This window comes from Dunckerocampus dactyliophorus, chromosome 5 (assembly GCF_027744805.1).
Source record: "Dunckerocampus dactyliophorus isolate RoL2022-P2 chromosome 5, RoL_Ddac_1.1, whole genome shotgun sequence".
NCBI classification, from domain to species: Eukaryota; Metazoa; Chordata; class Actinopteri; order Syngnathiformes; family Syngnathidae; genus Dunckerocampus; species Dunckerocampus dactyliophorus.
The window spans coordinates 24,777,945-24,844,260 of NC_072823.1; the positions used below are offsets into that span (position 1 = coordinate 24,777,945).

The 66,316-nt window shown below is 42.3% G+C and overlaps 4 protein-coding genes across 7 annotated transcripts in view; all 4 read left to right on the plus strand.

Moving 5' to 3' along the window:
* Nucleotides 1-20,157, plus strand: part of hsd17b12a (hydroxysteroid (17-beta) dehydrogenase 12a) — a 21,255-nt gene extending 1,098 nt beyond the window's left edge. Inside the window, exons 2-11 of the mRNA XM_054777305.1 lie at nucleotides 11,863-11,909; nucleotides 13,438-13,513; nucleotides 13,943-14,050; nucleotides 14,609-14,673; nucleotides 14,759-14,803; nucleotides 15,081-15,115; nucleotides 16,811-16,892; nucleotides 16,976-17,041; nucleotides 17,558-17,707; nucleotides 19,210-20,157. Coding sequence (XP_054633280.1) covers nucleotides 11,863-11,909; nucleotides 13,438-13,513; nucleotides 13,943-14,050; nucleotides 14,609-14,673; nucleotides 14,759-14,803; nucleotides 15,081-15,115; nucleotides 16,811-16,892; nucleotides 16,976-17,041; nucleotides 17,558-17,707; nucleotides 19,210-19,350 — 815 coding nt within the window. The 3' untranslated portion in view covers nucleotides 19,351-20,157. The remainder of the gene's footprint in view (nucleotides 1-11,862; nucleotides 11,910-13,437; nucleotides 13,514-13,942; nucleotides 14,051-14,608; nucleotides 14,674-14,758; nucleotides 14,804-15,080; nucleotides 15,116-16,810; nucleotides 16,893-16,975; nucleotides 17,042-17,557; nucleotides 17,708-19,209) is intronic.
* A 2,718-nt stretch (nucleotides 20,158-22,875) lies between these two features.
* On the plus strand, nucleotides 22,876-43,067 carry alkbh3 (alkB homolog 3, alpha-ketoglutarate dependent dioxygenase). Of its 3 annotated transcripts, none has more exons than XM_054777714.1 (10): nucleotides 22,876-22,988; nucleotides 23,519-23,599; nucleotides 23,775-23,879; nucleotides 23,950-24,001; nucleotides 24,081-24,128; nucleotides 28,847-28,950; nucleotides 31,412-31,500; nucleotides 32,349-32,558; nucleotides 33,643-33,741; nucleotides 35,008-43,067. In XM_054777714.1, exons 2-10 carry the CDS (start codon nucleotides 23,524-23,526, stop codon nucleotides 35,131-35,133), a joined length of 909 nt encoding a protein of 302 aa, XP_054633689.1. In that variant the 5' UTR covers nucleotides 22,876-22,988; nucleotides 23,519-23,523; the 3' UTR covers nucleotides 35,134-43,067. The 3 variants fall into 3 exon arrangements, with proteins under 3 accessions (XP_054633689.1, XP_054633688.1, XP_054633687.1); XM_054777713.1 differs by having other exon boundaries at nucleotides 22,889-22,984; nucleotides 23,775-23,884; nucleotides 23,967-24,001; XM_054777712.1 differs by having other exon boundaries at nucleotides 22,889-22,984.
* A 96-nt stretch (nucleotides 43,068-43,163) lies between these two features.
* Nucleotides 43,164-44,200, plus strand: c5h11orf96 (chromosome 5 C11orf96 homolog). Its single transcript, XM_054777028.1, has one exon. The coding sequence runs from the start codon at nucleotides 43,358-43,360 to the stop codon at nucleotides 43,736-43,738; it is 381 nt and encodes a 126-aa protein (XP_054633003.1). The 5' UTR covers nucleotides 43,164-43,357; the 3' UTR covers nucleotides 43,739-44,200.
* Nucleotides 44,201-46,966: 2,766 nt separating this feature from the next.
* Nucleotides 46,967-60,038, plus strand: ticrr (TopBP1-interacting, checkpoint, and replication regulator). Of its 2 annotated transcripts, none has more exons than XM_054777830.1 (21): nucleotides 46,967-47,950; nucleotides 49,010-49,247; nucleotides 49,761-49,993; nucleotides 50,077-50,314; nucleotides 51,173-51,311; nucleotides 51,439-51,563; nucleotides 51,681-51,884; nucleotides 52,150-52,295; nucleotides 52,426-52,526; nucleotides 52,633-52,726; nucleotides 52,846-52,928; nucleotides 53,073-53,303; nucleotides 53,471-53,558; nucleotides 53,663-53,738; nucleotides 53,866-53,997; nucleotides 55,088-55,178; nucleotides 55,292-55,347; nucleotides 55,417-55,694; nucleotides 55,821-57,855; nucleotides 57,961-58,092; nucleotides 59,547-60,038. In XM_054777830.1, the coding sequence occupies exons 1-21, from the start codon at nucleotides 47,291-47,293 to the stop codon at nucleotides 59,660-59,662; spliced, it is 5,496 nt and encodes a 1,831-aa protein (XP_054633805.1). In that variant the 5' UTR covers nucleotides 46,967-47,290; the 3' UTR covers nucleotides 59,663-60,038. The 2 variants fall into 2 exon arrangements, with proteins under 2 accessions (XP_054633805.1, XP_054633806.1); XM_054777831.1 differs by having other exon boundaries at nucleotides 57,964-58,092.
* Nucleotides 60,039-66,316: the final 6,278 nt, after the last annotated feature.

The window sequence follows — 66,316 nt, forward strand, 5'->3', positions numbered from 1 at the left end:
TACCTTACTTTTTTCTGATTGGCCAGGAGATGTCACCTGTTTCTTCTCCATCAGGTTTAAGTATGTTGATATAGAACTCGACAGTGGTCAGAAAGTGCCGAATTTATGCTTTAAAAGTACTTGTAAATATCAGTTATTATAATCAGGACAGCAGAACAGTAAGACCTCCACATTATATCAGCGATAAAATACTTTCAACCATTCAAACGAACGCTAAAGTGATTAGTCAGCATTTTCACCAAACTCTGTTGCAATCCTAATATAATTTCAGTTCACTTGTGATGCTCAATGTGAACACGAAGCGCTCTGGATTCACTTTGTCTTGTGTTGACTTGTGGACCAGAAAGAGAATTGGCTCCGCTTATAAATGCATTCACAATGTGAGCAAATAGAAACAGGCTTTTCTGTCAGTTTGTTCCCTTTTTGGTCCACTTTAAGGGGGCTTTCACTTACAGTGCCTCTTCAAATGAGGTCAAAATGATCAAAAATTACATTCACACTGCGATTTCATGAAACGGGATCCCTTTTATTGATCGACTTGAGGTCTAAATGGAATGCGATGTGTACGGCGGCAATTCACACCACTTGTGATGTCCAATTTGAACACAAAACGCACTGGATTCACTTTGCCTTCCATAGACTTATGGACCAGAAAGAGAATTGGATCCGGTTTCAAATGAATTCACATGTGAACAAATATAAACAGGCTTTTCTGTCAGTTTGTTCCCTTTTCAGTCCACTAAGACTGCTTTTCAAATGAGCCAAAAATGACCATTTTAGCATTCACGTTATTCCATGTGAAACAGGACCAGGACAGTTATTTTTTTTTTTTCCTGATCCACTTGAGGTCTAATTGAAATACAGTGTGTACGGCACCAATTTACACCACTTTGGATGTCCAATGTGAACACAGAGTGCACTGGGTTCACCTTGCTTTTCATTATGGACCAGAAAGAGAATTGGGTCCATTTACAAATTAATTTACATGTGAACAAATAGAAACACGCGGTATGTTCCCTTTTTGGTCCACTTTAAGGGAGTTTTGCAAATGACCTAAAAATGACCAAAAACATTCGCATTATTTCATGCGAACCGGGTTCCACTTCTTTCTCTGATCCACTTCAAATTGGAATTCAGTATGTACAGTGGCAATTCACACCACTTTGTGTTCACATTGTGCAAAAGAAAACGCTGGCTCATCACTTGGAGTTGATTTGGATGTCTGAATGTGGGAAAATAATACCACAACAGGACTGGATTCAGTTCAGGTCAGAATGTGAACAGCCCAAAGTAAGGTTGCAGTTTCTACGCCTGCTTAGGTGACCATACGTGGTTCCCTGCCCAGCTGTATACATGGTTGTGGTCGTTAACCACCCCCACTCTTTTGGGACTTTTGTCAAGCTCGCACGCCACTCCCCGAAACCGGTTTGGAGTCACCGGCTAAACCGTAGCCGTTGAGACCCAGACAAGAAGCACGTGGGAGGCGGGGAAGTCTGCTGCGCTGCAACGGGCTTTCTGGTCTCAGTCGGTCGGACCTGACACGCCGGTTTGTCCTGTCGAGACACTGGTGTGACTTGTCGCAGAGGTCAAGTGAAGCCCCTGCCCCCACCTTCTTTCACCGCTTCTTCCTGTTGAGATGAATAGTTGAGGCCGTTTCTGTCTGAGGTGTTGCACAACAGCCGGAAAAAACGAAGACCCCGAACCTAACTGGTGGTGGCCTCCACGCTGCGTACTGCAGTGGGAATGTGGCTGTGAAACCGCATTCTCTGCATTAACGCCTTCAGACATTCTTAACGTGATGCACAGACTTGACGCCGGCAACCTGCATCACTTACACAATTGTTTTGTCATTAGCTGTCGATTGCAAACGTCAGCCTTTTTAAGGCGTACACGCAAGTCAAACTGGTTTGTCAGCACGTCTTTGTGTTCAAGTGTGCTCAGTAAAACCTTTTGTAAGTGTGCGCGTTTCCGCTTAGTGAATCACTACACTTGTTTGCCGCTGCCAGTGAATTGCTACACTTCTTTGCTGCAGCTCAGCAAGGAACAGCAGGGATTTTCCCTGAGCCTTCCCTTTTTGAGTACAGGCGACTCGTAGTGGTAGGACCGAGGTATTGCATTACGAGCCGAAGAGGCTTCCCCCAGCTGCACACGCACACGCGCTCTCTCCCTCTGTGTCTCTATGTCGCCGTATCTCTGTCTGGCGGTGTCTCTGTTTCTTTCACACACACACACACACGCACGCTCACACACTCCTGTTTTGTTGAAAAGCCGTATATAACATTCTTGTAGATATTTAGTTTAGGTATTATAGTAATAGTAATTTAACCTTGTTGTACATATTTAGTTGTTATATTAATAGCGATTTAACCTTGTGGATATTTATTTTAAGTGTAGTAGAGTAGAATAATGGCTAGGGGGTTCAGCATCATACATGTTATATAAGGCTGCAATGTTTCTTCTTCCTCTGCTGCTTGCCTGTGCGCGTGTGTGTGTGTGTGTGTAAATGTCCATCATAGTAAATCAGACCAAAGGGAGTTTTTCTGAGGGGGGTGCGGGCCCCTCCTTCTCTTAAGTTTGGGCTCTATTGAGAAAACAGCAGCGTTACGTAAGACAGATGGAGCCATTCATCACTTGGAGGATGCCTGAGTAAATATTTAGCCTCTTGTTTGTCATAAGACAAGCTCTGCTCATTTCTATTCTAGCATCAGGCTGCATTCATTCACATGAGAGAAAGTGTGAATGAATGCGCAAATGAATGAATGAATGAATTCTTGTCAATGTGCATTGTGTGTGTGCGTGTGTGTGTGTGCGTGTGGAGAGTGAGCGAGAACACCACTGTTCATGTGAGGAACACGCTCTGCGACACGTGCCAGCGCCGGGAATGCTGGGTAGAAGAAAAAAATCCACTGCTGTATCTTCCCTTTCAACGCACGCGCACGCACACGCACACACACACGCACTGTCTTCTTCATCTTCCTCACATTGTTTCACTTTTCTTAATCATTTCCTCAGTTGCTGTCTCGCTCCGGAAGTTGACATGTTGTCTTTTTTGAAGACAAACGTCTCCAGCAGGGGTGTCCAAACATTTTCCTGAAAAATTTGACTTTATGCATTTACTTAACTGAGTATTATTTGTATCTGCTGACCAAAATACAAGTATGAAGAACTGCACCAAAGTGACCACGAAGTATCTCTTTTTTTTTTTTTTTGATGTGAAGTATAAACGCACCCTTAATGTGAAAAAATACATATCTTTCCTCCTGGATAAGAATAAATGAATCTTGTTCAGTGAGTTTTAGCGGTAGAGGACTGATACTTGTGGCGTTGGAAGTGTTAGCTTTCAAACAGTGCTAAATGTGTGGCATTAGTCTTTTTGTTTATGAAATTAGTTATGACATATGCTGGTCTTTGACGGTTCGCTTGTTTTCAGCATCTGCCCGTTTAAGTGCTTGTGGTTTCAATTGTCTTCGGTTTGTCTAAAATGGGCTTGGTGGAGATTTTAGCTGACGTTCTTCCGGTTATGTGGATGCATAGCATGTGCATATCGATACAAGCGTAGCGTAGCAGTTGCAACCACGCTGCCCCCTGCACCGCGGTCTTTTAAAAAGGTTAAAGTGACATCACAATTAGGGGCGCACCGATCCAGTTTTTTGCCAATCCCGATATCTACAGATTCTGATACCAGCCTTGTGTTTGCTTTAATATGCAACCATGCTAAAGGAATATCAGAAATTGTAGCGAGATGAATGTCAGTGAGAGTAACTGTCTCCGTGCAAAAAAACACACAAGCTCTCAGCTTGATGCATTCAAGGCTTCACAGACAGTCAGACAACACAGAACGCTTAACATCGCTTGTCGCTACGTTATCATAATGGTTGTTGATTTTATATGAGGCTGTAATAAACTCCTCTCTGCAAGTATGATATCGTCGGGAACCGGAGGTTTTGTGTAGAGTTTGTGGTGCCATGAATGCATCAGGTGTGTGTTTGCGGCGCAAGAGAGGAGGACGACTGCAGTGCATGGGTGGAGACAGCTGCGTTTGCTGATATTCTTCTGGCTTTGCTTGCTGACAACATTAAAGCACAGACATGGCTCATGGATTGGAAATCTCCGCAGGTGGTATTGGAAATTTCCGATGAGTGAATTACGCTGGTATTGGAACCTGATATACTGATCATTGATTGGATCAGCCCCATCCTCAGTCACAAAGCAGTAAGATACTGTTAGATGCTTCTTTCTGAGCATTTGATGCTACAGTAAATGTGCTGGCCTGATTCACGTGTCACTTGGTCCTCGCACTCCCTTTGGAGTTTGGTCAACTTTCCAGAACAGTAGTTGACAGAAGCGATGAGCTCCACTTGTCTCCCTGACGTTGTCTAAGTTGTCATCACATTACTGTAATTATCTCCTGGCATGAACTCTGCATGATTTATGCTGCTGCTTATGCAACACTTGAGTTAGTTGTTGGCAGTTCACCACCATTCGGTATAAAAATGAATCATGATATCATCTAGTATTAGTTATCATAATGTTCTTTTTCTCAAATTCCCACAAGTTATTCCTAAATATTGTCTTTGATGCTCATGTTGCTAGAGAATGTCATGCAGTGGAACCTGTATAAAAAAGAAGTTAGCCATTGTCATGTATGCTGTGGCGAGTAGGAAGCAGTCTAAAACGTATAAAGTGTTAACTTTGCTAACAAGTGAGTTAGCGTATGGCGATACTGGAGTCTTACTGCTTTAAATGTGACATGAAAAAACATTTCATGGGGGGGAGCCAAAGAAGAATGAATTGTAACGTCCACCCTGGTCCAGTTTGAACGTCCCCTAAATGGAATACTTCCATCAGTGCACTTCAATATGTATACTGTGTACTTAGTTCCTGAGTTTGAGTCCAATTTGACAGTGTAGTACTGTCCCAAATTCATTACTTTCGTTGTGTACTAACCAGAAATGATAGCTACATTTGCCCGCTTCTTCTTCTTCTCTCCTTTTTTAATGGTGAATTGCAACCACTCATGTTAGTCCCTCCCTTTCTGCTATGTCGACAAGATGGCGACCATTGAGGGTGTTAAGTGTCCAGGGCTGTGAGTGCTAAATGGAATACTTCCGTCATTACACTCCCATAAGTATACTGCACTGTGTACTCTGTGTACTTAGTTCTTGAGTGTGCAAATTTTGACGGTGTAGTCCTGTCCCAAATCTGTTACTGTCTATGCGCACTTACTGAAAAATATGTTCACAATAGTTACCCGCTTCTTTTTTTTCTCCTCCTCGTCCTCCTTCTTCTCTCCTTTATAATGGTTAATTGCAACCACCCAATAGAGCATTACCATCAACATTTGGATCGTACACAAAAATGCCATCTCTTTCCCCTCACTTAATAATAAAAAATGCATTTGTTATGACTTTTTTTTTTTTTCCCCGCTTTAAATGAGACAGCAATTGCATCATCGCTTTTTCATTCCGCTACGCAGCCAAGGTGACGATTAGTGAGGGTGGTAAGTATCCATCACTGCACACTCACCATTTTGAGTGTTTGCGGTGCAACATTGGGGTACTGAAAGTGTACTGCGTTTTGTCAAAGTAGGCGTAAATACACTTATGCACTCAAAGTATTGGGACACAGCATTTTGTAGTGAAGTGAGCGCGTTCTCCAAGTTTCCTGAAGAATCAATCAGCTCATCTTCATGTGAGCGTAGTTAGAAAAGTAACTTTATCTACTTTTAAAAACATGCCTGAGTAGGATGTGAGCGCGAGCTATTTTTTGCTGCATATCCAAATATAGACACGGATCTATGTATGGATGCTCTGAAGCGCAAGTCCCTGCCTCTTTGCAGCCCCCCCCCCCCCCCCCCCCCCACACACACACACACATACACACACTCGCTTTCCTCCCCCAACAAGCTTTATTTTTGTCGACTTTTACATCACCCATGTGACTTTCTTTCTTGCTATTTAAAGTGTGTGTGTGTGTGCCCCTTTTTTTCCCCTTCCCTCCCCCCCCCCCCAAAATGTGGGAGTGTCTGCTCGGTGATAGGCGAGCTCGGGGTGCGACAGATTACATAAGAGTACGTAAGAAGAGCGGGGCATACGAGGACTGCAGTCTCTCCTCACTGCGAATCTTAATGGAGGATTTGGTGCTCTTGTCTCTTTAAAAGTTGGCTTTTTTTTGCACAGGAAGAACACGCCGTCTTTTTCACTATGATATTGGGGGAGGGGGTGTCATATGTTTTAAATAAAAACTGCTAGTGTTGCTTCCCAGCATGTATCGCGCTGAGGATGCTGCAGCCTGGTTGTCGTGGTGATGATGATGATGATGATGATGATGATGGGGGGGTAATCTTGTTGGTATTCAGGTGCTGCAGCAGGCAAGCATGCAAGGAGGCGGGGGGGGGGGGGGGGGGGGTGTCGGCTCCTAGACGAGGCAGTGCAGGCTCGCTGCTATTTTTACTCCTCCTGCTGCTTTTTTTAGCGTGCGGCTGTAGTGAACGGGTGGGGGTGGTTTGAGGGTCTCCGGGGGGGGGCAGGGCACCACAAGGGACAAAAGACTGGGGGATATCAGTACCTCCCGGACGTGATGTGCGTCATCAAAGCAGGGATAAGTTTGCAGGGCCCACTGTTGCTGAATGACAGCCACTTTATTAGGCACACCTGTGCCGTGTAACATTCCAAAGATGATTGACACCGTCAGAGAGGCGTGCATGTTTCTTCTTGGGATTGCCGTTTGCAGCATCGCACTGACAGCTCTCCCTATAAAAAAAAAAAAAAAAAAAAAAAAAAAAAAATCTACAAAATATTACACACATGTTGCTGTCCTTTTATCTGTGGTGGGGGGAGGAGGAGGAAAAGAGTGTTGGGCAAAAAAATACTAATAAGCAAATAAGTATTTTAACAAAGATAAATAATCAAACAAGGATGAAATGAATTGATGATAAAATAATGTACCGTAAGCTAAAATAAGTAAATATTCCCAATTGATAAATAAATGTTGGCTACACAGTAGATTATGATTGTATAGTGATGAAGGGAATGTATGATTCTTGTTGGGCATTAGCTGGTACAGGTGTACCTAATGCTGTGGCTAGATATGAACCGATGCTTTCATCGTTGTTGGTATACGTGCACATGCGGCGCTCGTGTAGCGCTGCGGCGTGGCAGCTTAAACACGCACACGCGCGCGCGCACACACACACGGTTTATTGAAAGAATGGTGCTATTATATAACGACTGGGAGGAGAGTTGTCATTCATAAGTACAGCAGGAGGATATGGAGATGAGTATGGGGGGGTTGTGGGTGGACACCATCTTGCCTGGGGAGGAGGGGGGGCTCGGTAGCTGAATGCAAAGTGGAAAATCACCATTAAAAACAAAAGTTCTTGTTCTTGTTGTGCACACGTTATTTATAATGTGTACATCATTTTGAAAATGGGACTTTTTTTATCATCATTTAGTACCATCCTCTCGCTGAAGGTTGGGTGGTCATGGTTTGCCAGTAGCACCGGTTTTTAGCTGCTAATTCGCAGTTCTGATAGCATTTGTTTTTCCATGTGATATCAATCCATTTCCATCTTAGTCTCCCTCTTTTCCTCTTTCCCTCGGTTTCCTTCTAGGAGGTGAGTTCGAAATAGGCGGTGTCTGATTGTTTGACCTAAGAACATGTTTTTCCTCTCCATAAAATCCTTCTAAAGGTTTCTCTGTTGAGTTGCCATTGTTAGGTACTTTGTTGGTTTTTCTTTCTTTCCATGATACCTTTTTTACTATTTTACGTGCACACCACATCTCAAGTTTCCAATCTGTTTGCAGTTGATTTAGTTATTGTCAAAGTTTCAGTTCCATATTATTATTATTATTATTATTATTATTATTATTATTATTATTATTATTATTAATTCCATATACTTTTCCCTTATTGTTGATGGTATCCACTATGTTTTCATTTCCAGCGAGCAGTACCGTATCATCTGCGTATGTTAAGATAAGAAATTATCGTACGTAAAAAGTTTGGACGCCCCTGACTTACGACTAAATATTTTTAGTGTACGTCCCATTCTTTAAGTCCCATTTAGTCATTCTCTTTTGTCATTTTGTACCGAGCAGCAAGCTACTGCTACAATGGCTACATCTTGCAATTCTGGTCTCATTTCTGCTCTGTCATCAGTGGTAGTGGGACAAAGTCCACCTCACGAAAAAGCAAAGCACCAAGAGGCTCAAGTGAACAAGATGAAGAAGGGACATGCTGGTTTTGCATGTCGTAAATCTTATCCTGTCACACCCCCCTCCTCCAAACTCTCACATACTTGACATGCGTTTATGCACGTGCTCTGTCAGGTCTGATGCTGCATACGTGCATACGTGCACGTTGGCGAACAACATGTTTGCACACACATGAAAGGTGGGGGGGGGGGAATGCATACAGTGAATCCAGCAGTGATTTTTGGGCTTGCTTTCAATTCAGAAGCCACAACATTAGGCACAACTGCACATCTCAATTTGATTTATCAGAACAGGGGTGTAGGCAGGGATGCACCGATCCACATTTTTTCGCTTCCGATCTGATCCCGGTGCCTGACTTTGGATACCCGTTCAATTCCGATAACGGACCTCTGTTTGCTTTCATATGGAACCGTGCCAAAAGAATATCAACAAATGCAGCTAAGAATATCAGTGACCGTATCTGTCTTCACACACACACACACACACACACACACACACACACACACACACACAAAGTACGTGACATGTTCATGGCTTCACAGTCGAGCAACACAGAACTCTTAACATTGCACATAACTTGTGGGTCGCTACATTATCATTATTGTTGATTTTATATTCGATATGAGGCTGTAATAAAGCAAGTATGATACTGTGGTGACAAGAAGTTTGGTGTTGTGTAGATATCCAACTGTTTTGTGCGGCCGAGAAAGCGTCTACGCTCGCTGATCATCTTTGACTACGTTTGCTGACGACATTAAAGCACAGACGTGGCTCAAGGATCGGAAATCTCTGCAGGGGGTATCGGCAATTTCCGGTGCATAAATTACGCTGGTATTGAAACCTGATACGATTACTGGATTGGATCGGCCCCATCCCTAATTGCAGGAATACAATAAAGCAACTTTTTATTATTTTCTTACCAAACAGCAAAAATGGGAGGGTGGGGGGAGCAATGTAAAGACCAAAAGTTTTTAAATTGTGATACTCATGAGGCTGCAACTAATTCATCTGAAGCTTGTTTCCCATTGCGTAATCGGGTAGACCAAATCGATATGAGCCACAAACGGTTCGTGGTTTGGTCTGCAACATATCAGAAAAGAGGCAAGAATGTTGATCGATCGCTGTTTTCCAGAGTCAACGCTGATGTGTTTTAAAATATCTTGTTTTTCCTAAAACGCATATTTACACTTTCTTTTTATATGTACTGTAATAAAAAAAAGATTAATCGAATACCAAAATATGTGTTGATTAATTGGATAATCGATTAACCTCGCCTTCAATTCATCGATGTAATTGTTGCAGCTCTAGTAATTCTAATACACTTTGTCACCAATAACATTAAGCTTTGTCTTTTGCATCCTTTTAGGTTTGTAGGTATGTGTCCTTTCCAGTCTTTTTCTGTACTGTGGAGCTTTCTTTGCCGATGGGCGGGTCCATATGCAGTCTAGCGTGGCACCTTTTCATCTTATGTGCTTTTACTTGGTTGTCACTGCGTAAACACGTGACCCAAAATACTGGAAATGGCCGTCATGTACGTTGTCGTGTGAGGGGAAAATGGGAAACCTCAACACTAAACGTTGTTCTCTGACTGAGCATGGCCTTTCTTGGATGGTCTCCCTCGAGCACGTTATTCCTCCACCTGTGTGGAGAATGGTACGGTCCGCGCCCATTGAGGCTTTTCTGCGTGGGATGCTTTCATTCTTAACATCAGGGGGAGGTTTAAAAATAAATTCTGCTTCTCCTTTTTCACTTTTTGACTTTGTGCTCCTCCCGCTCTCCTTCCTCTCCTCCATCCTTCTCCTCTTCCGTCCTCCCATCCCCATTCTGTTTCTCCTTCACACACTCGTTCTCCTGCTTCGCTCCAGTTCTATATTTAGCCGCCCCAGGATCCCTCCCAACCCCACTTCTCCTCCCGCATGTTCGTCATCACTCCCTCCCCTCCCTCATCTTCTCCTCTCCTTGTGTCCTCTGTTTCTATTCATCGTCCATCAAGCCACCAACATTGTATCCTTTGGTTGGCTTGCACGTATATTTTCCGCCATGCAGCCTTCCCTTTTGTTACTTTCTACCTCAATTTAGGACTGGGGATTGAGGAGCCCCCTGCAAGCTTGACTTGGTTTTGCATTAGGGGCAGTGCCCCGCCACATCCAGTAGCTGGCACAGTGGGGGGGGTAAAATGTGTAAATCGTACTGTATATTTAAGCCATAACAAGCTGGGGGATATACCACAGACCAAGTGGAACACAGACATTTTTAATGTTTTTTTTTTTTTAAATACTTTGAATTCATGTCAAAGATGTGCACTGTTACATGTTCATGGTAAATGTATTTATTGTTTGAAAATATTTGAATTTGACACTTGTGTACTACAACGAAAATACAAAACCAAGTATTGAGACACTTTCTCATGTTATTCAAGGAGAACATGTGTCCAAACGTTTGACTGGTACAGTATATTGATCCAAAATCACAGCAACATTTGAGTGGATTATTAGCATGCTCGCTATTGTGACAAATACATCACGTCAAGCTTGCCATAGCAAGATTAAGGCGAAAAAGTGATATTTTCCTAGCTTGCTTTACATGAATCCATTGAAGAATTACAGTAAAAACAGTTTTAGGGTGTAAAGTAATACAATATTAAAGCATTATAATTGTCTTTTGATATATCCTTGAATAGTCAAATGACTTTCACATGACCATCATGTGTCCTATCGGGACTTCATGAGTTTAAGTCAAGCACAAAGCTGTATAGGGACCATTTTTGGACATTGTAAGTGTTCTGGCCTCTTATCGGTTAAAATGCAATGCCAGCTCTCCCTGGCCTTTCTATTTCTTCCTACGGCATAGCTGCCATAAATCCCCTCACCCCAAGAATTCTGCCCCGCAACAAGCAGCCGACAAGCACCTGGTCGAGTTGGTCCTGCCCTTTTTTGCTCCGCCTCGCCTTTCCAATCCTGTCAGGGTTCATTTCGAGTCCACGTCAAGTATCGTTGACTTTACGAGAGCGAAGCGATCGTCGTCCGGCTCGCCTCTTTTGTTACCGCTAAGCTTTGAAAAGCTCCACCCGTCCAATGTGATGACACCAGAGCTTCTTATGTACACTATCTGGATTGTGTCATGGGGAACCTGTGTTGCACTGTTCCCATAGTGAATCCCATGGCTGGGTGTGGCGTCCCATGTGGGACTGCCGTGTCGGCTGAGTTTGACCTTTTTTGGGCAGCAGTGATGACCGATGGGAGTGGTCACACCTGTGACACAAAAGTGTATCAAGTGTGTCATCTTTGCTCGATTGCAACACAAACAAACGTGCAAGCTGCAACACCCGTTGGCTGTCTTGCTGGCAGGGTTACGCAGACTTTACAGCTTGAAGGCACAGCGAACCAGAAGTTTATTGAAAAAAGTGTTTTAAATGTCTTTTAAAAATGACACAACCTGTAGAATAAGAACAGAAAATAGTACATCAGCTTTATTTTAAAAATCATCTGGCCATTATTGCATTATTTTACCCTAAAAATGGACTTTGAACAGCAATATCCTGTTATTCAATATTTTCTAATTAACTGGTTCCATACAGTTTTGTGTGTGTGTGTATTCCTGTTGTGGACAAACCCTTGGCTGACCTTTTTCCTCTTCTTCTCTCCAGTTGTGACGGGAGCCACTGATGGGATCGGGAAATCCTACGCGGAGGAGGTGAGTCTCCTGGAAACGGCTTTTTATAGTATAATATGCTGCTTTTTTTGCAAAGAGAGCACGTGAGTCATGCATGCAAAACTCATAGGCCACGGCAGGGGAGAGAGGCACTCATATAGGGGGAAACAATGATTCATAAATTCACGTGGCCACACTATTTATATGCCGCTTTGTTTCCTCCCCGGGACTCCAACAAAGTCAAAAACATGTCATGTTTTGCCCCTAAACACGCTAAATATGTGTAGCAGTGGTACCTTCCTAAAAGCTACTTGAGTAGTAGCACAACTATATGCCTTCTCTAGACTCCAATTAGTTGTTTCCAATCAATATGAATCCATTGAAGAACTTAAGCCCCTAATTTAAACTTTTAATGTTTTTTTAATAAATAAATAAATGTATTCATACAGCACCAAATCACAACAACAGCTATCTCATGGAACTTTACACATGAAACTCACACTCATAAATGAAAAAGAGAACCAACTGAACCCCCACATGAGCAAGCACCTGGCGACGGAGGCAAGGAAAAACTCCCTCTGGGGAGGAAACCTTGGACAGTCTGTCTTGACCGGTTGGGTTGAGATAAGAAATGTAGAGTAGGAGGATAGATGGTAGGTCAAGCCAGACGTCTTAGTCTTAGGCCAAGGAACATAGAGGAGTGTCTCCAACACATATCAGCCCATCAGGGGTCACTTCTAACTATACTCTTTTGCAAAAAGGTGGGTTTTGAGTCAAGTAATTGTAAATTCTGGGAGTGCAGTGTTCTGCTGGGTTGTTAGGGTTCTAGGAGCTCTTTTAAGATATACTGGTGCCTGACTGTGTCGTGCTTTATATGCAAGAAGGAGAATTTTAAACTCAATTCTAAATTTTACAGGTAACCAGTGCAGTGATGCTAAAGCGGGTGAAACATGATCTCTTCTCCTGATTATTATTATTATTATTATTATTATTAATAATAATAATAATAATAATAATAATAATTAAAAAAAAAGATTGTTATATTTTGTTTGTATGTATGTATGTATGTATATGTATGTGTATGTATATATATATATGTATGTATGTATATATATATGTATGTATATATATGTATGTATATATATGTATATGTATGTATATATATATACACTGTTATTTTAATGGTATTATTGTAGTGTTGTACTACTACTACTACTACTACTACTACTGCTGCTGCTAAATACTAATAATATTGTTAATATTAGAGTGTTTTGATATTTTGATACTATATGATTATTTTTGTTATTAATTATACTGTAATACCTTTCTACCTGGGGAAAAAAGTTCAAGTTCAAAAATCAAGTTAATAACAGTTATATTATTTTATTATATTTTTAAATATAAAAAATATTGTATATACATGAATAGATATTGATTTTATATTTATTATAAATATTTATATTAAATATATTGTTTTTAAAGAAATATGTAATTTTATTAAAAATCGTATTGTTTGTTTATTTATTTTAAAGAGTGAGAAATGGCACTAATGTGATGGTTTTATGTCCAGCTTGCTCGTCGAGGGTTTGCTATAGCGTTGATCAGCCGCTCCCAGGACAAGTTGGACGACGTGGCCAGGTCACTTGGTAAGTGTGTGTGTGTGTGTGGGTCGGGGGGGGGTGTACAAAAGAAAGACAATTAAAGCAAAGCAAACCAAAAGAAAGACACATAACCAGGAGAACTTGCTGTCCTCAAATGTCTCTCTACCTGGCAATCCCGATTTACGTCTCCAATCTGGCAGCCACAGCTTTGTTAATCACAGTTCTTTTTGTTGCCTTCTAATTATTAATGTCACATCATCAACTCATTCCCCCCAACACGCACCTAAAAGCGCGAGTCCTCCCGCTAATTTGTTGGTATGCAGCGCCCTCTACAGTTTAATTCTGCATCGACAGTTGGATTTCAAACTAAGGGGTTGTTGTTTTTTGTGGAGTTTTTTTTTGTTTTTTTGTGACACATGAATCAATTCCACATAGAATACATTCTTTTTTGGGGGGGCCTCTTTGTCCTCACAGAGAAGCAGTTTGGAGTGGAGACTAAAACCATTGCAGTCGACTTCGGAAAGACCAACATCTACCCCACCATCGAGGCGGGACTGGCAGCTCTGGAGATTGGTGTCCTGGGTAAGAACTGATCTTGAAACCATCCTGTCGGTTTGGTCCTAACAGACAAATGACATGTGTGGGGGTGTCCCTCAAGTGTGCACGCAAAGAAACTGTGGCGTGAATCTCACAAAGCGCATCAATCTTTGCATCACAATTGATGCTTTTTGTTAATGTTCCATTTGAATAGAATGTTGACAACGTGCATTTTTTTGTGTCCTGGCTTTTGGGACACAAAAATGTGTAAATATTTCAAGACAAGCTCAGTGGTGTTATAACTTTTAGTTTTTTCTCTTGACATTGTACCGCTTTGCTCACTGCACTTCAGACACCCCTGCTTATAGAGACATCACACCATATATGAACCAAAACATTTCAAGGCCTAAAAAAAATAATTTTTTTTTTTTTTGTTTGGACATGCCCTTCTTCTATTTTAAGGATCCATTTGCATCTTTTTGCTCTCCTGGTTGCAAGGTGTGGCTGAATAGCTTCTGTCTTGTTTGCTTTGCTGCCCCCTTGTGGACATGTAATTCACTTGTAGCGCTTGCTAGCTTCTTATTTATTTCTTCTTTATTTCAGTCAACAACGTTGGAGTGTCCTATCCCTACCCTGAGTACTACCTGCATATTCCAGATCTAGACAACGTGAGTGTCCCTACTTTTGTCAATTTATCTGTTTTTCCTACAAAAAAAGCCCTTTTTTTATGATTTGTTTGCACGTGTGTTTCAGTTCATCACAAATATGATCAATGTCAACATGACATCAGTGTGCCAGGTAAGATGTTCACGGAGTGGCACACAAACTTTGCAATCAATAAGGCGATGAAGGTAGCTCCTGCCGCTGCGCTACCTGCAGTGTCTCACTGGTTCCCCAAGCAACGGTGGACAACACCAACGCTGTCTGCACCCGCCACCCACGCAACGCTCCCTGCTTTGGCTCTCTGCCTCTTCCACTTTCTTACTTTTCATCTTAACTCCTCTCCACCATTGCTGACTTTCCGTTGTGTGTTTGCGTGATGACGTTTAAGTGAGATTTTTGTGCTTTCTTTCAGATGACCCGGCTGGTGCTGCCAAGAATGGCTGAGAGGTGAGTTTGAGGGTTTTTTGTTTTTTTTACCATCATAGATCAGATTTTTGCAGTAAATAACCAGCTTAATCGCGGTGTTAAATATGTGAGGGATGCTGGAAACCCTCAGTGTGTCTTCCCTGCCATGGCAGCCTCCTCTTCCTCCTGCTTTTTTGTTCACAAACGCTGACAAGCTTTCAATTCACACAAAGTGCTCCCCCCTACCCCGGCCCGATTGGCCCAGCCGCTCCCATGTGACCGCCGTCGGCCAATGGCGGCGCAGGCACATTTTGGAGCCGTGTGAGGCCGGAGCGTCTCTCGACTACATCACTCCAGCAACAGGCTGCCATGGCAACGCACTCTGCTGTTCTCTGTGTGCGTTATTTGTGTGTGTGTGTGTGTGTGTGTGTGTGTGTGTGTGTGTGTGTGTGTGTATAGACGCAGGGTTCCCACACAAAACTGTTGATGGGATTTGAACCAAAAATAGATCATAGACAACACCTGAAACTGCATCCTGAGAACAAATGATTTTCGTTGATAATAATAAACATTTTACATTAAAAAAACTATCTGAAAGTGGCTCATAAAAGAGAATTTAAAATACTTTTTGTGTTATAATGAAATATTTCAGCTGCTCATTAAATGGCAATTAAAAAATGCATCACCAGGACAAATGTTTTGATAACATGCCTTTTTTCATGGGTTGCCTTGGCAGATGTTTGTGTTCCAATACATGCAATCTGTTGCTGCATCTTATCGCCACTTTTAGTAATTATAATACAGTTTTACACTTTTAGACAGAATTTTTGTTGTTAATTAAAACTGAAGTCAGCATTCAAAAGGACAGCCAAGTTATATTTACAATAATAATGATAAAAAATAATTATTATAGATTTGATTTATAACGCCACTTTACTTTTTTTTTAATTCAAAAGTGCTACATAAAAGGTTTTAATATATTTAAATTATTTAAAGTAATTTTTTAAATTGTGCGATAATGAAATACTTAAATGAATTCTTTATTAAAGTCATTAAATAATGAATTAAAATGAATCACCAGGACAAATCCTTTGATACTATTCCTCTTTTCCTCTCATTTTTCTCATCCAATACACACAATCATGTGCCACGTAGTTATTAAAATACATTTTAACATTTCCATAATACATTTTTGTCATTTGTTAAGGATGAGATATAAGCCTTTTATTAGTCCCACAAGAGGAAATTCCAAATCTAAGTTAAAGTCGGGACCCAAAGGGACAAATCATTTTAGTATTTTGTAAAATGAAATATGGTATTGAAGGCCATTTACTGATACTTTTGTCAGAGCGCACGCTGCCGATTGCACAAACTGCCACTCGCCGTGATGTGGTTGGACAAAAAACATTTTATTTTGAAATTTGAAATTATTTTGAAACCAGGTAGCCCCCCGACGCCCACATGAGGCGCCCACAAGCCTGCTTTTCGTTCAGGTTTTCAGTTAATAATGTGAGAACACGAAAAAAAGAAATGCATTCTGAAATACAAAATGTGAGTTGTGGATCCCAGCATTTTGTTGATGTTCTGGTAAAACAAGCATATTCGGTTCGTTTATGTTGAAATAAGCCATAACAATAAATGAGTAGCTCTTGGCAGTTTTTCATCTTGTGAAAGTAGCTCTCACAAAGAAAAAAATGTTGGAGACCACTGCCCTTAGTCCACTTCATGCTGTTTCAGATCCAAAGGTGTCATCTTGAACATATCGTCTGCCAGTGGCATGTACCCCGTCCCTCTGCTCACCGTTTACTCCGCCACAAAGGTACATGTCTCACCTCCGGAACCATGACTGTGTCATTTTTCTTCAGCTACGGTTGTTTTACGTCTCATTTTTTCCACCACCAGGCCTTTGTGGATTTCTTCTCCCGCGGCCTCCAAGAGGAGTACAGGCGTCAGGGTATCATCATCCAGGTGAGTCTTTGTGTCAGTTTGCCGCTTGATGGCAGTGCCGGCTTACCCTTTCCCCTCTGCCTACCAAACTGCCTGTCGTGCTTTGATTGACAGGCTTTTTCCACCACATCAGGGGGATACTGTCATATTTCATTGCCTGTTTATTTTCCACATTCGTTCTGCACCGAAAGTGCATACAAATGAGTATGATGCGTGACGACTCGGTTACAAAATCATGGTGGCTATTATTGTCATAAGTGATGTATCACACACTGATGATGAACAATGTTAAGGCACTTGTTCTGCTGTAATGACGACTTTAGTTGCTCTTATGCCACCTGGTGGTAGGCAAGAATATGACAATTTCACCTCTGGTAGCTCCCAACCCCAAACCTTTCACCTATCCTTCTCAAAACCCACAAATCACGCGTGACCATTTACATAATACACAGAAAGTGCTCATTTATCACTGCAGAAATGATGCTTAATGAGAATTAGATGAGCTGCAAGATGACGCTTGCTGTTGTCGTCCCACAGAGCGTGCTGCCCTTCTTTGTGGTCACTAAGATGACCCGCATCAGGAAGCCCACCCTGGACAAGCCCACCCCGGAGCGCTACGTGGCCGCCGAGCTCAATACTGTGGGCCTGCAGAGTCAGACTAACGGATACTTTCCCCACGCCGTCATGGTAAGAGCTGCACGCCACGAAAAGCTGGTGTCAACAGCAGTAACTCTCAAACACTGCGCCGTGCGAGAAATTATCGACTTTCACTCAGTTGGTCGGAAAATGATTATTCATTTACCACAAATAACTTGGGGTGTCACGAGATCTCGCAAGATTTAAAATGTGGGACAAAAATAAATAATCACACAATAAATGAAATGAGCTCAAAGGATTTCATGTGCATGTGTGTCTGTTTTCTTCATCTCCCGCCTCCAAACAGGCAGGAAGACAGTTCACTCTGTGCATTAGTTTCAGCACCTTGGCGTGTTTGGGCCATAGAACAACGGCATGAACGGAGTGAACCCTTTTTGTCAGTCATACTGTCTCTTTGCTCAGTGGGTGGAGGCGGGGCCGGTATATACAGAGTGCAGAAGACTTTAGCTTCGGGAAGAGCGATGCAAGGTAACATAGTAGAAATTAAATGAGTAGATTGCAATATAGTAATTTATTTGTTATATTTTTTTTTCATTGTGCTTTTCTTAAAAGTAAGGTTAAAATCTCGGCTCGGCTCGTTCTCATAGACCCAATCTCGTGTATCGTCTCATCTCGTGGACTGATTGTCTCATGACACCCCTACAAAAAACGTATCTGTGTTCATCGAGCAATGCCTGCAATGTACATGTATGCTAAGATAACATTTGTCATATGCACAGTAAGGAAACAAAATAATTCTTTTGCTTCCCTCAATGAATGCCAGTAAGATAGTGACACAAGAAGAAATATAAAAGGTTGAAACCGAAAAATATACAGTGTGAGAAGCAGTACAGTACAGTCCTGCTATAACGACAGTGAAAAAACACAATTGAGACAAAGTCTTTGACCCTCTAATAACACGTAGCTAATCTCCTGCTACCTTGACGTTGACCTTCTCCTTCGAATTCAATCCAGCATTTGCAATAAAAATGCCTAAATATTTCATTAGATTCAGCTCCACAACCCTCCCCGTCTCTTTAATTGCCATTGTTCACTCGCGACGAAGGAAGCTAACAAGCTCAATGCAGCCTTAAGCCCCATAAAATCCATCGCACGCTTATTAAAGGCATTTTACATTGTAAAGTGTATAGGTACTTGCCACTAATGAATGATAATGAAAGATGATCGATGGAACAGATGGAATCTCAGTCACGGCCCAGCCAAAACTAGTAACGATTTCCGATCATACATAAACTTGTGTTCACCTCGCTGCAAGTTTTCAGGCTGAATTTTAAGAAAGTTGACTGTTGAAGCTTGTGCTGCTGTAGCCACACAAGGCACTGCCATCTTACACCTATGTTGTGGTGTTACTCTGTACGTGTACGCTGTGCATTTTATACTTTATTATCACTTATTTACGTATATATTATTGTGAGATGAATCATGTGTGTTCTTCATAAAATATTTTTAGAGAGGAAAAAGCAGAAATGGGTGCTTTTTTTTCTCCCCCATAAATACAATCTATCAATGTCTTCCTTTCATCCTGGTGTCAGGGGTGGGTGACCACCAGGCTGGTGCCAATCAGCATCGTCATCTTCCTGGGTGCCAGAATGAACCGCCTCCAGCGTACGGGATACCTGCAGAGGAGGAAGCTGCGGGAGCAGAGGAACGGAACCAGTTTGAAGTCGGAATAAGAATATTGTGACCCAATGCAGTGTTGAAGGAAGGGAGTGAGATGTTTGTGTGTGTGTGTGTATATGTAACATTGAGAACTGACCTGCGTGTGTGTGTGTGTGTGCGTGTGTGAGACGTGTATTAAAAATGGAAACCTCCCTATTGGAAATTAGGCAGAGGACAGTGGGGGCTGAAGTTTGCTGCTCGCGCCAAAGGACCTGTTACTTGACACTGATGGTGGATGTTAGTACAACCAAAAAGAAAAAAAAATAGAGTGGTTTGTTAACCCTGCTGTTGTAAGCAGTGGAAAATGGTGGTGGGTTTTTATAAATAGATAGGAACAGTATATGTAAAATTATTTATTTTATATTTGTATAAACACACAAGACACACCCTTATCTTTACGACTAGTCCTGTTTACACAGCAGTGAGCTGCCAGGTTAACTTTGTGTAGGTGTATCGGTCAAGACACTGTTTCTGTAACAATGCTGCCGCACCAACGTATAAAGGTTAGACAGGCTAAACAAGAGTGCCTTTTTGCAGAGATTGATGCTGGAATGATGACACAGTTGCCTTTTGTGTTATTCCAATTATCACTTGAAAGTTCATGTTATATACAGTGTGTGAATATTGGCCTCAAAGTGATGGTGCCACTGATTCTTGTCATGTTAATGATGAGCACGTCCCAGTTCAGCGTATGAAATGTACTGACCAGTGCCTCGAGTCTAAGCTGTCTTTTTTTTTTTTTTTTAAATGTATTATGCACTGTTGACTTTACATTCCAGCTTTTTTTCTACTTTTTTGCTAATAAAAAAGACATTCAACTATGTGGGTGTTTCATTCACTGCCTGATATTATCATGGCAAATACTAGCTGTATTTCTAGGTAAAAAATAGGAACACTTTACATATTGTCATTGATGCACTTTGAGTTTACTTTAAAAGATCAATATCTTTTGAAAGATTTTTTTATTTTACATTGAATTTGTTGATCATGATTAGTATCTCAAAACACAGATCAAATATTTTAGGCAAACAAAAAATATGCACTCCTCATCAAAATCTTAAGACCAGTTGAAAAATTGCTAGAATTTGCATTTTGTACATTTGGATCTTAATGGGGTATTAAGTAGAGCTACAATATGCAAAAACAAGAAGGGGGAGTGAGACTAAAAACACTTTGAAAAAGTCATTTATTGAAAACAACAAGCTGAAATAGGTAGTCTATCAGCTGATCAAAAGACCACAGGCTATAAAAGCCAAAATCTGCTCAAAAGTTTCATTTTCTGTCAGGCATTCACGCTGTCATGCCCTCCTGATGGCTAAAGCTAAGAAGCTTTCTCTTTTTGAACATGGTCGGATTGTCGAGCTGCATAAGCAAGGCCTCTCGCAGCGTGCCATTGCTGCTGAGGTTGGGCTCAGTAAATCAGTGATTCTACATTTTTTGAAAGATCCTGAGCATTATGGAACAAAAAAGTCACACCTGCGCTGACCTGGAGGATCCAATTGGCTGTCCAAGACACAGGGCGGTCTTCCACCCACATTAAGGCCTTTACTGGTGCTGACTGCAGCGCAATAATCATCAGATGGCATCTGCGGGAAAAGGGTTTAAAAAAAACAAAAAAGGAATTCAAAGACCTGCTGTCCTTCAACGCCACACGGGACACACGGGACATTGAAAGGTGGAAAAAAGTTTTATTCTGATGAGAAAAAATGTAACCTTGACGGTCCAGATGGCTTCCAACGTTACTGGCATGACAAGGAGATCCCACCTGAGATGTTTTCTACCTGGCACAGTGGAGGGGGGGTCCATCATGACTTGGAGTGCTTTTTCATTCAGTGGACCACCGGAGCTTCAGGTGGTGCAGGGTCGTCAAACGGATGCAGATGTTGCAGCGGGCATCCGTCATGACTGAGGGCCCTCGTCTGTGTGGTACAGCTGGGTTTTTCAACAGGACAGCGCTGCAGTTCACAATGCTCGCTTCACCAAGGACTTCTTCAGGGAGAATAACATCACTCTTTTGGACCATCCTGCATGTTCCCCTCATTTAAATCCCATAGAGAACATTTGGAGATGGATGGCAAGGGAAGTTTATAACAATGGCCATCAGTTTCAGACAGTTGACATCTTCACCACTTGGAGCAATGTTCCCACTAGCCTCCTGGAAACACTCGCATCAAGCATGCTCAAACCAATTTTTGAAGTGATGAACAATAACGGTGGAGCTACTCATTACTGAATCCCACTGAGAACATTTTTTGTTCTGGTTTGGAAAGTTTTTTATTATTTTTTGAGCAATGGTCTTAAATTTTTGATCAGCTGATAAACAGACTATTTCAGTTTAATTGTTGTTTTTAATGAATTACTTTTTCAAAGTGCTTTTTGTCTCACTCCCCCTTTTTGTTTTTGCATATTGTAGCTCTACTTAAAACCTCATTAGGATCCAAATGTACAAACTGGTATATATATATATATATATATATATATATATATATATATATATATATATATAAACTGTAAGAGAAGGAGTTGGAGGAACCATCACAGAGGCGCTAATCATGGCAGCACAGGAGCAGGCCTTGAGAACCAGAGCAATAGAAGCCTAGATCTACCACACCAGGCAGGATCCCAGGTGCAGGCTGTGCAAAGAGGCCCCTGAAACAGTCCAGCACCTAATAGCAGAGTGTAAGATACTGGCAGGAAAAGAATACATGGAACGCCATAACCAAGTAGCCGATATAGTCTACAGAAACATCTGTGCAGAATATGGACTTGAGACCCCTAGATCTCAATGGGAAACACCTCCCAAGGTGGTGGAAAATGAGAGGGCTAAGATCCTGTGGGACTTCCAAATACAGGCTGATAAGATGGTTGTGGCCAACCAACCGGACATCATGATCATGGATAAGCAGCAGAGGACAGCCATTGTGATCGATGTAGCCATCATCAATGATGGCAATATCAGGAAAAAGGAACACAAGAAACTAGAGAAATACCAAGGGATCAAGGAAGAGCTGGAGAGAGGCTTGAAGGTGAACGCAACGGCGGAAGGTGAACGCAACATCAGACATCTCCGTCCAGAAGAGCACAGTCCTAGGAACAGCTAAGATACTGCGCAGGACCCTCAAGCTCCCAGGCCTCTGGTAGAGGACCCGAGCTTGAGATGAACAGACCAGCCACCCTACCAGGGGAGATGGGGGGGTGGGTGAGGGAAGTGGGTTATATATATATATATATATATATTGTATACATATATACAACTCAAATATCTATCAAATCACACTGGTATCGATTAAATCCTGATTCTACCCTTGATTTCGATAACGCTGATGCTTGGATCAATATGCCCAACGCTACCATCAAGTACAAGTTTTAACCAACATTTAAGTTATCTGGAATCACCACATCCTGTATACTGTCCCGTTCATTTGGGTAGGATTGAAATGTAAATGTCCATGAAAGGTTTTCACCTTTGTTTTAGAACTTCTATTGACTTGTAGCGGTAAAAGATTTATCCGGAACTCATGACCCGCATGTAAGTTCCGTGTGGTGTTTATTTTGGTGTAACACACCTGTCATGGCTGTCTGTCCTCACGTTCTCGAAGCAAAGTTACCTCCTCTGCTGCAGCATTATTAGTATGTTTTATTGTCCAGGTAGGTAAGTGATTTTAACATTCGTGTCGTGACAACTGACCCTTTTATAACGTTTCTGTCAAAACGGCGACGAGTTAACTTAGCTTCTTCATCGCCGAGCTAACAGTACTTTTATTTAAAAAAGGCATTAGCCACTGATAAAATAAGTAAAGTAAATTAAAGCTGTTAAGCCGGCTATAATAAATTTAGAACATAATTTTACAAGAAGTAATCCTGTTCAGTGCAGTTAAAGTCTTTTTCAGCAGAAACTGCTGAGACATAATAGTGTAGTGACGTTCACGAACGAACCGGTTCTTTTGAACGGCTCGTAGACATTTACCATGGGAAACGTCCCGCCCCCAATTTACTAATTTACAGGCGCTGCCCCTGCATACAGGACGTTTATATAAATTTTTTTGAGTCTATACTAATTCAGTATTTCCATGAGACTTTAGTGTTGTGTTGTCCCTTAAGGGGATTTGTTTAGTTGTCATATTCTTACTTTTCTCCATGTGAGTGGAATTCTCACCCTTCCCAAAACTTGTACTCTCACAGATGTGATGTCGGATAAACGTCAGCGTGCCAGAGTCCAGGGCTCCTGGGCCAAACCACTGCCCAAACAACCAAGACCAGCAGGTCACTGACAGGTTTTAGAGTTTGTGTTACTTTTGGTTATGTCAGTGCTGAATGTCAAGTATACTCCTCACTACGTTATCTCCTTCCTCAACACATCTGACTGATCCAAATACATCATTCACACTCTTCAAGTATAATAATAATAATAATAATAATAATGATCTTTTTATTGCAGGTGTTGTTCCGAACACAGAGCATTGCCAAATTGCAATTCCGGCTCCTGCTTCTTGGGGAATTCGTCCGCAGGCAACATGTGGAAATTTTGAATTTCACCAGCCCAGTAAGGTAGTTCTCTACCATGAAACAGAAAATGTCATCATTGATACTTACATGGCATTGACAAGGAATAGGCTTTTCTTCTTCACAGCCAAATAGAGAAGTTCCACCTGAGAAAGTTATTGAGTAAGTGTGTGATTGAACAGATCTCATCAGTTTGGTATGATTCTGCTCTCACAATGAGTATCATTTGTACTTTACACAGCCAGGCAGGTGTTTATGAGATCAGCCACGGACCATCAGGAGTCTCCAGGTTAGTAGAAGGGAAATATTCTTCTTTTGTTCACTGGCGGTTGGCAAGCAGCTTTTTGGTGTGCATTACCGCCACCTTCTGAATAGGAGTGTGGAACAGAATCTGACTTACTCTATAAAAGAGCTAGGTGATATGGACCAAAATCATATCCCGATATATTTAGGTTGAGTATCGATATACTACAGACCCTTTACAAAAAATTAGAATGTCATGGAAAAGTTGTTTAATTTCCATAATTCCATTCAAAAAGTTTAACTTTCATAGATTATAGATTCAGGGCCCACAATTTAAATGATTTCAAGTATTTATTATTATTATTTTTACATAATTTGGGCTTCCAGCTCATTAAACCCACGAAAACAGGAATTCAAAAAATTTGCATACTGTGAAGAAATCAGCCCAAATTTTGCAGGGCATGAATGTTTTAAACTGAGTGTCACACACTAATCATCTACTAAACTCAAATCACCTGCACAGGCTTCCCCAGGTGTCATTAAATTGCTTCAGTTTGATTCAATTGTCTCAGTTGGGTTCAATATGGGGAAGACTGCAGACATGACAACTGGCCAGAAGACCATCATTGATACCCTCCATAGGATGGGTAAGCCACAAAAGTTCATAGCTAAGGAGGCTGGTTGTTCACAGAGTGCTGTGTCCAAGCATACCAATGGAAAGTCTAGAGGAAGGGCAAAATGTGGCAGGAGTAGATGCACCAGCAAAAGAGATGACCGTGGGCTTCAGCGGATTATCAAACAGGGAAGATTCAAGAATCTGGCAGAAATCCAGAAAGAGTGGAATGAGGCGGGAGTCACAGCTTCAAAAACCACCACATTCAGACGCATCCGGGAGATGGGCTACAACTGTCGGGTTCCTCGGGTCAAGCCACTTCTGAACCTGAGCCAACGTAGGAAGCGTCTCCACTGGGCCAAGGAGAAGAAGGACTGGACTGTTGGCCAGTGGTCCAAGGTCCTCTTTTCCGATGAAAGTAAAGTGTGCCTTTCATTTGGGAATCAAGGTCCAAGGGTTTGGAGGAAGACGGGTGAGGAACAGAACCCAAGCTGCCTGAGGTCCAGTGTGAAATATCCACAGTCCGTCATGATTTGGGGTGCAATGTCCGGTGCAGGTGTTGGTAAACTCTGCTTTCTTAAATCCAAGGTCACCGCAACAGTCTACCAGAATGTTTTAGAGGACTTCATGATTCCTTCTGCTGAGGATCTGTATGGAGATGCAGATTTCATCTACCAGCAGGACCTGGCCCCTGCCCATACCGCCAGAAGCACCAAAACCTGGTTTGATGGCCATGCCATCACAGTGTTTGACTGGCCAGCCAACTCACCGGACCTAAACCCCATTGAGAATCTGTGGGGTATTAAGAGGAAAATGAGGGGCACCAGACCCAACAACAAAGAAGAGCTGACAGCAAGCATCAAGGAAATCTGGGCTTCCATAACTCCCAGGCAATGCCACAGGCTGATTGCTTCAATGCCACGTCGCATCGAGGCAGTGATTAAGGCAAAGGGATTCCCAACCAAGTATTGAAGATTGACATATCGTTTTGAAAGTACTATATTTTGATTGATTTGATGTGATCCTAATTTCTTTTTTTTTCCCTGCAAAAACTGAGAAGTAAATGGTGATTTCTTCACAGTATTCTAATTTTTTGAATTCCTGTTTTCGTGGGTTTTATGAGCTGAAAGCCCAAATTACGTAAAAATAAACAAATAAACACTTGAATTCCATTCGTTGAATTAAGACATGACTGATGCTTCCACTTAGTGTACATTGCAATAATTACAAAAACCTGTTGTATGCTTCCCTATACCTTTAAGTCTTGTTAAGTCCTGTGTTTCCAAGTCTCATTCTTGTTATGTCTCCTTCTCTCCTATTTCTGCTGGTCCTTCTTACTTGGTCCACTCTTTTTTTTAATATTACACAAATGTCTGTCTTTTGGTTCTCTGTCCCATTCTTCCTGCCACTTCTTTAAAAGCCTTTCCCTCACATTTGACTTAATTTCAGCTTCACTGTACTTAATATTTACCTCTACTTGTGCTCTCCTTGTTGCTGTCTTCACATATGTACAGTATCTGCCAACTCATTCCCCTCCACTCCTATACTGTATGTGCTGGCACCCATAATAGAGTCATTATTACCCCTGCTGCTTTTATCCTACTAATAGTCCGGAGGATCTCAAAAATGACATATTGTCTTGGACTCTGAATTCATATTTTTAATGCTGACTAGAGCACTGCTGGAATCTGAGGCTGCAACAACTGATACTGGTTTAACACTTTCTACCCATTGTAGAGCTTGCAAAATGGCCACCACCAGTGTAAACAGACAAATTATCATTAATCCTACAGTTGACTGCAACATTTAAGTCTGGGAGAACAAATGAAACTCCTACAGCTTTGGATTCATTTGTTGACACATCAGTAAATGTCTGAATTCTGTCTCTGTATTGTGCTTGTATGTAGCGACTGACCTCATACTCATATTCTTCTTCTGATTAGACTGATTAGACACAAATCAATCGTGTAATCGCGTGGACAGCAGCCTAAGCAGGGAAGCCCACACTTCCCTCTCCCCAGATACTTCGTCCAGCACCTCCCGGCAGATCCCGAGGCGTTCCCAGGCCAGTTGAGAGACATAGTCTCTCCAACGTGTCCTGGGTCTTCCCCGAGGCCTACTACCGGTTGGAGGTGCCCTGAACACCTCCCCTGGGAGGCATCCGGGAGGCATCCTGACCAGATGCCCAAGCCACCTCATCTGGCTGCTCTGTGGAGGAGTAGCGGTTCTACTCCGAGCTTGTGTCAGATGACAGTGCTTCTCACCTTATCTCTAAGGGAGAGCCCAGCCACCCTACGGCGAAAACTCATTTCGGCCGCTAGTACCCGCGACGCAAAGCTCATGACCATAGGTGAGGGAAGGAACGTAGATTGACCGGTAAATTGACAGCTTTGCCTTTCGGCTCATTCCTCTTCACCACAACGGACTGATGCAGAGTCTTCATCACTGCAGACACCGCACCAATCCGCCTGTCGATCTCGCGTTCCTTCCGGAGTCCCATGGACCAAAAAGGCCCGATAGGACTCCTTCTTCAGATTGACGGCATCCCTCACCACTGGTGTCCACCAACGGGTTCTGGGATTACCGCCACGACTGGCACTAACCACCTTACGGCCGCAGCGTCGATCAGCCGTCTCAACAATGGAAGCACGGAACATGGCCCACTCGGACCAGTGGGTCAGTGTCCACCGCCCCCCTCGGAACATGGTCAAAGCTCTCTCTCAGGTGGGAGTGGAAACTCGTTCTGACATGGGACTCTGCCAGACGTTCCCAGCAGACCCTCACAATACGTTTAGGCCTGCCAGGTCTGACCGGCATCCTCCCCCACCATCTGAACTACCCTCTCGTTCACCGGGTTAAACTCCAACGTACAGGCACTGAGCCGGGGGCAACAACAATTGCCACCCATGCCTGTCGCCTCTCACTGCTGGCAACGCCAGAGTGGAGTAAAGACCAAGCCCTCTCAAAAGGACTGGTTCCAGAGCCCTTGCTGTGTCTTGAGGTGAGTCCGACTCTATCTAGCCGGAACTTCTCCACCTCACCTACCAGCTCAGGCTCCTTCCCCACCAGAGAAGTGACATTCCACGTGCAACCGAGGATTGGACCGCCAAGGCTCCCGCCTTCGGCTGCCACCCAGCTCACTCTGGACCTGACCCCTTTGGTCCCTCCCTTGAGTGGTGAGCTCATGGGAGGGGGGACCCATGTTACCTCTTTGGGCTGTGCCCGGCCGGACCCTATGGGTGCAGGCCCGGCCACCAGACGCTCGCCATCGTGCCCCACCTCCAGGCCTGGCTCCAGAGCCTTTGACCCACGTCCGGGCAAGGAAAAACTTGGTCCAAAGTTTTGTCTCTTCATTGGGGTCTGCTGAGGCACTCATTGTCTGGTCCCTCCCCTAGGACCTGTTTGTCATGGGTGACCCTACCTGGGGCGTGAAAGCCCCCGACAACGTAGCTCCTAGGATCATTGAGACACGCAAACTCCTTCACCACAATAAGGTGGTAGCTCAGGAAGGAGTAGAAGGGAAATACTGCTCAGTAAATGTTATTTTATTTGGATGTTCACCAACATATATAATATAATAAATATATACATAAGCGTCATTGGAAGAAGATCTAATATTTGGAGTTTAACCATAAAAGGAAGAAAGTAAAAAGTGAAAAAAGTGTAATTGTGTTTTCTGGCCGCTAGATGGCAGTGTACACACATTGACAGTAGTTTGTGTAGGTCAGGAGTGTCCAAACTTTTTTCCACTCAGGGCCATTTGAGTTGATATTCATCACCTTTGTTTTACCTGGTTGAATACTAAAACCAGTTGTAATTGTAGAACCAAATAAGCTGTGCTTCTTCCTACTCCTTTTCGAATATGTTGACATATGCTCATGTAATTATGTGATGTTTCCTAATGTAACTTCTTCTGCATGACCCAACCATGGCCATGACCAATTTAATGCAGGTCAAAATATGCTAAGCACAAATTTAAAGAAAAAAAAACATCCTACATCTCGGCTTTGTGGTATAGGGGTCAAAGCAAATAGTTTGTCATTTTTGTGATGGGAGACCCTGTTTAATTTTGTGTTTAGAATATGCATGTCAATGATTCCCAATTACAGTGTGCGCGCATGTGTGTGTGTTTTTTCTGTCCATGCATCCAGACTGCAGCTACTGCCCGGCTTTCTTCCCGCCCAGGAGGCTGACTGGATGTTCAGTAAGCTGCTGGCAGAGCTTCCCTGGTCTCAGAAGACCAACATCAGACAAGGTGGGTGCTCAGGCCTCAGGAGTCAAGTTGGCGTTAGAATAAGAGGGGCTGAAAAGTGAAGCCTCCCACATACTCGCATTCATGATGTTCCAGTTACACTCATGTTGGATATTCCTGCTGATTGATTTTCACCATTTGTTTTCAAGCTCACGTTACACGCATGCACATACACTCAGCAGCTAATGAGATCAGTCAAGAGAGTACGTCATGCTGAGATCTCTTTATTAATATTTTAACCCTGTCATGTGGCTGGATAAGGTGAGCAAGAATATTAGAAAACTTGAGAAATTTTGTTGAAGAAAGTCATATTTACAATATTGGAATAAAAATGAGATACGAGGTTGTGGTTCACAGATTCCTTGCATTAAATATCATATTTAATCATGCTGATTAAAACAAAATGCTTCCACAATTACCAGAAACATCTATGACTCAAACAATACAAAAGAAAGGACATTTAAATTGCATTTGAATTATTTTAATTGACATTCTATTTGGTCATCAGTGGCGAGGGACAAGAGAAAAATGCAATTTTAGGGGGTAAAGTTGATGTGTCAACACGTATTGCACATCCAGATTGCATAATGTTGTGACTTTGAAATGAAAGAGGAACTGAACAGTTAAACATTCAACATTTCTTGTCCTTTGTTCTGCTTAGCTCTGAGAGCCTCTCCAGCAAGCAGACTCACATTTTCCATCACAGCTCTAAATTGGAGGCCTGGTTTTTTGTTTGTCTTTTCCCTTCTGATAGTGTGTTTTTATGGAAAGACTGGTGGCTTTTGCCCGCTGATAAATGGCCTCAAATGTTTATAAGTATTATCTCAAGAGGCCCGGAGTAGTAAAAAAAAACGTGACTGCTGCCTGGAAGAGTTTGTTTTGGTTACTTAGTGTTCTTATACATGTGGGCCGGCCAAAGTACACCAGGGATGGATGGACACTGTCTTCCTGGAAGACATGTCAGTGGTGGGAGACAGAGTTATTCTCTCCTAAAATGGACACAAACTGTCTGAATTAGCTTGTTGGCATTGAGTGACTTCTACATTCAGATATGGATACAGTTTTTCGGGTCCATCTGTCAAAGAAAGAAAAAGTACCAAAAAATGACAAAAGTTACAGTATCCATTGGAAACTCGTTTTTTGTGCCCCCTGGTTTTCGTAACATCCGGTATTGATTAAAATGATTGCCACACATATGTCTCCGTTTTTATACTGTCCCGGTTATCGTGTGGCCAAACAGTGCAGCTAACAAACTAGACGAGTGCCCAAACAAAGCATCCACGCATTGGTGAGTCAGTCTCTTTGAAGAATGGATAAGGATTCTTTTAGAGTTGGGACACTATAGACACTATAGACACTCCAGACAGGGAATCCTTTAATCATCTTTACTGTGTGTGTGTGTGTGTGTGTGTGTGTGTGTGTGTGTGTGTGTGTGTGTGTGTGTGTGTGTGTGTGTATGTGGTTTATTTGTTCATAAAAAAAAACACAGAACAACTCTGTATCTGTCTCCTTCCTTCCCCCTGTCATGCACTGCGTCGTGTGGTAATGAGGCGTTCAAGCTCACTGTGTATTTCTGAGTTGAGGACGGTTGCAAAAAAAGTTGCAAGTGCCAGAAAGGCTGGGTGAGAAGCACGATTGAATGCAAGAAAGAACTCGTAGCAAAGTACGAAGGTAGCGTCTATTACAATAGGATAGTCATGGGGAATGATTAAAGGGAGACAGACGCATGACAGACAGTGAGCCGGGCCAGTGTGTGTAATGATGATTGTACCTGCTGCTGAAGTTTACAATACAGTTCAAGTGAGCAAATATACAGCTCTAAACGTCCACTTTTTAAAGTTACGTTTGTGACGGACTAGAATCAAAAGGCGGCCGTCCGCGTGGCTCTTCCGTCCCACCCCCGCTCCTCCCTCCATTCATCTCTTGTTTGCTCATCTTCAATAAAGGGAAAAGTAAAATGTTGATTTTTTTTTTATTTATTTCACATTGTTTTTATGCATGTAAAACTATTATTCTCTAGAAAATGTGTTTTGTGTTACTTTATGGTGGAACGAATTAATTGGATTTATTTTCTTATGAGGAAAACATTTGTATTTTTTTTTGTATATTTTGGTTTTTGTCTGACCTTTTTGGAACCATTTACTGTCATGACAAAAACCGAGGTTCGACTTTGCTGGATTTTTTCTTAATTTGTGTTGAACCACAAATTCAAAGCAGTGTCTAATTTCCCTGCCTTAATTTTAATATTATCACTTTTTTCCTTTTCAGATTATTTCATTTAATTATTTCATGTGTAATTTTTGTTGGTTTTTCCTTTCTTTGGCGTAAGGGTACCAACAATTTCCACTACATGTGTATAAATGCTCACGATATAGCATAGACCTTAATGATGGCACAGACCTATTGTTGTTGTTGCACTGTGTCGTGCTCCCCCCTGCAGTGTTTAAACATGCGTTTTCATCAGGTGAGGCCTACATGGAGCCAAGACTGACGTGTTGGTTTGGAGAGTTGCCATACACGTACGCTCGCTCCACCATGGCTGCCAACACAAAGGTATGATATCGTTTTTGCAGCTTTTTCCCACAAATAATCAAGTGAACAAGACGCGCCATTTGGCTCTTGCTGTGTTGTTCTGCCATTTAACCGTGGTGTTGAGCCAGGGTTGTCCGAAGTGCGTCCCAGGGTCCATTTGTGTCTCGGAGGTTGTTTTTTTTTTTGCGGCCAGCCACATAATGTCATTGAAATAATGTCACTTTTTTCATAGTTTGGCTGGTCCTGCAACGTATATATCAAAATATAGACAGTACAGTCGACACTCACCACATTGCGGTTCAAATTTCACAGCTTCACTCTATCATTTGTTTTCAAAAATATATTAATTCCTAAATCATGCTGTTTCATGGTTGAATACAGCCTATTAGTATAAAAGTGTACATATTTAAGCAAATTTTACATATTTTTTGCCGAAATGAAGCATTTTCAAGCATAAAAATTCCTAAATGAACTAAAATTCAAATATAAGGCATTAAAAAGACACATTCAAAGACGTTGTGATGTTATGTAGTATTAATGGTCACTGGTCACTGGTCACTAGGTGTCAGTAGGTGAAACACTAATGCCAGACTTGATTGCCAGAACAACCGTCTTTTATTGCAGGTTTGAATTACAGCATATCACAACAGATTCAATAATAATAACAATAATCATAATGTTTTGTTCACATAGCTTAGCATACATTGACCTACATTGGATTGGTAATATGTACAAAATGTATTCAAAAGGCCCCCCGCATCCTGCAATTTTTCTGTACACAGCCCTTTGTGTCAAACTTTGGACACCCCTGATCTAAGCAGACACAACATTAGGTACACAAGTTTCTCATGCACTCTCATTCCCCCTAGTGGCATCCATTGCTGTTAACCCTTTGTGAAGCCATCGCCAAGGTAAGCGGCCGCCACTTCAACTCGCTGCTGTGCAATCTGTATCGCGACGGCCACGACAGCATCGGCTGGCACAGCGACGATGAGGCTTCGCTGGGTGCCAAGCCCACCATCGCCTCTCTGAGTCTGGGTGACACCAGAGTGTTCAGCCTCCGCAAGCAGCCACCTCCGGTCAGGCCCGCATCCATCCGTTTGACACCACACTTGCTTGACTTTCTTACTCTTCCCACTAACATATTTTGTCTTGTCTTTAGTCTCGCTCACAGCATTTAAAAAAAGTGTTGTTGCACTCTTTGTTAACCACATGAACCTTTGCAGAGTTTGTTTTATTGTTTTCATTTGGCTCACAGTCAACTCCTGCCTCCTTTACATGCTGCTTTCCAAAACTTAGGTACAATTCGTGGTGTTTTATAGATAAGAAGAGTCATTGTTCTGCTGGCTAACCGCAAAACTATGGTACGCTCTCCTACTAGCTGTACATTCTAACATGTCTTTCAATGGCAATGTACTATGAGTCAATGCAGATGTGTCACAATTTGGACCCACTAATAGTTCTTTCTCAAGAACAACATTTTGTGGAGATTGGTTAAACTTGTTGCAGGGGGTAATTTTTAACATTTTGGAAGTGCAGTGGGGACCAGTAAGTGAATTTTGGTGTGGTCTCATTTGCGAGCCACACTGTATTGTTCAGGCTTGGATTCTTACTTGCCATATCAATTTCCTACGAGATATGACTATCTGCAGTCAAAGTATGACACTTTGATGGTCAGTGACGAAGCCCAAAACTTTGCCGCCATGCCACTCCAACCATGTGTGCTTTACATGCATTTGGTTTGCATCTTAAGCTTGTCAGTCTGCCTTACATGCTTGCCTTGAATTTGCAACATCCCCAAGGAAACATAAGCTAAAGTATGTCAGAACTTTTTTCTAATGTCATTTCTTTTTTCGTTATTCAGAGTGTCATATTCTTCATTCGCACCAATTATGATCAAGATCGGCCCTTTTGGAAGCGAGTTATTACCCTTTCCTTTTTTTTGCGTGGCAAATTGTCAGACTGGTGATCAAAGTTTGTCGTCATGCCCGGCCCACATTTTACGGAGTAGGCTAAATTGCTTCACAATATATCTTCACTCATCTGTCTAGTGTCCCTTATTTTGATTTGGGCTCGTTTGGACATATTCCCTTCGAGGAATTTGCCGAAACACCACCTCTGGTGATTGTCCCACAATGGCCAGCCCTGTTCGTCATGTTACAGGAGGAAAATGGTGACTACACCTACGTGGAGCGGATCAGGGTTCCTCTGGGTCATGGCACACTGCTCTTGATGGAAGGAGCCACGCAGGATGATTGGCAGGTAGGCTCCACCCACCGCACTGATGCAGTAGTCATTGACTCAGTAGAGCGCATACTGTACCTCCGCCAAGGCACACACTCCTAAACAAGACTTGTTGTTGAAAATGTCTTAAAGGTCATATCAAGGTTTGTTTTTCTTCCTGTGAGCGTCCGGCCTGATTCTTCTGCTGGTCGTGCAGGACCACACACATGCAACAATGGCAGCCATGCTGTCTGAGCCACCAGGATTTACACCACTGCTTGTCTTTAATATTAAAACAAGTGAGGAGGGAATAAAGAGGTTTGCACTTTGAGAGAGTCTAAATGAGAGAAAAGGAGAAGGTCACAGGTGTTTTATGGTGCACCTCCCTTAGCGTCACAACAAAAGTTTCATCTGTCCTTTAAGGGTCTCACCAAGCGGGGGAGGGTTCACACAGCCCATGAATTTCCACCTCACAAAGACACCTGCATCGCACGCTGACGTTTACTAGTCCCTGCTCAATATTTAACTCGGCCTGACAGGACTTCATTTGTTCCAGTTCATATGCCGCTTTGCTCTTTCTCCTCCTCCTGGATAAAAGTTTTGGAGCACATCTCTTAACCCATTGGAACACAGATGCAGAATGATGTGTCTGATGATGGGGATGTACCACAGCCTATGTGGAACACACAGAAGACCAAAATACTATTAATTCATGTCCAAGATGTGTGATATGGCATTCTGTATACATTACTCACAAGGGATAGTTTGGCTTTTTTCGGGTAAAATACATAACCTTTACAGGTGTGACTTAATTTAACCTTCTCTAGACTTTTGAATGCACATGTCCAGCTACTCAATGCTTCAGCACTTTTTTCAAAACTTGTTGTCTCAACTGAAAACCGAGTAGACTATGACTTTGTGAGTAGTGTATGTTAGGAACAGAGGTTGGAGCAGAGCCAGAATGCCTTCTCTGAGGTAATATCCTGTTCCAATACTTTTGTGTATAGCGTGTCTCTAAAAGACATGAGTCCATGAAGTATGTGAACAAATGAAAGCCAGTCAGTAATTGTTGAATTTATTAGTCAGTTTGACCAGACTGATTTTACTAGTGACAGCTATTAGCGTGTAGCATTTTTTTCTTCTACCCACATATTTAAAAGAGCTGAATCGGCAACAATTGCCTCCTAGTGGTTCGGAGGCACGCTGCATCTATCCAACCATGGAATTTGAGATAGTGATGTAAACTGGGATTTCACTACCCAACTGTTTTAGTAATTTTGCATTTAAACGTACTATGTGTCTCAGCATCAGGTGGCTAAGGAGTACCATGACCGAGGCCCTCGTATCAACTTGACCTTCAGAAGTATCCACCCTGAACCAGAGGGCCACCGGCCGGGCACCAAGCTGCGATTCACTGCAAAGCAGGAATGAACTGTCGTCCTTGAGGTAAAACTTAAAATGACAGACGACAGATTTTCTTTGTTCTGCTTCCTCACTGAACCGTGAACACAACACTGGCTGTTGTATAAACACAAAAATGGCTGATAACAAAGTTTTGGAGGTGAAATACAGTGTCATTTTGTGCCACACATTTATCTAAAACTGTATTTTCTAATATTTGATAAAGTCTTGAGTTTGTGTCAAAGTTCTATGTGGTTAAAGTGGTAATGATAAAAGAAAATAGCATCTTGCAACAGGTTTATCATACAAATATCTGTGTGTTGTGTTTGCACAACAGAGTTGCTTTTGTTCCGGGATCCCAAAGAGCTGAGATGTTAAGGAACCATTGTTGTAACTGTACACTAAAAATGATAGCATTTGTTGTTTGGTTGTGAAAGCCCTGTTTTCACCAACGAATAAAGTTTGGCACATAAGCATTTTTTTGCTGTTTAATAGCAGTGTTTCCCTTGCCATTATATTAAAAGGTCAAGTTAATTTACTTTAATGTAATTTTATTTTTTTTATATAGCACCAGATAGGGATTGGTGATATGGCCAAAAATCCATATTGCAATGTACATTGCATTACTAAACAATATATATCACAATATATTTTTTGGAATATAAATGATAATAGAACCATATGACAGATTGATACATTAGGCCTTAAGGAAATCCAAACTGTTGACACAGGATTTCCATTGAGGTTGCCTGACTTGGTAGTAAGGCTCCCCAGGGAGATTTTGTGCAGCAGGTTGACTTTTTTTGTGCAGTTGGAGGATTGTTAAGGTAATGAGTTAATGAGGAGGAGCACCAGCCTCTCTACAGTAATTGGCGCCACTCTTTTTGTCAGTGGAGGTAAAAGTGAGAAACCCTGCTGTTCCTCTAATGGCTCCTTCATGTCGGGGTCACCAGCAGCCCGGGTTGGGACATTTTGTGCCGGAAGATAACACAACACCACCGCTGAGTGTGAAACATTGAACACAGACAGAACCTTCGTGTTTTTAAGAAAGCCGGTACTTACACCTGCTTACCATTCACTGGCTGTTGTTGTGATCCACAATTGCAGCTTCAAAACCACTTATTGGACCTGAGGCCAAGTCATGAAGACACTAATGTCAGCTGCTCAAAACAATGTAGTGACTTTGCAGCTAATTTAAATCTATCCATACAGAAAGATCCAGAAGTGAGCATTGAGGGAATGCAGACCTTTATATTAAACATCTAGAACAGACATGGGCAAACTATGGCTTCCAGGCCATAAACGGTCCCTTAAGCTTTTTAACCTGGCCCGCTGAATGTTTCCTGACAATTTTTAAAAAATGTAACAGGGTAGGTGTAGTCGGCAATAGGATTTACAATACTATGCAAGACCATAAGTGTTGAACTATCAAAGCTATTCCAATAATTTTTGAAGGTACTCTGCGCTATCTATGCTAACAGGTCATTATGGTAATCATAGAGACTGCGTCAAAGCAGCTCCAGGGAGATGAGGCATTGATGCAAAGCAGAGTAGGGGATTGTGTGACGGAGAGGCACAGAGAAACAAGCTTTCTTCGACAGAAAACAAATCCTTTTTTTTCTTACTTTTTTTTACGTCATTCGCCTTGTTTGTTGCATTTTTGCTGTGTTTTTGCTTGATTGCTAAAAATGTCTAGGGTCGTCTGAGAAGTAAACAAGGAGGGACATTCACATACTGTCAATGTCGATGTGCTTTGATTTTTCATTAACCGGCGCTGGAAAAAGTTTGGACATGTTGATTAAGGATCAAAATATCTGAAAAATTAGCACTTTCCAATTTAGTTCCCTTATTCATTTGGAATTTATCATATTTAAACAGTCCTGTAACAGTTAGTTAAAGCTTAGTAAGGTGTTAACAAAACCCTCACAAGGGCACCTTTTTAAAAGTGGTGCTCACTGTGAATGAAAATAATTTTTATGACAGTATTAATTTGTTAATACAGTATATGGCAGTCGGGAATTTTCCCCGCAGACAAGTGGAGGTAATAGACTTCCAGTATCAGCAGTGCTGGACTGTCCTGCTTCTGTTTTGGGTAAAGCAGCTTGGGGTGAAGCAAACAAGCTTCCCAGCAGCCAAACACATCCTTCCAGAAGCCATCAGCTGCTGCCATGAGCTGGAAAAACTTCCATTTACCGGAGTTCCCCCCGGCTCTCTCCAGGGCCAAATTAGGCTTTAATCCAGCCACGTTCCTGCCTGGTCTGCTTACCTTTGCCAGCTGTTGTGGAGGCGTCTCACTGAGCTGGAGACAACTGAGGGGCAACCAAGAATACATGAGTGCAGTTGTTACATAATGGTATCATTAGGTAGGAAGCTTCCATTGATTTGATGAACTTTAATTTGGGGGCCATTTGTTATGATGACAAATAATGAGATGATCATGTGAAATATCTCATTTGTTATGGAAGCTTCATGTAAACAGGCTGATACAATAGGTTGTAAAGAAACCACACACGCACAGACAGTACGGACAGTAAATGTGTGTGTTTTAAGTGCTGTGTGAAGTCATGCTGTGATTTGCTGGGAAGTTGCTCTGAGAACGAGCTGACCGATTTGGACCGGCCCAAACGCCTCCCCCCGTCCCTCTTCCTCCCACATCTCTCCTCCTTCTCCTGTTCTCCCCCCTCTGTGTCCCATCATCATCATCATCATTTGTCCTCTTTTATGCAGCTTGTTGAAGTGGCCAAGTATACCGTGTGCACTGTGTACTTAGTTCCTGAGTGCACCAATTTTGACAGTGTGGTGCTGTCCCAAATCAATTCCCGTCGTTGCACACGCACCCAAAATGACCATTGCAATATACACTACACCTTTGTCTGCTCTCCTTTTAATGGCAAATTACAACCGTTCAATGGAGCATTATCGCCAACACATGGATTGCTCCAAAAAATATTTTTTCCATTCTCCATTTTACAATAATTAAAAATGAATATTTTATTACTTTATCTGGTCTCCCCTTCTGATACGTAGCCAAGATGTCGACTATTGAGGGTGGTAAATGTCCAGCACCATTTTCAATGCAACATCCAGTGCACTGCATTTTGTTGTACTTCTCAGTGTAAGCACACTTATACACTCAAGTATGCACAGAAGTTTGAGACACAACACAAGTGGTATCCTGGGCTGCTAAGCTAACGATCAGCTAAATCAGGCTTGTCGTTTATGCTACAGTGCCGGCGTAAGTGATGCTGACTTGCTCGTCCCCCTCCAAACCCTCCGTCACGTGCATCTCCAAAAAATTTAACCCCGTGTCAGTGGTGAAGTGGAGCACAGAACTATGATTGCCTGGCTTTTTTAGTACATCATAGCCGTTTTTTCCCCCCTGCGAAAACAAAAGAGACCTCTGCCTTGACTTGCTCAGGGTTCGCGAACATATTCTCCTCAACTTTCGGCGCAACATGTACAATAAAAGTGACCGTTGTTTCATGAAGAATAGTTACAGCTCCAACAAACAATCTGAATGTCTCTTTAAAAGCTGCCATGAGGAAGCAGAAGAGCCAGTCAACAGAGTTGTTTACTCACACTCAGGAAAACACTGCCCCTTGTGTTGTGACAGTGAATTGCACATCACTAGATCACAAACAAAGCTGTCCAAGCAAAATATAGTAATCCCTTGTTTATCACGGTTAATTGGTTCCAGACCCGACCATGACAAGTGAGTTTCCGTGAAGTAGGATTTTTTATTCATAAATGGAATATTTTCATAGTTAGAGCACAGAAAGCACGTTTCCAACCTTGTAAATATTGTTTGTAATGTTATTACAGCCCTCTAGACATGAAATAACTTCCGTTTGGGCATCTCTATGTGGAGTTTGCATGTTCTCTCCGTGTGCGTGGGGTTTTCTCCAGGTACTCCGGTTTCCTCCCGCATTCCAAAAACATGCATGTTAGGTTAATTGACGACTCTAAATTGTCCATAGGTATGAATGTGAGTGCGAATGGTTGTTTGTCTATACTGTATGTGCGACCAGTCCAGGGTGTACCCCGCCTCTCGCCCAAAGTCAGCTGGGATAGGCTCCAGCATACCCCCGCAACCCTAATGAGGATAAGCAGCATAGAAAATGGATGAATGGACACTTACCCAATACAGTACACATAATAAGAGAAAGTAAGACATATAAGGCATAAATAAGACATAATATAGACTCACACGTTAGCATTGGGAGAGTTCCTTGTTGCTGTTTTTACTTTGGGTTTCTGTACAGTACTTCCAGTGGTGGCTATTGTCTCATCAATGTAACATTACTGACACCCATTCAGCGTCTTTGAATGCATCTTCTGATTGACTTATATTTGTATTTCAGTTATTTAGTCGTTTTTAAACTTGAGCAATGTTTTATTAATGAATATATTAAATACTGAGCAAAGTTGGGGAATTCGAAGAATGATATGGCGAGGTATTATTGTAGTGTGATATCTAATAATATATCTCATTAAGAATTAATTTTATTTTTACAATATGTGGAGCGTCAATAAATGGTCCCTGGGCTGCACTTTAGACACATCTGACCTAAGCTAACAAGGAAGGCTACATTGATCAGACGTTTACTTGAGTGCGTCTGTCCAGGGAGGTTTCTTACCTGCCCTCAAGATGGCGCAATTCTCACACTATCATGAGCTATTGCTCTATGTCGCAGCAAGAGTGGTATTGATTTTGATGGTTTGTCCCAAACAAATGCTTATATAGCTGAGGGCAAAGCTCCAGATGTTAGATCGTCTCAAAGTTTTTACTGCTGTTTCCCCAGATTGTCAGTTCTTTGACAAAGAGGAACAGGAAATGGTTTTGCAGTGAGCTCAGTGCTATGTAACGTCTGAATACCATCAAACAATTTGTGTTTAAAAGCAACATCAGCCTGCATTGAATGTGTAAGTGTATTTTAAGGGTGCCCCTTTCTAATTTTGGAATAACGGACAAGATGACCTCAGTCAGTGTTTGTGACATCCACCCGCTGCTTGCCTTGGGAAAGCCAGCTGCCACTCATGTCATGTAACACGCCATCAGAGGACATTTAGCAGGGAAAGACTTGGTTGGATGTGTTACTCTTAAGAGTCATGTTTTTGTGCAGCAGCAAGCACAGCCTCCCTGCCTGAGGAAAAGAAGCTGCCTAATCGTCGTCTATACCTTGATATCGCCTATACTGTATATTTCACAATTAAATTCAACTTTATACAGCGTGGAATAATCATATGAAAAAGAGAGGTGTGAAAAAGTGTTTGCCCCTTCCTGATTTATATTTTTGCATGTTTGTCACACGTAAATGTGACAAACAAATTTAAACATTAGTCAATGACAACACAACTGAACATAAAACATAAAGGTTTTTAAATGAAACTTTTTATTAATAAGGGAGAAAAAAATCCAAACCTACATGGCCATGTGTGAAAAATAGAATGCTCACTAAACCTAATAACTTGTGGGGCCACCCTTAACAGCAACTGCAATCAAGCACTTGAGATAACTTGCAATGAGTCTCTTACAGCGCTGTGGAGGAATTTTGGCCCACTCATCTTTGCACAATTGTTGTAATTCGGCCTCATTGGAGGGTTTTCCAGCATGAAGCGCCTTTTTAAAGTCATGCGACAGCATCTCAATTGGATTCAGGTCAGGACTTTGACTAGGCCACTCCAAAGTCTTTTTGTTTTTCTTCAGCCATTCAGAGGTGGACTTGCTGGTGTGTTTTGGATCATTGTCCTGCTGCAGAACCCAAGTTGGTTTCAGCTTGAGGTCAGCAACAGATGGCTGGGCATTCTCCTTCAGGATTATTTGGTAGACAGCAGAATTCATGGTTCCTTTTATCACAGCAAGTCGTGAAGCAGCAAAACAGCCCCAGGGCCATCACACTACCATCACCATATTTTACTGTTCGTGTGATGTTCTTTTTCTGAAATGCGGCATCACTTTTTCACACAGGGCCATGTAGGTTTGGATTTTTTTCTCCCTTAATAATAAAGTTTCATTTAAAAACTGCATTTTGTGTTAAGTTGTGTTGTCATTGACTAATATTTACATTTGTTTGGTGAACTGAAGCACTTAAGTGTGACAAACGTGCAAAAAAAAAGCAATTAGAAAGGGGGCAAACACTTTTTTACACCACTGTAAATGCTTACTTAATTACTAATCATTGTACACACAGTGTGGAAGCACAATAATGTGTGTTAATCAAAAGTGAGTCATTATTGTCTTGGTAAAGATATCTCATTAAATTGATATAATTGGTTAATGACAAGCATCAACAGGGGTTGTTTTTAACTTTTTGGCTGTGTTGTACAAACAGTGCATACTTCCCACTCTCCAAGTTTATAAATAACTCATGTCTCCCTGCTGTGTCGTACAGGTCTCAAGGGGGGGTGTATATGGGCAAGTCTGTCTATTTGTTTACACAAGACGGGGGCAAACACGCTGCAACGTCCAAACACTCCGAACACAGAAATGATACAAAACCAAAAACACACAAACACCATAAATCAAATACAATGGAGAAATGCTGCAAATGAAAAACGATGGAATCACATAAATGTTGCAAGATCAAAAACAACTGCATGAGAGAAATGCTGCAAATTCACAGAACAAAACTGAAGTTTACCACATTTATCCCAGTCAATGTCCAGTCTTCTGTGTCCTGTCTTCTGTTTTGCAATCTAATAATAATAACTTGGAGGGAAAAAAAGCACAAAAAATTCCTTGAATGATGTAGGGTTGGATTTTGAATTTACTACGACAGCAGACCTCGCAAGCTTGAACACAACCTTTGATTTGTTTGAATTTTTAAACCAATTTTAATCATTTATAAGCAATCAAAGGCAGGTTTTGCGGCTAATATGTCGTCATGGTAACATATTACAGGTGTAACATGCATGCCTGTATGCATGATTTGAGACTTCCCAGTTCGGGTCCTCTCCGCCCTCGTCCTGACATTTGGGTTACCGTGGCGACAGAGGCGTCCCCGCAGCTGGCAGGAATGAGGCCTGTCGTGTGTTCTTCACCTCCATAGAAGCTTTGGCCGACACGCTCAATCCTTTACTCTTATGTTTTGGTCTTCTACTGTTACAAGGCTGAAGAGAGCGTGGTTTTTCAAAATGCCACATTGTCTTACAGATTTGATTACCTTATTTAGATTATTATGTTAGTAATGTGGTAGTATGATAGTAAATAACCTACTAAATATCTTCCTGCACTGAAATCTACTTTCTACACCAGTGGTGTCCATAGTGCGACTCGGGGGTCATTTTGGGGTTGCAGCTCATTTTTCATTGGCTCTCTGCATTTTGAAGAAATAAAATAATTCATGTTTAATGAGCTATATTATGTGATGTTACACAAATTATTTGCTTTGTCGCCTGCACAGCGGATCCCCACACATTGGGATTCAGCATTCACATGAGCCCCGCAAATTCACTGAAAAAAAACTGGACAAAAAAATAGTCTGCAAAAAAATAAATAAAAACATGTAATTCTTTTGACAAAAAATGTGCAAATAGGCGAGAGATCTGTTGTGTACCATGAGCAAAATTGTCATGAAGGGTCACATGATTGGGCAGCCACTGTGACGTCGGATTTTCTTAAAATAGATGGAGGTGGCATTAAAGTGTGCATCAATGTGACTTACAGCTCAATGAGTGTGTGAGACACAAACTGTGCTAAAGCCATCTTGTCATTCCTAAGGACGCCATAGCCGATGATGTCATCAGCTCACATCAAGTACACACAGTAACTCGTTGTGTGTTTGTGTGTGTGTGTGTGTGCATGCGTGACACTGATTGTCATTTTACTCTACTGGACACATTGTGTCAGTATTTCTGACACAAACTTTTTCTTTTTTTATGTTTTCTGGATTGTTTCCTTCCTACAAATATTTCAATCATCCTGCTTGCACTTGATACCCATGTGTATATTTTGAGGGGGGTGACTGTGAAGGAAGACGGGTGGGAGTGGGTGGGACGGTGCAAAGGACATATATGGAGTGCGAGAGAGGAAGGAGGCGGTATGACTTGTTATAAAAGACAGAGCTGGAGCTGAGGGCTGCATGATTTCAACAGTCTTCTGCACGGGTCGAACGAGAAGCATTAGACTCATTTCAGAGACAGGTGACCTTCTGTGTGCTGGACTTGACAGTTTCCTGCTGGATTGCCTGCTTGGTTTTTTGGAGTGTTGAGCCCACTCAAGAAAGTTTGTCCCACGGTTGAGTCTTTTTAACCAATGGCTGCTGTGCGTCACATGGTCATGGAGCCATCCGGCTTCCATGTCCTTCCAGCCCACCTTATGGCCTCAGCCATGGAGGAGTTCCCCCAGCAGCTGCCCGTCCCCAAGTGCCCGTCCAGGGGCAAGAGCCGCGCCCGGCGACCCCGCGAGGCCCGCTTCAAGACCCAGCCGGTCACCTTCGCCGAGATCGCCGAGGTGGAGGAGGAGGGCTCCTCGCCACTAGAGGAGGAGCGGGCTCGTCGCTCCTTTTTGCAGTCCTTGGAGAACCTGAGGAGGAGCACCCAGACCCTCCACTCCTCGCCGGCTGCCCACCACCACTGCACTCCGTCCCCCACACAGGCCAGCCTGGACTCCAGTGACTCCGACTCCACCCAGTGAGGGGGTCTGGTGACTTTCTTGAAGCATACATCGACTAACATATCAACATGCAGTACAGCTCAGATGTGCATCAGTACTGCTGCGTAGACATGAGGAGTGTCGTAGCAACATGCTTTCCTAAATGTATTCCTACTCTAGAGGCCAACTTGAAAGTGGACGTTGTTGCCTTTTAAAGGCATTTTTGTATGGAACCAGATCTTTATTGCATGGAATACTGTTAGCCACTCCACTGATGTTGTAAATAGCACCATGCAGTGGCCTGGCCGTCACTCATGACAAAGCTTTGAGAAGAGTTCACGCTCTTGTTTTGTGAATTTAAATGTTTCCTTTCTAAAAATTATTTATTCTTTCGCTTTGTAACTAAATGGAATGTAGATTTTATCATGCTCCTGACTTGCAAAGTCGTCTCGGCTTTCAGTGTTTTTATATTAATTGCAATGTTTGTCATATGTATTTGAATAAATATTTTCAAATATTTTGAGTTGTTTGAGTCTTGCATTGGAGATGCTCCATCTGTCTATCGGCGCTGGAGGAAGTTTTCAAACAGTCCCGTTTGGACTTGTGCAGTTGTGTTAAGTGTTAACGGCCGTCTGAGGCGTATGTAAACATTCACTTTGTGACCTGTATGCCTCTCCCAAGGCTGCTGACGCACTCTCCCTCATTTCAGCAATTGTCGTCAGTATTCTCTGCAGGCTGCCTGATTCAAGTGACACCACTGACTTTTTAAGATGTTTTTTCGGGTGACTAACTTTTTACCTAACTGGTGTACTTCAGATTAAGCCAGTATCAAGCTTTGTGATAGCAGCACATACTGTAAATACATGACTGAGCACTCCTACTTTTTTCCACAAGCCAAAGCCTGGATTTGGGTTTCTTTACTTTATACTGTTCATACAGTATATAGTATACTATTTATACTCAACAAAAATAACGCAGAACTTTTGTTTTTGCTCCCATTTTTCATGCGTTGAACTCAAAGGTGTAAAACTTTTTCTACGTACACAAAAGGCCAATTTTTCTCAAACATTGTTCACAGATCTGTGTCACACATAATTCATCCACCACACTGGTTTGGCATATCAACAAGACATCATGATTATTGCGCTTGTGTGCCCTGAGTTGGCCACAATAGAAGGCCACTCCAAAATGTGCAGTTTAACTGTATTACGGGTTTGGGGGGTCTGAAAACCAGAGCATCCCAAACATGCTCGGTGGGGGTGACATGTCAGGTGAGTATGCAGGCCATGCAAGAACTGGGATGTTCTCAGCTTCCAGGAATTGTGTACAGATCCTTACAACATGGGGACACACATTATCATGGTGCAACATGAGGTGATTGTTTGTGGATGAATGGCACAACAGTGGGCCTCAGGATCTCGTCACGACATCTCTGTGCATTCAAAATGCCATCAATAAAATGCACCTGTGTCCATAACATACGCCTGCCCATACCATAACCCCACCGTCACCATGGGCATCTCGATCCACAACACAGGACATGTCACCCAATGAGCATATTTGGGATGCTCTGGATCGGCGCATACGGTGTTTGAGGCAAGGCTCATGAAAAATGGGTGCTAAAGAAAAAGTTTGGACGCGCTTGTCATACACTAAACTGCAAACTGCTTCCTATTTTGGCTGTCAAGAGCCTCAATATTACCAAATGTAAAAACCGGAAGGAAGCAACAGTTACTTACAAATTTTAGAGGCGTGCATTGTGAATGAGATTATTACTGTATATTTGGTGCATAATCATAACACACTCATTGCACTTTTATTGTCATCTAATGACTGCATATGCCACTCTCTCTAATGTAAAGAATAATGATTGCTTTGAAGGAGCTGCTTAGTGATTCCACTCACAGAAGGGAGAACAAAAAGGTAACACTCTAACACCCTAATTGCATTTTAATGACGGAATCATTGACACTCAAGATGACACTATTTGCCGGATGTGCGTACAAAAACAATCCAAATACTGGCTGACAATATGGTGTGCTTGGATCAAAATGTTCCAACTCCAAATGCAGTGACCATCTTTGATTGATGAAGCCCTATCGAGAAGACTTTTCTGTTTGCCGCATTTAAAGCATTGCTGACCTACATCTTGATGCCATGTTTTAACGCAAGGTGAGAGTCAGTAAAGTGAGACAAACATTAGACACGCTCCCTCCGCATCCTTCTCTCGCCTCTTCATCCCCCTCTGGTGCTGAAGAAACAAAGTGACGAGGGATTCAAAACAGAAGGTGACCCACTTGCACCCACTCACTGCTCCATTTCCTCCTTGTGTGGCGTGTATTTTAGGCTAGATAAGTGATCATTGATTGATCATTTCATTTATTTAGGTCGATTTTGTATGTCCAAATGCTCCAAACACAGAAATGATCCAAAAACAAAAAACACATGGAACACCAAAAATGCTGCAAATGTTAAATGCTGCAATCATAAATGCTTCAAAGTCAAAAGCAAATGCAAAATAAAAGAGCTGCAAATGCTCAAAACACACACACAAACTCCGTGAACAACTGCATGAGAGAAATGCTACAACCTCACAGAAAAAAGTTGAAGTTAGCCACACTACCAGGGGCACCAGACTTGACAGAATGAATAGTTAAATTTTTCTTAATGTCTTTGTGAAACACTTGGTCGTAAAGATTACAATACTGTTAATATAATATTGTAAAATATTACGGCCAGGTGCTTGTCTAAAGAAAAAACTTCCTACGGTGGTTGATAGAATTTTGCAAGATCAGAATTTCTTATTTTCACCCATTTTTATGTAACATTTCCCATGTTTTATAATGCAAATGTTGACAGGTATATACCTAACTAACTTCTGTTTTGTTCTCTGAACTTGCAGCATTGGTTTCATGCTGTTGCTTTCATTGTTCTTGGGGCTTATGTGCATTTTGGCATTTACGGCCTTTTCGTTTTTGTTTGTTTTGAATGTATTAGTGCTGGTGTTTCTAGTCCTGCGAGATATGTCACAATGTACCATATTTAAAAGTTAAATACGAGACGTGCTTGTTGCCCCCGCCTCTTCGTGTTGTCATTTGACGCTCAACATTTGACCGATGGCACATTCAGCCAATAGTGTTCGGATAAGTGACAATTCAGCAAATCGCTGCATAGTAACTGTGCTATATTGGACCAATGAGATTGTTATGAACAGAGGTTACCAATTGCCGCAAAGGGGGTGGGATTTGGTTCAAGGAGCGCGAACGTTTCAGAAGGTAGTGAAGACGGGAAAATGGCGACCGCCGAAGAACTTATACGAAATTTTATGCTACATTTGGACACGTTTTTCACGGCAGTAATGTAAATGTGGATGTGATTATTTTTTACGTATCGCGTTGTGTGTCAAACTCAAAAAGTAATTATGGAAGAAAATGTGTCGCTACATGAGTTGCAGCAACTACTACGAGCTAGTTTCGTGCTTGCTATGTACCTATCATGAAGTTGCTGTTGCTAATGTTATTTGCGGTAAATGACGCACGTCTTCGCACGTACATTGAATTGACATTTAGTGGAAGATAATAGCTGCTTGACAGTATGGCTTTGCACAATCTAGTGTTTGTCGTCGATGTGGATTACAGAACTCGACTGGACGCCAGAAAGCATCTATTGAAACGTGGAATTCTACAGATATTACTGCACTACGGCTACAAGTATGGGTTTGATAAAGTACGCTGGGGCTATAAATTTTTCCAGACGAAGGCTGGACGAAGTGCCAGCCTCATAACGAGGGGGTCTGACCTTAAGGAGCTTCGCCACAAAACATTCGAGGATTTTGACTTAGAATTTGATTCAAAGTTTGACGGCAAAGAGAATGACTTCACCCCCCAACAGAAGCAGCCATGCAATCAGTCTGCTTCAGTGCAAACTGCACTCAAAGAAATCCTGCTGGACTTCCAATGGGACCGACCAGACATCACCTCTCCCACCAAGCTGTCCTTGAGGCCCAGAAAGGCGAGCCGAGCTGGCAAGCCTTCTCATTCGCAGGAGGACGACCTTTCAAACCACGGGAGAAATGTGGTGTTTATTGTATCAGAGTGTCCTCGAAGCTGGACACAACTGGTTGACTATCTCTGTGCGGGAAACCTTGACATGCATTCAGACTTGTCTGAGAACATTCTATCCAAACCTGTCCAGGACATGCTGGCCCAGAGGCAGGTCGTGCTGCAGTGGCTTGACAGCACGCCTCATGTTCAGGTAAGCTTCCTGATGTGAAAATATCCAACCATCCATTTTCTATAGCGCTTGTTCCATTCGGGGTCGCGGCTGAGCTGGAGCCTATCCCAGCTGACTTTGGGAGATAGGCGGGGTACGCTGCGCAAGTATCATGATTTACATTCACACAAACATGCGATCAACTTTCTAAATGAAAATTGTTGTTTTTATCTTGATTCATGAGCTGCTTCGGCAAAAAATACCGCCACTTACTCACTTACTCACGCTACACTGTCATTGGCATGACGGCCAACACTTATTCCTTGTTCTTCCCGTCCCCCAGCAAGCCTCGTCTGCCAGAGCAAGTTGGTGTGACTGCCCTGGTAGACGGACAGCCAAAGTCACTGGCAAGGCATGCTGGTTGTCATTCATGAGCCCTTGATCTCGTTCATGAATTGACTTTTCTTTTGACTTGTCTGTGTGGCAAGCATGAATGTACAGTCAAGTGAGCAAGAGTGACATGTTTTTGACTTGAAGGATTGTCTGTCTTTTTCCTCATTTCTGTTGTCAGAAATTCCTCCATCACTTGTCCTTCCAGGACCTCTCATGAACAATGACAGAAAAGACAATTGGAAGTTTCTTGAATGCAGAACAATGAGGAGTCAAATAATAATAATGATAAAAATAATGTGATTTATTTCAAGTACAAGCATGGTCGTGAACGTGTGTGTTCATGTGCGTGTGTTTATATGTATCCCTGTGTTGTGAGTCAGATTTTTTTGCCGAATCGTGCAGCCCGAGGTGCCCCGAATAAAGGCTGTGCACAAGAGATGTCCTTGGAGCACATTTGTAAGGAAGAGTGGAATATAAGCAGTCCTGTCATTCAAGCAAAATTTGCTGATGCAGATTTATATTTTTAGGGTGTGTGCAGCCAGTTTGTACATTTGCCCTCGGATTGTTTTTTTTTTCTTTTGAAGTGTACAGGTTAATTTTTTATGGTTTACTAAACAAATTTATTTTAATATAGGTACACTGACTCGTCAATGAAATCAACTGATGTTTACCCCTTTCCTGATGGACAGCTGTGTGGTCTAATTTCAGGACATTCAATGTGAGGACCAGCTTGGCTTTGACAAACTCTCTCAGGTCCTGGCGCATGTTGGTGGCAAAGTGATTCCATTGATGGGACTGTTGAGCCTGTCCTCCGTTGAGAAGACTGACGCCAGCATCGGGATCAAGAGCTTCCCGTTCCGGTCCAGTCTGGGATACCTGCTGTCGTCTGAAAACCAGCACTGCCTTGCTTTTCCTGCCACAGGGGGCATTCTCTGGCTCGAGCAAGGTTGTTTTTGAAATCTTATACACTCTGTGTAATGTTTGGTATCTCTGCCATGGACATCGACATTGCTTATTTGGACCAGCACCAAAACACCCACCACTGCATATCTTTAAATTAGCATTAAGGTGCATACAATACTCGCGGACTAGTAAAAAAAAATTCCTGTATTGTCTTTACCTTTTATCCAAGTGATCACCAAATTTTGTGAAAACATTTTTTGTGAAAGTCCCCCCCCACCCTATCATCTCACTAATAAAAACAGCAACAAAAGCATCAAACCTAACCATTGTTATATTTTTACAGTAAATAAATACTTTCAGCTTTTTGTAGAAAGAAATTACCACAGGGTATTCCACCTGACATTTTCCTGTGTACTACTATAGATGTGTGTAGTTGCAGTACCGGGTAGTAAAGTAGTCCACTGCATACACATGTTAAAACTAAACATGCAGGATATCCATGATAAATCTTTGTGGTGTCACAATCATTCACCTGTATGTATCCCCTCTCTCTCAGGTGGTGTTGCACGGAGCTGTGCTATTACTTTAGAGCCAGTGTCCCGCAGTCAGCACCCTCTCCCTCAGGGTGTGGAAGTGTGTCTGAAGGGTATGCTACAGGACTGGGATGTCTCTTCACTGTCACGCACCACCACAGAGTCGTGGCTGCTTCAGTGCTCCAACACAAGTGAGCCAGGAGCTGCTGCCTTCCTTGACATCCTAATGGAGCTGTTTGCTCATTCTCTGTCCATGGTGAGAAATCTAAATAGAACAGTGTATAACTTGAAATCAGTTTTTATTGGGATTGACCAATGTTAAATTCTTTTATCCCCCAGTTTGCTGAGGTGAGCGTTAATGGCCTGTTATCCTCGGCTGTCCTCTCTCCGTTGGCCCATTTTTCAGCTCTGCTCACCATCATCCAGCCTGCGATCACTCGGCATCAACAGCTTCACACCATTGAGCCTATATCCTCCACCACCACAGCAGAAATCTCTGCTGACCTTCCAGAAGTAGTGAGCAGTGTCTTAGGTGTCATATATGACATGATGGAGCAGGATGGTGACAGCGCTGATGGTAAGGTTAAAGGAAAACTACACTATGTTTGGAAATTTGCCCATCATCCACAATCCTTATGTGGGACATGAACACACATGCATTTCTCTTTTCTGTATGTTCTAAAGATATAAAAAAAAATAGCTAAAAAGTGGTAGCGAGTTAATGATTCATTATTAATCTCCAAGAGAAATTCACAGTTCCCAAATCAAATTCACACGCATTAAGAATAACACTATTCCGTCTACAAAGCCTGCTATAAAAACACCTCCATTGATTTCACATAAGAACACAGAAAACAACTCTACACCTAGCGTTAACTTTTTTACAAAAACACAGCAGCAGTGGCGGCAGCTGTAGCATGTACCGTTACCTTTTGGTAGTGGCGTTGTGAGCGTGTGTGTGGTGAAGTTATTCACTAGCCAGCTAGTAGCTAGTCGGTGTGGTGTGGCAAGGTGTCACTATGCCAGTAAAGTAGTTCTTCGGCATAACAATGTTAATAATAATCCTCATAGTAATAATAATGTTGCTGTAGCTTGTTTAATATGCAGGTCGCATTATGTAAATAAAGTGTTGTTGGTGGTTCTTGAAGGTTTTTTCAGAAGGCTTTGTAGGCGGAATAGTTGCGTCCCATTACATGCACACTTAGCTGCCGCTTTTTAGCTTTTTTTAATATATCTTTAGAACGCACAGAAGAGAGATATGTGTTCATGACTCTCATAAGGATTGTGGATGATGGGCAAAATTGAAAAGTGTAGTCTATTCTATTTTTGGCTTATGTTATCGATATTATATATAATAAAGAAATAATAATTTTGCTGTCTTTTTCATGCGCGTGTCTTAATTACAATACATTTTTGTTTGTATTTGTCCTCTTAGATCAGCCAAATGATCATACTGTTCCCGATTGGGCCCAGCAGGAGCTCAGTCATTGCCCGCTGACAGTGGGATTGTTGGAGACATGGTTTCCTCATTCAGATGACTCAGGAGTCACTTCCCATTTAATGGAGTCATTGAGGTTAACTTATTATTACAAGGTTTTAAATGACAAGATTGAAATGATTTGCCAATGATACTTTGATAGACTTTCAATGTGGTACATACAGTATTGGTCCTGATGCTGTACTGCTTACATTCATTGGCAGGTTGCTCCATGCGGTGCCTGACCAAAGAGAAGAAGAGGACTTTCTCTCCCATACAGAGCTGATCAATGACTTAGCAGAGCTGTATCAGACATCAAAGGTTGCTGACAACAAGAGGACCAAAAAACGTAAAAAAAAAAAAAAAAAAAAAAAAGCAACTTAAACTAAATAAGACAATCAGTTAAAATAGTATAAAACACGGAGCAGAGAAATGTCAACTATTACATTTTTCATTTTCCCTGCAGGAGGAACCCAACGCACGCCTGTGAAGCAGAAGATGAAGACCATGAGTCGCTCCTTGCAGATGCTGAATGTGGCGCGGCTCAACTTAAAGGCCCAGAAAAGCCAGGCTGATGCAGAGCCAATGGGGTCAGAGGGCAAAGGGTCTGAGAGACAGATGAAGAAGCGTTCCAACGACAAAACAAGAGCCGGAGGAGCCAATGTCATCAGTTAGTATCCCTGTCACTCTGCCAGCACAGAAGACGATCTCCTATTGATTGTGTATCTAACGATGCAGATTGAAAATGCTCTCTTTTTTTTTTTATAAAAAAAAAAAATAGATGTATGTATACAAAGTGTCTGGGTTGGAGTTTGGCTTAGGTATTATTACAGATAAAGCAAAATACATCATACATTGCACATTGGGCACCTCATCTTAAAGCGTTGTGGAACACTAAGCTAACTGGAGTAATTGAAGTATATTCTTCTTGTCAGCCTTCACAAGTGAAGTCGAGTTGCTGTCTCATCTGAAATCCACTTATGAGAAGGCCATTGCAGACCAAGACTGCTCCCTCCTTGCTGGTGTTCAGCAGCTTCTGACTGCTGTGAAAACTTTCCTTGTGGGTGGACCCGAGCTGCAGGTGAAACATAATGTGACCAGTTATTGCACACATTTAACAGTGGATGTGAACAGGATTGTGATTAAAGTAAATAAAATGACACACAGGATTGTTACTTGCATGTGTGAAAAGTCAGTGTTTTCCCTCACAGGTCAAGACACTTCAGTTTTCCCAGCAGCATCTTCTTAAGACCAGCAGATTCATCAGGCAGTCGTATGGCTCCACTGCTAATTTGGAGAGAAAAGTCAGAGAGTGAGTGTCTGATTCGTGCTTGTGTGGCTGCTTAATCTTTATGACATCCCCTGGATACGTTAATATACTAGCTCTTAAATGTGGTTATCCACATTGTGTCCACTAGGTGCCAGCTCCAGGCATGGCTCCGGTTGGAGTTATGCAGACTTTTCTCCTCTGAACAGGCTGATTGTCTGGATGCTGAACAGATGGCTGAAGAGGTAGGATGCTCTATTGTGAACAAGACCAACTGTACAACTGCAGCTGTTGTTATTTCGTCTTTATCAATGCATCAATTGACTTTGTTTTATTTTTCTATTGAAACCATTGTGGCGTTAAGGTGGCTGAAATGTTGAGAATTATATCCCTAACGAAAGACCCAGTGAGTCTCGCAAGGTTCCTTCAAGATGAAGTCCTTCCAGTGTAAGTGTTCCAGTGCAAGGGTCTTGTCATGTCATGTTAGGAATGATTTTAGCCATTTAGCTGTTTTTCTTTTAAAAGCCAAATTTGTTTGCCAAGAAATGCTTTTTCTGACGTAATTATTTTAACGAAAGTCCCTCATTGCAGGTTTCTGACAGCCATCCCAAGGGTTCTGGCAGACATTTACCACAGTCTGGGCACGCAACTCCCTAAAGCCTTGGTGGCCATTCTTCCTATAGACTTCTTCAGCGACGAGTCAGTGGCCAAGGACAGTGTTTCCCCTTCATCATCCTTGGCCTCTCGATCCGCACACAGCCTGGCTTCGAACAGTAGCGATTGTCTGCAAGACCTGCGAAATCGCTCTGTAAAAAAACGGAGGTGAGATGGGGAGGTGCTTCCTCTGTTAAATTGTTGGGGTTTTTTTCTTATAATGTTGGAATAACCTTTTTCAGCACATGTTGAATAAGGTTACTTTTCTTTCAGATTAGTGCAGGATTGTAAGCATTATATATTTATTTTATTTATTTATTTATTTATTTTTTGAGGAGTGGGATGCTGACCCGTCATCGCAGTATGACTGAATCGTCACAGAGTTTACGCCAAATACAGATGCCCAAAAAGACGACACGAACTGTAAGATCAGCCTAGACAATTACTTATCAATAACTGTTATTTGTTTAGTCAACAAACGTTCACGTTTCTAATCGCCAGTGTGACCTCACTTATTTTGTCTTCAGCAGTCCAAATCAAAAGCCTGTACTGCTCCAGAAAAAACAATCACAGTACCGCAACCTCAGAAAAAAGAAACGCATGGTATAGTATACTTTTTGGTGTGGGGCGGGGGTCAGTTTTACAATACTATTCTGCAAATGTAAGAAACTTGCACAAATGGAAAGAAGTCATATTCCTCAGTACAGACTCTGGTGTGATTTGTTGTCAGAAGTTACCAAGGTGAGAAGAAACCTATTCAACCAAGAGATGGTTTCTCCGTCCAAGAAGGCCAAACTCCCAAGGAGCCAATCTTTGTCAACTGTGGAAGGACTGAAGCGCAAACGATCTCATGAGTCTGAAGGTAAAATCTGGACCATGGAGCAATTCCTGCACTTTTTATACACATGACTCTTAGCTTTAGTGCCATTTAATTAGGGATGTCCAAATCAGCATTTTTGCCCTCCAGTCCCGATCTTTTTTCTTTCTTTCTTTCTTTTTTGGCCCAAGATTCGATCATATTTTGAGACCCAATTTGATACTTTGACAATGTTGTTCTAGGTAATGTAACTAAAAATGTTTTTAGCAAGTAACTGAAGTGTAAACACAATTACATATTTTTATAAAGCTTATTTCATTACATTTAGAATGTGTTACTATTGTTGTAAATACCATGAAATAATTATCTTACAGAGAATTAAAAGGTCAGCTTCCCTTAAGTATATTAGAAAAATAGTCAAATCATACAGCAACTTGGTGCAGTATTGTAAAATGTAATCACATGGGGCAAACATAAGAGCTCCATATATCTGTGTTGAGCTGTCTGCTTTTGTTTTACATCACAATGTATGTTTTCCTGTACTTTTGTTGTACAACTGTGGTAAGCCAGGGTCGCCAATATAGTGTCGTGATGGCACGACATAGCGTGGATCCATACATTCTAAAAGATGGCAAAAAAAACAAACATTCTCCACGACAGATGGGCTGGTTGTCCGAATCAGTCAATTCCCCTACCTTTTCAGTGATGCACTTTGCCGTTTTGCTCTCTTTTGGGTAATTGTCTTTCCTCCAAAAATCCAGAGTTTGTTGCTTCGGTGTAGCAGCCTTTTCATCAGTCGCCTTGCTAACGGTTTCATGCTCCGCTTTATGTTTGGTCTACAGATAAGTATTAACATTGTGGTATTTAATGCCGATCTGCTAATATCACCCCTTGAAATTGTCATTTTGCAGACATTGCAAGTTGCTCTAGGACTATGTTCATTTACATTGCAGAAGTACAGTGGTTTGACACTTCTGACATGGCTTTGTTTACTTGCTGCAAAAACAAAGCACTTTACAGCAAAAATTGACTGGGTGTTTGGCTGATCATTCACGATATCCAATCAATTTTAAAAAAGCCCAAAATCAGCTTGATCCCGACATTTGTAGTCTTAATGTTTATTCTTCCTTTTCAGAGAGGCACAGACTCATAACAAAGAAAGTGTGTGAGACACCCCACCACAAGCAAGTGTCCAACAGGCTCCTTTATCGACAAAAATTGGGACGGTATGTATTATCAAGCAAAGTAGCTTATTCAGCTAAAAGATTTTGTTCTTTATGAGCAATGTGCCAAGTTCTACTTGCACATTTTGATATTTTGTTATTTTCTGTGTTTTAAGAAGCTCTGTGCCAAGTGAGGAGTGCATTGTGGAAGAGTCACCAGTAAAACCAGCAGGTCTGCAATTACCTTTACCTTTTTCAGCTTATCAGACCAAATATGAACATTTAACATTGTTTGTGACAGAGGTCAGAAGGAGCCCGAGGATAAAGAAGTTTGCAAGGAGTCACTCGAACACTTTTTATTCAAGTTCCCAGCCTCGTTCCCGCAACCTGGAGAGGGCGCTCTCTGCTTCCCAGCTGACGCTCAGGGAAGGAAAAATTGAAGATGTTAACGTGAAAAAAGTAAGGTCACCCTTGAGACTTCTTTTTGGGGCAGCTGAGTCTCCCTGTCGTCCTTCTACCTCTGCGGCAGCAATCAGGACCACCAGGTCTCGGCTGTCCACAGACTCCAGTGTTTTTGAGGTAAGTTAATTTTGTTATACAGAATAAATACTGCATCTATAAATATATTTAACTGGTCAGAAAATCTATGGATAATAACATTAAACACGAAACTAACACTGTACACTGATGTCTTACCCTGTGTAGAGTCCAAATAAGACACCAGAAAAGACACATGAAAAATCCACAAGAGGCCTTTGTTTGAGCACAACCTCCAGAACTCCTCGCACACCAAGAACTCCCAAAACTCCACCTTCTTCCCGGGTGCGTGGTCTCTCTGTCGAGAGTCCTACTGGGAACCTTGATATGGCTCTGAGAGGCAGTTCCTTCAGATCTCCCGCTAGAAAGACTTTTGTAGTAGAGTCACCCAGGAAGCAAAGTCCTTTAAGGAGTCCACTGAAGGGCATTCTCAGGACTCCTGTCAAGACTGTGGAATGTGCCTCTTCCTCTGGATTACATCTAGTTTCCAAGACTCCCAAAAAGAGTGTTACCTGGTCTCCATCACCAACAAAATGTCTTGTGCCAGAGGATACTGTGACATTTAAGGTGCCCGAGTCTCCTCGCATGGCATGTCGTGGTTCACCAAGATTGGTGAGGACGCCTAACAAGTTCTACAGCCCTATAAAAAGTCCCAGCAAAATAAAGGAGACCCTCAAGACCCCTGAGAAGACCTGTCCAACAGCACTTAACTTTACCTGTCAGGTAAGCCTACTCAGGATTTCACCAAATTCAAGAAGTGCCATTTCGCCACAGCACAAACCTCAATCCTTTGAAAAAATAAAAAACTTTCAGCTGGAGGCGGTGCCTTTAGAAGTTTTTCCAAGTGAAGAACACAGTCCCTTTCCTACAGCCACCTCCAGAAGTCAAACAAAGACACAGAGTCCCACTCACCAAATGGTTACTCGCTCTGGACGAACGCCGGGTAAAAGTCCAAGCACTACATTCACGTGTAAGCAAGCAATGACCGCATTAGTGGGCAATTCACCCATGTCTCCAGCAAAGGCGCTGATAGTTGCTGAAACTACCAGTATTAACTCCCAGCCTGGTGACCGTGTTACCTCAGCACTAGATACAGACTCTCCATCTACATCTACCGCAATTCTGGAATGCAACTTGCAGTCAGAAGAGAAAAAAGCTGAAAGTTTGCTAATGTCTCAAAGTGAGACAAGTTCTCAGTCTGATTCACAAGTCAACACCACAAGTGAGGACAGTATGGACATTGTGGATGCGTTAGTTGTAAAGACGCAGTTTAGCGGCGGCCTCAAGATGAAAATTAGCTTTTCCCGCAAGCCTTCAAAGGCCAGTGAAGACTTTGCATCAGAAGTGCCTTCTTCCAAACCACACGTACAGGCACAAGGTACACCTGGTCGCAGCTATGGCTTCAGACAGACTCCCGACCGCCAGCAGCGAGAGGCGGCTGCCCGTTTGGGCTACTCTAATGAATTCCAAAGGTTTTCAACTCCTAGAGGGCCTTCTCGACAGCAGCAACAAAAAGGCACGGCTACACCAAAATCTACTTCCTATCAATTAGAAATGGAAATGGAAACCTCTGGACTTCCCAAACTCAAATTGAAATCCAACTCTAAGAATGTAAGCCATTTGGTCACCGATGACAGTCCTCAACTGGGAGCTCAGAGCCCTTCGATCAGCATTAAACCTTCACCGATAGAGAGCCCATTGGCATTGTTCCCCAAACACAAAGATCCTGTTTGTGTCTCCCCATCCCTCTGTACCCACGTCACGCCCGCCAAAAGCACACCCAGAAAAGGTGGAGCGGTTCAGACCTACATTTGCCAGTCGTACACCCCGACACGCCATCCTGCGGGAACCACGTCGCCCATTGCAGTTGCAGATGTTTTCACCCTGTCCCCGTCCCCTCAGAGTGTTGGAAAGATAACCCCAGACAACCTGAACAGTTGGCCGCGGCGAAAGAGAGCCCACATTGGAGGGGTTGGAGGGAAAGAACGTTGCCAGAAGGGGGAGCCACTGCTGGAGGAGCTGTTGGAGGAAGCTGAACTTGGAGTGAGCAGGTTGTCAGACATGGATGATGATGAGCCCAGCCACAAAGCTACTCCAAAACAAGCATCTCCTCTGTCTCCTGTGGAGGACTGGATGGCAGCTGATCCTCTAAGGCCTGAAGAAGAAATAATGGGGACAGCTGGAAGTGGAGACGTCAAGTCCAGTAAGCTACAAGTTTGCATATATTTGGACAACAGTTCATTAGTGATTAACTATTTTCTTTCACAGTGTACTGCAATGTGTTCATGACTGTCTGTTTACATTCCAGCAGCAGCGACTCCTCCTCACTCAAAGGTGAGGAAGCCAGTGACAGCGAGTGGGATTTTTGCCCTCACTCAGTCTCCACTGCTCTTCAAGGGCAAACCAGGGTCTTCAAGCAAAAGAACACCACACCGTCAAGGTATGACTCTTCTGGTCATGTTATCCCTGCTACAAGGTGCTCACAAGATATCTTGACAGTTCATTATGCTCCAGCAGTCACTACTCCGACCTGGGGCTAGGCGTTATGGACCAAAACTCATATCCCGATATATTTAGGTTGAATATCGATCGACGCGCCTGCGATCCGCTTTTCCATTTTACAACTCTGTACTAACTACCGGCGTTACATGAACACGCACACATAACACTCACTCTCCTCACTAGTTTTCCCCACCGTGTTGCGATCCCATTCATTACCCTACAAACACATGCAAGGTCTTTTTCCCCACTCATCCCCGCTGATAAAATACACCCAAGGTGCACACTTGGGAGTATTTTGTTGTCTATTGCCTATACCACACACTTACCTCTGTCGCTGTCTTCCCTCGGTCCAAACCACAGCACCACTTCTGAGGTGTTTAAATGTGCAACCTTTTCACGTCATGTCATGTTGCACGTCATAAGTTTCTCAAACGCCTCAAAAGGACTTCATTGTTTTGATTTATTATTTATGTTATCAGTATATTTGGCCCATTGTGCCTGTTATTTTGCTAAATGTTTATTTTTTTTAATACTAAAGAAACAGATGACCAATAGGAGGGACTTACGGGGCTTAAAAGGGGAGCCTTTTCAGGCAGGTAGAGTCTAGCAGGAGTTCCACAGCAGGTAATGTGGTTGTTGACTTTTTTTTCTTGGACTAGTTTATCGTGAGTGATTGCAGTCTCATTGTTAAACCATTTTTCTGGCTCATCTGTAAATATATATACTTGTAAATGTTTTTTTTGTTTGTTTGTTTGTTTCTTGTTTTTTGGACATTTTTGCTCTTTTTCCACTGTTGATATTTTGCACTGTTTTGCTGTGTTTTGCACTTTGGGATTGTGGAAATAAATACCACTTGAGCACTCACTCCTGACTTGGCCTGAATAGACTAGATCCCACCACATAGTTTACTTCATTACTTACATGACATTTTTTCGCATAATTAACGCATGCACATCATGGCAAGCCACGCATCTCCACAGTGTAGCTCCCCACAGTCCCACAGAGTCTGATGCCCTTTAGAACTTCATTCTGACCTGAACACATCAAAGCAGTGCAATTCCAACACCATATACTATATGTATCTCCAACTCAACAACACATCTCTACTCCGCTCGTCCTGGGACAACACTTCCTCATTGTCACTACACGACCACGACCAAGATGCATTCACGGACACTCCGAACATCACAATATCTTTATTATGCATGTATGTGTGGTCTATTAAACAGAAATACAAAAAAAAAACAAGTTGATATTCTTATCGCTCACTTTGCCACTCTTAATGCGGAATTAGAATTTGCTGCAACTTGAATGACGTTGAACTCACATGTGTTGCCACTTTTTGATGTAAACTTGACTCTAACGCACAACTTTATGCGCTGACCTTTGCAGACGAATTGGCAATTGAGAGGAGTTTGGAAGTCGACGTGGAGCGCTCTTCCTTCAACCAGCCCATCAGACACTCCTGCACGGGGCGGAGCTACAGCAGGAAAAGATTGATTCACTGAGGCCCAACAAAGCACCAGAGCTGAAGCTTTCTTTGTCAATTTGGGTGCTTTTGGCGGCAATACTTCAAATGTTTTCATGGAACGTCTTCTCCTCCTTGCCTCCATTTTGTTTTAATCTCCTACACATTAGTTTAGGAGTTTTTCCTTTTTTAAAGGGTATTACAATGGCCCAGTCACCTTTTTGTATTGAGCATTTTACTTTTCAAAAGTCTTGACTGAATTTATCTTCCTAAAGCTAAAAATTTTGTCTTATTTCTAATTACTGTCGTTGCATCTGTCAGTTCTGAGCCTAATTTTGTCAGTGTTCCAAAAGTGTTTATTTATTAGTTGTTTTTTCAAATCATAAAAAGCAATTTTAAGTCAAAGGGAATGGTTTTATTTGAATGTAAATATTTTGCAGAGTATTTTGTAAATAAAGTTTTCATAATCAACTTGGTGATAGTTTTTCTTTTTTCTTATTTGAGAAACATCTTAATTTGAGAATCCGATCATCATTTACTACGATAAATTCTGAGCGTCAGTGGTTGCCATGCGACGATGACCTGATAATGAGAGGAAATCAGAGTAGGGGAAATTATCTTCTTAAAGCAAACATTGCGTGTGGAAAAACAACAGATCACTGCCATGCAATTTAGATCAGTTTGACAGAGCACAGTCGAAGGATTATGTTCCGACACCCTCTAACGCTAACTCAACTTGCTCCTCTTGATGTGAAGGAGCAGCGACTCTACTGTGAGCCCCTCCCGGGTGGCTGAGCTTCTTACCCTATCTTTTCGGGTGAGTGCAGCCACCCTACTGTGTAAACTCATCTCCACTGCTTGTATCCGCGATCTTGTTCTTTCAGTCACGACCCAAAAATCATGACCATAGGTGAGGGTGGGAACATAGATCGACCTGTAAATTGAGAGCTTTGCTTTGCGGCTCAGCTCTCGCGTCACCACGACAGTCTGGTACAGCGACTGCATCACTGCAGACACTGCGCCAATCCACCTGTCAACTTCGTGCGCCAACCTTGCCTCACTCGTGAACAAGACCCCGAGATACTTAAAGACCTCACTCCCAACCCGGAGGGTGCAACCCACCCTTTTCCGACTGAGAACCATAGCTTTGGATTTGGAGGTGCTGAGTTTCATCCCAGAAGCTTCACACTTAGCTGTGAAACGACCTAGTTAACGCTGAAGGTCACAGCCCGATGAGGCCATCAGGACCACATCTGCGAATAGCAAAGACGAGATCTTAAGACCCCCAAAGTGGACTCCCTTGATGCCTTGGCTGCGACTAGGAATTTTGTCCATGAAAATTATGAACAGAATCGATGACAAAGGGCAGCCTTGGCGGAGGCCAACGTTCACTGGAAACAGCCTGGACTTACCGCTGGCAATGCGGACCAGGCTCCTGCTCTGGTTGTACAAGGACCGAATGGCACATGGTAGCCACTCCCGGAGCCCCGGCCGGGCGCTCCCTATAATATCCCTCACACTTAATAAGCACATATTAGACTGTAAAACGTATCTACTGTAGGTACTCACCACCAGGCGCAGATTTAGAGGGGGGTGTGGGGTGTACAACCCCCCCCCCCCCCCCCCCCCCCCAGCCGTTTTGAGGCACCCACAAGCTAATAAAATGATAAACCATCCTCGATTCCAGTCACCCCGTTCCAGTGAAGGTACATGTATGTCTTAGACATACATGTTGCATTCTGGCATATGCCAATATGCCAAAATGCAACCGAGACGCATGCTATTCCTGAACCCACTGTCAGGCTGATAATTTACATTGGACATTGAACGTGTGCTGTACATGGCTATTCAGGTGGAGGTGCAAAATAAAGGTTCTGGCATCATGACTATAAGGAAAACTGTTGTCTATTCTCAATGAAAATTAACCAGAAAAGCGATCCCCAGTGACAAAAAATTATACTCAAATCCTCGGAATTTACAGCTGCTTCAAATTGGGAAATATTTCAGGAAATGGAGCTAAAATGGGTTTCTCCTAGTACCGGTAATTTTATAATAGAATGTTTTGGCTTAAACGATATGTTCCAAATAAAAAAATAACAATAAACTCTTGAAATTAAGGACATAAAATTGGCCTCAGATATCACCAGATTGCAGGAAATTAGGTCTAATTTTAAAAAAATTTCTGGGGGAGGGTCCGCAGACCGCACCGCTCCATTTCAAAAAAGCTAGATCCGCCCCTGACCACTATTGAGTGGAGTCACGGAATCGGAGTCACGGTCTAGCATTTGATTTGATTGATCCTGGTCGTCAGGCTACCGTGAGAGCCGCACTTCCGTCTCCTGTGACACCGCCTGCATCTTCCACTAAAGTCCCAAGCAATGGTACGCAGCTCCACTGTTCTGCAGGCCGCTGGGTCCTCCTGGCTAGCAGTCCGGGATTATGCAGGCTCTCCTTCAATGCCACGTCTACATAATCCATACTGCCTGCCTGTTGTAATTCCAGTAACGGTTTAGAATCATAAATTAACTGAATTAAGATGTGCAGTTATAGAGGTCTGAGAAAGTGTTTGCCCCCTTCCTGATTTCTTTTTTTTTTTGCCTGTTTGTCACACTTCAATGTTTCAGATTGTTGAGCAAATTTAAACATTCGTCAATGACAACACAACTGAACACACAATGCAGTTTTTAAATGAAACTTTTTATTGTTAAGGGAGAAAAAAAATCCAAACCTACATGGCTCTGTGTGAAAAAGTCATTGCCCCCCACACGAATGGGCGAGTTCCCAAAAATCAACTTTTTGGGGGGATAAATACACCAAATCGCAAATAGGCAAGGATCCACTGTAACGAAGTTACACAACGCAACTTCTTAATCCTGCCACTAATGATTAACTTTACAGTACTTTCCATCTCTAAAATATCTGTCTACCCAATAGTACTGCTACTAATAGATCATGCTCATGTTGTAATCACATTCACTGCAGAAATGTTGACCTTTGATCGGAGTGCTGATGGCTGGATAAGGAGCTCACGTCCTGAATGTAAAGGAGTGGCCTAGCATTATTGCTTCTGTGACTCAGTGGAGCACAGATTCTCCCATCTTTATTTAACACGGTTCTTATGCAAGAATGGAAAAGTATGGAATTAGATTTTTATAAATATCCAGGTCTGGAAAAGTATGGAAAATGGAAACTCAAGCATGGAAGAATATTCACGTTTCCAAGACTACTGTTACGTCTGTGTAGGCTCTCAGTCGTACAGGAGTTGTCCATCGAGGAAAAGGCTTCTTGAGACGTCATCTGTACTTCTGTGTAGAAGGTGTCGGACGTTTCGCTCCTCATCCGAAGAGCTTCGTCAGCAAACTAATAAGTGCTGGTAGCTTAGGCCTTAAATACAGTAAGAGTGGGCGGAATTGGTGTGCCAACACCCTCCTCCTATTGGTTCGTTACACTAAGCCTGCATTCCTCATCTTTACAGTGGTATAATCCTATCCTGTTATTCACACCTACGATAAAAGGGAAGTGTCGCTCCCTGAATTGGGTATGAACGACTCTGATACTGGCTTGTTAGCATCTATTGTTCTGGCTCGGCCCTGCCTTCACCTCATTTGCAAGACTAAGAGCTGTGGGTTTTGGTCTCAGTAACCTGCTGAACACAGGGTCCAAATTGAACCTCAAACCACCATTCCGATTCAATGATGGGTTCTGTTGTTTGACAAAAATAGCTTCCTTTACTCCTCTTTCAAACCATCTGTTTTCTTTGGCCAAAATCTTTACCTCGCTGTCCTGAAAAGAGTGATTGGTAGCTTTCAGGTGTAGATGTACTGCTGATTGAGGACCACTAGCATTGTCCCTGCGATGTTGATAAAGCCTTTTTTGGAGCATTTGCTTAGTTTCCCCAATGTAGTGCTCTTTGCATTCCTCATCTTTACAGTGGATGGAATAGACCACATTGCTCTGTTTCTGGTTTGGAGCCTTGTCTTTAGGATGCACTAATTTTTGTCTCAGGGTATTTACTGGTTTGACACTAAAGAAAACCAACTAGCCTTCTTAGACTGCAAGGTAATTATAGGAAAGGACAGACAGCTACTTACAGAGGTCTTTAGAAAGGCCACACACACTGACCAATACCTGCTTTTTGAATCAAACCATCCACTACAACATAAACTAGGGGTTATTAGGACCCTCCAACATAGAGCGGAACAAATACCAACTAGTGCTGAGGGAAAGAAAAAGGAGACACAACATGTCCAGAGAGCGCTCTCAACCTGTGGGTACCCACGGTGGGCTTTTAACAAATGTCAAAAGAAGAGAGTAGGGAAAGAAACCCAAAAGCCCACAGAAGCTAAAAGGAGAGGAGTGGTAGTCCCTTATGTAGCGGGGGTCTCCGAAAAACTCCAGAGGATCTTATGGCAACACAAAATTCCTACCTATTTCAAACCAGTAAATACCCTGAGACAAAAATTAGTGCATCCTAAAGACAAGGCTCCAAACCAGAAACAGAGCAATGTGGTCTATTCCATCCACTGTAAAGATGAGGAATGCAAAGAGCACTACATTGGGGAAACTAAGCAAATGCTCCAAAAAAGGCTTTATCAACATCGCAGGGACAATGCTAGTGGTCCTCAATCAGCAGTACATCTACACCTGAAAGCTACCAATCACTCTTTTCAGGACAGCGAGGTAAAGATTTTGGCCAAAGAAAACAGATGGTTTGAAAGAGGAGTAAAGGAAGCTATTTTTGTCAAACAACAGAACCCATCATTGAATCGGAATGGTGGTTTGAGGTTCAATTTGGACCCTGTGTTCAGCAGGTTACTGAGACCAAAACCCACAGCTCTTAGTCTTGCAAATGAGGTGAAGGCAGGGCCGAGCCAGAACAATAGATGCTAACAAGCCAGTATCAGAGTCGTTCATACCCAATTCAGGGAGCGACACTTCCCTTTTATCGTAGGTGTGAATAACAGGATAGGATTATACCACTGTAAAGATGAGGAATGCAGGCTTAGTGTAACGAACCAATAGGAGGAGGGTGTTGGCACACCAATTCCGCCCACTCTTACTGTATTTAAGGCCTAAGCTACCAGCACTTATTAGTTTGCTGACGAAGCTCTTCGGATGAGGAGCGAAACGTCCGACACCTTCTACACAGAAGTACAGATGACGTCTCAAGAAGCCTTTTCCTCGAAAGACTACTGTTACTGTTACTACTGTTCTGTTTTCTAAAAGATGAAAATTATGAATAACTAAAACAAAAAAAATGAAATTAGTTGATCTGTTCTTTTAGGGCACACAGTAGGCGACGCATCCTGGAAAACATTTTGGAAAATTGGCAAGTTCAATGACCAGCAGCCCTCTGCTCTTATGCTCTTCCAACCCTTTGTATGAGCTACATTACCTAGCTGTAATCTGCTGGAAATTATATGATAATATAATGGCATACATATTCAGAATAATGAAAAAAAGCAATTTATTCCATAATTTACTTTTTTTCAGTCGATTTAATATGAAGCTTGCTGTTTAAATTAATTGTGTATTTGGTTAGGCAACCTTCAGCATCAAAAGAGCCATTTTGCATTCTCTGGTCTGGAACCGCAAAACATGACACAGCTTATAAATACTTTACAAGTTTTTAACTTTTTCAAATGCTCCCTGTTAGGACAACAGAATCCAGGCCTACTTTGAAATCATGTAAACTGAACTATTTGGGCCTTTTGGAGTCATTCCTGTGTTTGTGTAAAATGAAAAGAAAACATAGCCAACTTTAATATTAAAAAAGCCCATTGAAGTTCACATACAGTATGTGCATGTGTCTGCTCAACATCCTTTACATAACCTGACTCATCACAGGCAATTCAATATGCTTGCACTCAGTTCATGTCATCAGTTTGCCTATTGGTGATGTTTGTTGCCATTCTTTGGTCCTGTTTGCCATGATATTTGCTGTGATATTTGCTGTGATATTTTTAGCAACGATTCTTTCATGTGTTCTCCATCTGTGAATGGCTTCCTCCTCCTTACGATCTCCAGTGCAGTCGCAACGCTAGCAGCTGTAGTTGAAGGGGGGAGCCTTCATCCACTTCTTGGAAGTAGGTTTGCTCTGCTCAACCTTCTGTAGTCGTTCCCAAACCGCTCCCTTACGCCCATCTGCAGTTGGGTACTCTTCAGGAAAAGCTAAGTGGCCACATATCAAGCACACGGGTGGGGAAGCCAGCGTCACTGGCAATGAAGACAAATGAATATATGCATTCAGAATTAAACTCTATTACATCTTTTTTGTGTCTCACTGACTGAACAAACTGACCCCTGCCCTTGCTCATCCAATCAGCAGTCAGAACGGAGAGTAGATGCATTTAGACTAGCGGTGAGTCAGATATTTCAAACTCTTTTCGGAAATGCACTTCTTCAGTGTAAAAAAAAAATCACAGAGCTCGGCCTGGGAGTCGCAACAAGGAGGCCGAAGGGCCGCATGCGGCTCTGTAGCTGCAAGTTGCCGACCACTGGGTTAGGCCCTTAAACCAGGGGTCGGCAACCCTGTGATTTTTGTTTGTTTTTTTTCCACCGAAGTGAAGGAAATTTGGTTTTTCGACAACAGTTTCAAATATCCGAGTCACTTCCATGAATGCATCAAGACTGAATTTTATTCTGACATATTCCTTTGCCTTCACTGCCAATGGCGCTGGCTTACCCATGTGTT

Bases quoted from the DNA above. Each gene is read 5' to 3' on its own strand.
- alkbh3 (XM_054777712.1), top strand. The intron at 23,600-23,774 runs GTCACTGACAGG...TTTTTATTGCAG, and splicing joins CAAACAACCAAGACCAGCAG to GTGTTGTTCCGAACACAGAG. The intron at 24,129-28,846 runs GTTAGTAGAAGG...CCATGCATCCAG, and splicing joins GGACCATCAGGAGTCTCCAG to ACTGCAGCTACTGCCCGGCT.
- c5h11orf96 (XM_054777028.1), top strand. From the start codon at position 43,358: ATGGCTGCTGTGCGTCACATGGTCATGGAGCCATCCGGCTTCCATGTC.
- ticrr (XM_054777830.1), top strand. From the start codon at position 47,291: ATGGCTTTGCACAATCTAGTGTTTGTCGTCGATGTGGATTACAGAACT. The intron at 52,727-52,845 runs GTAGGATGCTCT...TGTGGCGTTAAG, and splicing joins CTGAACAGATGGCTGAAGAG to GTGGCTGAAATGTTGAGAAT. The intron at 53,998-55,087 runs GTAAAATCTGGA...CTTCCTTTTCAG, and splicing joins ACGATCTCATGAGTCTGAAG to AGAGGCACAGACTCATAACA.